We start from the raw sequence: 72,089 nt of genomic DNA on the forward strand, positions 1-72,089 counted from the left end.
AATTTGATATTTATTAGTACATATTTTTGATGGGGAATTAAGTAATTTCAAATAAGTAAATTGTCACAATGAACCCCTAGTTGCTCTATTATATATATAATAGATAGATTCGCCTCCGTTCAACTCAAACAAAAAGATAAAATAGTTATTCTCAGTTAAGTCTAAACAACACTTGACTTTTGTTTGCAAGTTCAAACTAATCATATATATGATAACTTTTTCATACACAACGTGAGCATCTTTCTAAATTTAACAATAAATTCTACCTGCACGAAAGTACTATTGTCAGATTTTAACAAATTCGATCCTCTGAGAAAGAAATTTAAAAAGTATAAAATGTTCAAAGAGGTAAATAGAAAAAATCAAACAAAATAATAATAAAGTACATGATTTCGACAACTTCTTAATTTTTCTTGGAGTAAATTGCAGCACATGCACCTGGAGTTTCAGTTATAAGCACTTTGTGTACCTGGAGTTCAGTAACTAACAAGATGCATGCCAGGGTTTCAGAAACTATGCAATCTGTGTACTTCTGTTAAGTTGCAGTTAACGCCGTCTTTTTTGTTTGGGAAAAAGGGAGTAATGTGCAGGATATTTATGTATTTTCTTACCTAGTACATGTGTGTGTGCAGTGGCGATAAAAAGAAGCGCCATGACTATGCCTAATTATTGAAGATCAGATATTAAATTCCTCTCTTCAGTCTCTCTTGTCTGTGTGTCCTAATGCCTTGGATTTTGAGAGAATCTTGCTTTAATGATGCTTACAAACCAACTGAGTGTCCTGAAGTAGGTAAATGACACTACGCCATAGATGGCTTTAACCAACACCAAAAATGTGTTGCTATAGACCCCTAAAAATGTTTCTATAGGAAAAAATAGGTCTATTGCAATACTTTTTCGGTGTTGGGTCTAAGGTCGTCACTATAGGTATCTAACCTTACACCAGTGTTAATCTATAGCAACACAACAACATATGTTGCTATAGATATCAATTGCAACAGGATTTTCAGAGTATAACAACACAGATTTGGTGTTGCAATAGGGATACTAACTGATAAAAAATGAGCCCCACATGTGGGCCCCACATCAGTAGTCTTAAAATATTCATATTTAATATTTTTTTTGTTTATTTTTTTAAAATATTTATAAATATAATATTTTTTAGACAAATATTTATATCCAAAATATAAAACTCAAATTAAATTAATAAATATAAAACTCTTAGAATCATTACATGAATCAAGTTCTATAAAAGTTATATTATAGTATAATTAAAAACTAAATCTAGTTCCAATATTATAGATTCCTACATTTTCCAACTTTTCCTTCTCAAGGGCTTTCACATGATAGTGTCATATTCACCATAACAAAAATAGCTACATGAGCTCCTAGCAGATTTCCTACTTCTGATTCGTTAAAACCAACCTCGTACCAGCACCAAATCCATATGGTATTGCATAGAGTGCTGCAATTGTGTTCAGACTGTTAAGAAAATGCACAGGAAAGAAAATCATCATACTGGTGACAAAAATGCACATCATGTTATGTGCGCTAATACAAAACATATATACCATATACCTTTCCATTCCGAATTAATTCTATTAACATTTGCTGTTGGAGATGAAAAAAGAGGGTTTGTATGGAGTGTTTGCATACAAAATGCTAGAAATTGCTAAGATATACAGTCCGGAACAGAAATTAACAACCTTTAGTAAACAAGTGCAAAACGGAAACTTAATCCTACCTTTATAAATGTACTATTATAAAAGGTAAGCTGCACTTATGCATACCAAGTCAAGGAAAGCAGGGTCTATACATAAATTTATGATGTTAGCAATAAACTTTTTTGAAAGCTTTTACAGAAATAACAAATTTATAATTCATTGACAAAAGCATATTGATACACAATGTTAATATGTGAAAGAAAGACCCTTTTAAAAAAACTGACCTGATTGTTGTTAGGACGAAAATACGCGCTAATATACACGCAAGTATACACGATCGCAAGTAATATAGAATCAATTCTAGTTCGTTCCCACACAGACTGGTTTAGGTTAATTTTAATCAATGCACTTATGCAACAATGGTATGGTTATTATTCAATGCTAAGACGAATAACAAATTGAGATTGTTTATAACTAAGAGTATTAACTAACATGCAATTAACTACGAGAATTAAAAGGTTAATTTACTCATATAACATAAACATGGAATTCTAACTTCATTACTACTTCATGAAATAGCCTTTTTGTTCTTAAGCTTAGCATGCAATGGTGATGATACTAATCAGATAACATGAAACTAGTAAATGCCAACTTTCGTTGTACGAATACCTTACTACCAGCCATCCACAAAAAGAGATAGAAGCTGAATATACACCAATTATTTTTAGACCCTATGTGTCTATAGAATTTGACAACATAACGGTTTAATGCACAAGTTATCTATCATGATTACATAGGGAAAGTAAGATGGTTAAAATTACCTACGAATCATGCATATCAACTACATGAACCTATGCTAGCATGGAAAGTTCTAAACCCCTACATTCACTTTCGCTTCAATAGAGATTAACACGCAATCTTATAAGTTTGCGACGTTCATAAGATAAATAAGCACAACCAATATTAGGTTATCATACAATCACCACACACTAAGTTATCAAAATAAATTAAATAAAGAAATCCATAAGTAAATCCGCTAGAACCCCACGATAACGATTAGCCCATAACTGAACTCATCATCATCGTGGGTTTCGATGAAAGCATGGTATAATAAACTAAGTCTTTATAAATACGAATAATAAAACCAAGTACGTTAAACAAGAATATAGGTTTAACAAATAAGAAAAATAGCATCCAAGATTATAACTTAAAATAAAGAATCACAAGAATAAACTAGATCATCTTCGCCTTGGTTGAATTGTGCTATACGGTCTTCTTACGTCTTCTCCTTAAGCTCTAGTACGTCTTATTATGAAAAACGATCTTAAGTTATCATTATATAGCAGCCCTGATCAGTAGAGAAGTCCAGAAAATAATCTTCTATTCAAAACATGATTCTTGAAACCCGACCTAGTGCGGGCGCACGTGCTGACATTCTGTTCACCCGGCGCGGGCACGCGCTACTACAGCGCGGGCGCGTTGACCTTCTGGAAAAAGTCTTGATTTCTGTTTTTCTTGCTGGTTTGAGATGGCGATCCACGAGCTTACTTCCTGGACACATTCCTAGCACCAATTTAGCACCAAAACAATGCTAAATCACCTTGATCCCTGTTATATGCCTGAAATGCAAAAATACTATAAAACACATCAAATACACAAATAACTCGAGTACAAAATATCAATTCAAGCCTTTATAGAGCATTCTAAGTGGACATAAATGCCACTTAACACACCCCCAAACTTGAACCGATGCTTGTCCTCAACCAAAAACAGACTCAAAGAACGAGAAATAATAATGCATGAATGCAAGCTACATGAATACAAACGATCCCCTCAAAAATTTACTAAACCAACCAACAATCAACATCTCAACGAATGCAGTTATTCGCATAAAGATCAATCAAATCTCATAAATTAACTCACAAGCTAGAAATGTGTGTGTGCAAATGCTTACAGATATACTATCACAACTAGATCAATAATCATGAGTCACTACTCATCAAAGCAATCACAAGGTTATAAATAGAATAAAAGCTAAACTCAAAATGACTTATAACACTTCAATTCTTTTATCGGAGTTATTATACTGATTCATGCTTTTATTCACAACACATAAACAACTGAAATATGCTTATTTGACCGTGCAATAAGTGAGGTCCACAAAAGACTTATACAATAATACCCATGTAGCGAGCGTTAGGTTAGTGAATCCCAGACTATAAAAGGCTTAGGTCACTAGGCACAAAGTCCCCTAAGAACTTAATAACTCGAGTATTAAAGAGCCCACTCGTGATCAATTATGCATAAACACATTTTTTTTCTTTTTTCATGATTTCTAAACGAGTGTGTTTCGCTCCATCTCGTTCAACCCTAGACTACTCATATAAAATGAGCCGTCTACTAGCCATTTGACACCTAGCCACAACAACTAGCAATGAAATCCAATAATTTTTCTCCAATTTTTAAATATCCATGTTATTTTACCATTAAGAGAATATCCTAAATTCTAAATATAAACAAGTGATTAAACCTTGACAAATAAATAAACCATGATCATGATCTAGTACGCAAGCAACCGATAAGACTTAATGAAACATAATTACTTCTAGCATGCAAATCAACTCGATAAGACTTAACATCACTATACACGCCATCACTATACTAGCATTAATATCACAAATCAGATGGAAAAGCAACTTAAGGGATCATATTATAATGCAAATACATGAACTATATGGCAACAACTATCATGCAAAATAAAAAACTACTACATGACAAATATAAAACTATTATGAACTAATTTATCAAATATGAAACTATATAAGACACACACATAACATATATTCCTTAACTACCACCCCTAAACTTAAAATATTCACTGTCCTCAGTGAAGGTAATAGTAAGAAATCAGGCATACCTACTCAGAATCAGGGTCATCACCCTCATGGGGTGGTGTGTCAGGAGTGTCTAGAGGTGGGTACACAGAATCCTCACCGAATACTGGCCACTGGAGATCAACTCTCGTAGCTCTGAATGCAGTCCCTAACACCTTGGTAAGGTCCTATGCAAACCGACTACGAATGTCATGCATCGCATCCATCCTCCTCATCAAGCGCCTATATTGTGCTGAACTCAAACCAGAACTGCCCTGTGCTTCCTCCTGTTGCAGCTGCTACCGTGAAGGACCGACCTCCTCACCCAACTGAGCTCTTCATGCTGCCCTACTCGCCTGAGTCGTACCACCAGCATATGACTGATCAGCTGGGCGGCCACCCGACAAGTGGTTATAAGAATAACCAAGTCCCTTCGGATCATGCTTACCACCATACCACTCCTGCATATTCAACAATATCGAACTATCAATCGGGGCATTGAGAAGCTGCAACTGCTCGTGTATGGACCAATGAACTCCAACCGCCATACATAGCTTCGTCACAATGGATGCATAGGGTATAGAACCAGTAGTACTCCCACGAAGAAATCTCAAAATACCTTGATGAATCACCATCCCGAGATCCATATAGTCACCCTGAAGAATTCCCCACAACAACCGTGCGCGCTTCACAGTAACATCATGCACGTGAGAAGATGGCATGATGTTGGCATAAATAAACGAATTCCATGCATGTGCAAACCTGTTCATGCATGAGGCAGGGAAGGTGGCATACTCGTTCGTGCCCTTCTTGAACTCCCAGTGAGTCTCAGGCACACACAGTATAACAACGATCAAATCCAAGTTAAAATCATCCCCCGTCTTCTCCTTCCAGTTAGCCTGATCTGGCCTCTTCTCGGGCTGCTCAATCACCCTCTGAATCACCTCAGCACTATAATCTAAAATCAACCCCCTCACCATAGAAAATCCATTCTTCGCCGTCTTTGCATTCTTGTAAAACACACGAACCACACTTATAGGCACCGCATATGGTGCCTCATAAAAAGCAATCCAACCCATCTCCACAATCATCTCCAGCAACTTACCATCCCTCCCCGATGGCAGAAAACCTTGCTCCTTGGCTATGGGCATCGAAAGCAGCCATGTGTACTCCGCCTCAGCCTCCGGAGTTGAAAACCTAGGCGTCATACCACCAACACTTGAAGAATCAGTAGTGTTGCTACTAACTTGGGTTCGTTGTCTTTTGGGTGCCATTGGAAGTGAATAAGAAAGAATAAAGATGTGTGTATAAGAGATTTTTGTGTTTGAGAATTTGAGAAGTGATGGAGAAGTTTGTGTATAAGTGTGAGTATATATAGGAGATTAAGAATTAGTTATGGAAAAGAAGTGGGATTAATAGGAGTAACGGGGGTAATGGAATTGTTTTGGAATAGAAATTATGGGAAGTGGAGGAGGGAAATTCGGGTAGGAATTGATTTTGTATTCAAAGTCCCGATTTTCTATTTCTTTTGCTGTCTTTTTTCTTTCGACTACAGGGATGCAGCGCGGCCGCCCCGCCTGACAGCGTGGGCGCACCGTGTTACTGGAAAACCAGTGCGACCGCCTCACATATCAGTGCGGGCACGCACACTTAGTGAAAACTCAGCGCGGCCGCCCCGCTTCTCAGCATGGGCGTGCCGTGCTACTATAGTCGACACTGGATTTTTTCTTTTTCTGATTTTTTGTACTCCTTGCTTTCTTCTTCCTCTATCTACTAATGTACAACAAACTTGGGTTGCCTCCCAAGAAGCGCTTGCTTTACGTCGTTAGCTTGACGTAGAAACTCGAGATCAAGTTGACAATAGAATGACACTGACCACTTCACGGTTTGCCCTATCCCCATAGTAATGCTTCAACCTCTGTCCATTTACCTTGAATGCTTGGCCCAGATCATTATCAAAAATCTCCACCGCTCCATGTGGAAACACAGTTTTGATAACAAATGGCCCTGACCACCTCGACTTCAATTTTCCAGGAAAAAGATGGAGATGAGAGTTGAATAAAAGAACTTATTTCCCCGACATAAATGATTTGAGCACTAGACCCCTATCGTGCCACCTCTTGACTTTCTCCTTATACATTTTGTTATTCTCATACGCTTGAAGCCGAAACTCATCGAGTTCATTTAATTAAAGTATTCTTTTCTTACCAGCTGCATCCATATCAAAGTTCAACTTCTTGAAAGCCCAATACGCTTTATGCTCGAGCTCCACAGGCAAATGACACCCCTTACCATAAACCAACTGAAACGGTGACATACCTAGCGGAGTTTTATATGCTGTTCTATACGCCCAAACAGCTTCATCCAGCTTCAAAGACCAATCCTTCCTTGATGGACACACAACTTTCTCTAGAATACGCTTGATCTCTCTGTTAGATACCCCCGCTTGACCATTAGTCTGAGGATGGTAGGCTGTAACAATGCGATGATTCACATTATATCTCTGCATCATAGCAGTGAACTTGCGACTGCAGAAATGCGATCCCTCGTCACTGATTATGACACTTGGAATCCCAAACCTTGTGAATATCTGCTTATGAAGAAAATTAAGCACTACCTTCGCATCATTTATCGGCAAAGCCTTGACTTCTACCCATTTCGAGATATAATCAACCGCCAACAAGATATACCGATTATTGCAATATGAGACAAATGACCCCATGAAGTCAATTCCCCAAACATCGAAGACTTCAACCTCGAGAAGCACATTAAGAGGCATCTCATCCCTCTTAGACATATTACCTACACGCTGGCAGCAATCACACTTCAAAACAAACTGATGCGCATCCTTAAACAATGTAGGACAGAAAAATCCCGCTTGAAGAATACAAGCTGCTGTCTTCTCTCCACCATAGTTACCTCCATAAATTGTTAAATGACAGTCTCGCAAGATCCCCCTATTTTGCTGTACGGAATACATCTCCTGATGATCTGGTCAGCTCCTTGCCTAAACAAGAATGACTCATCCCACATGTACCACTTCACCGCATGAAGAAACTTCTTCCTTTAAGCAGAAAATAAGTCTGGAGGCATGATATTACTCACAAGGTAGTTCACAATGTCTGCAAACCATGGTTCTTCTTCTTGCACACCAAACAACTGCTCATCGGGAAAAGACTCATTTATCAATATCTTATCCTGTGAAGTTAAAAGGCACATATTTCTCAAGAAGATTGCACAAGGGTTTAGAGATTTTTGAGAAGTCCTTGATGAACCACCTATAGAATCCCGCATGACCAAGAAAGCTGCGGACTCCCTTAATAGAAATTGGTGGAGGAAGGTTTTAGATAACCCCCACCTTGACTTTGTCCACCTCAAGACTTTTACTAGAGACCTTGTGCCCAAGAATAATGCCCTGTCGCACCATAAAATGACATTTCTTCCAATTGAGAACCAGATTGGTCTCAACACACCTTTTAAGAACGGCGCCAAGATTTTGCAAGCATTCATCAAAAGAATCACCTAACACAGAGATATCGTTCATGAAAACTTCCATATTCTGACCAATCATGTCATAGAAGATAGCCATTATACATCTATAAAATGTGGCAGGTGCACCACACAAACCAAAAGAAACTCTTCTGAAGGCGAAAGTCCTAAACAGACAAGTGAAAGTAGTCGTTTCCTGATCTTCTGGAGCAATGCAAATATGATTATAGCTTGAATAGCCATCCAGAAGACAATAGTACTCATGCCCAGCCAACCTGTCCAGCATCTGATCAATAAAAGGAAGAGGGAAGTGATCCTTCCTTGTGGCTTTATTCAGCTTCCTGTAATCCATGCAAACTCTCCACCCCATGACTGTTCGAGTAGAAATAAGCTCATTCTTCTCATTAGCAACAACTGTGATACCTCCTTTCTTCGATACACACTGAACTGGACTCACCCTGTCAGAAATAGGGTAGATGATCCCTGCATCTAGCCACTTGAGAATTTCCTTCTTCATAATTTCTTTCATGATCGGATTAAGCCTTCTCTGTTGCTCAACAGTAGGCCTGCTACCTTTCTCTAGCAGAATTTTATGCATACAATAAGAAGGGTTGATTTCCTTGATATCTGCTATAGTCCATCCAATTTTCGACTTGAACTCTCTCAGAATTCTTAAGAGCTTTTCCTCATCACTACCTGAAAGGTCAGATGCAATAATAACAGGCAAAGTAGATGCATCACCTAAAAAACATACCTTAAGTGTTCAGGAAATGGTTTAAGCTCAATTGTATGAGCTTCCTCAATAGATGGCTTGAGGCAGTTTGGAGATTTGTTCAACTCCTCCAATCCAAGAGATTCAAAAGGAATATCCAGCCTTTGCTTCCAAGGAGAAGCATTCAAATAATATAACTGTTCATCACCTTCATTATCTTCACTATCTGAATTCCCCAACAAGGCCTTCTCTAAGGCATCAGACCTTAACATTTGATCAAGTTCTGAAGTAACCACATAATCGACCAGCTCCACTTTTAAGCACTCCTCGTTTTTAGTAGGGAATTTCATGGCATTGAAAATATTGAACATCACATCCTGATCCAGCACTTGCATAGTAAGCTCACCCTTCTACACATCAATCAAGGTTCCGTTAGTAACCAATAATGGTCTTCCAAATATTATGGGAATCTTCTTATCCTCCTCGAAATTAAGAATTACGAAATCAGCTGGTAAGATGAGTTTATCCACCTTGACCAATACATCCTCCACAATGCCTCATGGATATGTAATAGAACGATCGACCAACTACAAGGTCATATAAGTAGGCTTTGGATCAGGTAAGTCCAACTTCTTGAAGATTGACAAGGGCATCATATTGATGCTAGCTCCCAAGTCACATAAGCATTTGTCAAATGACACTTTTCTAGTGGTATAAGGAATAGTGAAGCTTCCAGGATCTTTAAGCTTCAGAGGCAACTTCTATTGCAGCACAACACTGCATTCCTCCGTGAGAGCAACTGTCTTTAAGTCATCAAGCTTCACTTTTCGAGAAAGAATACCTTTCATAAACTTCGCATAACTAGGCATCTGTTCCAGAGCTTCAACGAAAGTACGTTGATATGAAGTTTCTTGAACACCTCCAGAAACTTCTCAAACTGCTTATCCAGTATTTTCTTCTGCAGCCGCTTAGGAAAAGGAGGCGGAGGATAGATCTGTTTCTCCCTTGTATTATCCTCAGGAGGAGTGTGTTCCACAGTAGTCTTCCTTGGTTCCACTTCTGCTTCCTTCTGCACTTCTTCCTCAACCACAACTTCATCTTTCAAAACTTGAGATTTTTCGGGATTTGCAACCTTCCCAGACCTCTATGTAATTTCCTTAACCTGCTCCTTAGCTTCCTTCTTGCCTGGAACTTCAATATCACTAGGGAGTGTACCAGGTTTTTGATTTAGCAAAGCATTGGCAATTTGCCCAATTTGATTCTCCAAGGTCTTGATAGACACCGTTTGGCTCTTGCACATGAGCCTTAACTCCTTCAATTCAAATTTTTCATTAGATTGTTGCTGCTGGAGTTGTTGTCTAGGTGCATATTGCGGTTGATGAAAACTAGGAGGGTTATATTGCTTTGCAGCATACTGCTAATAAGGCTATTGCACCGCATTCTGATTATTGCTCTAGCTGAAGTTAGGATGATTACGGTTGTTGGGATGATAGGTGGCTGGAGCTGGTTGCTGCGACCTCTGAAATTTGCTCACGAACTGAGCGGATTCACTAAAAATAACACACTACTCTGTCTCATGCACACCAGCACAAAGCTCACATACACTAGTGATTTGATTCACTCCATAATTCGCCAAAGAAACCACCTTCATCATCAAAGCCTTAAGCTGAGCAGCTATAGCAGTAGCTACATCCACTTCCAAAATTCTTGCTACCTTGCCCTGAGGTAGTCTCTGAGTTGGGTTCAGGTGTTCATTGGCAGCCATCAACTCAATCAATTCATAAGCTTTATCATAGCTTTTAGCCTATAAGGCTCCTCCTGATGCTGCATCAAGCATGAGTCTAGAAGTAGCATCCAATCCATTATAAAAGCAGTTAATGATCATCCAGTCAGACATCCCATGGTGAGGACACTTTCTAAGCTTCTCTTTGTAGCGATCCCAAGCCTCACATAAAGATTCTCCAAATTGGTGAGCAAATTGAGTAAGTGCGATTTTGATTGCAGCAGTCTTTGCCATAGGAAAGAATTTAGTTAGGAACTTTTGAGCAAGATCATCCCATTTGGTGAAGACCCTGGTGGTAGAGAATGTAACCAGTGTAATATCCCGTATTTTTATAATTATTATAATTATTATTTGAATATATATATGTGCTTTTATGATTTAGAAGAAATAAAATGGTGTATATTTTATTCCTGTTTGACGATTTGGTGTTATTAAATAGTTATGTGCTAATTGTTAAGTGTTATATCGATCCTTATTAATTTCTGAAAATATTTACTTAAATGTATTATTTTCAAAAGTTATTTGAAAGCCAATTTTATTGATATCGGTAAATTGAAATTGTTTTGTAATATTCAGGAAATATCGTGCAATTATTTTTATCAATAAAGAATTATTATGTGATTATTATAGGAATTTTGGTAAATTATCTGATGATTGATATTTATATTTGGGTGTTTATATGTGATAAAGTGTAAGTATTATAATTTTTATATGTCCAGAACAAAGTATAGACAATTATGGTATTTTTTGGTAATTTTTGGATTGTTATATGATTTTATAAGAATTTATAGATGTAATAATTATTTTTTGAATAATTATAAAACTATTTTGTAAAGCCGGAATCGTCCAACTTCAACTGTTATTGCGTTTTTACAACCCGAAACTCTGCGGGAAACTCTTTTCTAACCTAATCTGATAATTCCGGACATTTTCCGTGTTTTGACTTTTTCGATCCAGATTACGGTTTGACCCGTACGAGTCCCGGCGCAAAAATTTCGATACGATAATCATTTCGGTAAATCAATAAAACGCTTATTCTCGAGAGACAAGATATTTTTACAATATTTTCTCATAGGGTGTTTTATAAGAAGTTCGGTTTTGATAATAATCCAAATCTGGTATTAAATTGTATCATTTTTATAGTTACTTAGCGGCTAAATAATCTATTTTTAGATCTGATATATAAGTGTAAATTCAGTGTTAAATTCCAGAATGTTTCAAAAATCATGAAACTTATATTTTATTAGTATTTGAATATTTCGAGAATTTTAAAATTATTTCAGAAATTTTTCGGGTTATATTTACCCTTACGTTTGTTCGTTAAATCGTAAAATGCGGATATGACGCGCGATTTATAAATGTTTTAAAAATTATGAAAATTTTATTTTATTAGTTTTTAAATATTCCGAAAATTTTAGAAATATTTCGGTTTCATAAAAAATTATCGGACCGGGCCCCTATCGGGACGTCAAACCCCACAAAAATTGTATTTTCATTTTTATAAAATCGCGGTACTTTCAAATATTTTATATAATGCATTTTTGAAATATTCATAATTTAAGAAATTTTGGTATAAATTTTATATTTATCTGATTAAATATTATTCTCCGTTAATTATTAATTTTTGGCTAATTATTTAAATGTTATATTAATTTTAGTTTATATAAAAAAAATGTGAAAAAATTCTAACCTACCTACCCCAACCCCCCAAACCCGCGACCTACCCCCCTCCCCCTATCTTTTTTCCTTTCTTCCCCCAGAATACTCAACTCTCCCTTCTTTTCCCTTATGTCTCTCCCTGTTTATATTTTTAATTTTCAAAAATTCATATCTTACAAACCGTACATCCAAATTTCAATTGTTATATATATATAAACGATCAGCGCTTCGATACCTACGCATAGGTATATATATTGCAAGGTTTTGAGGAAAAAATTTGCGGAGCATATTTTCCGTTAGAATTTATTTTTGGGGCGTAGAAAAAGAGTTTGGAGGCGGTGATTGCTCCACATGGTATCTCAGCGTGTATATGTCTTTGGCTATTAATTTTGGATTTTTCTGGAGATATTTTCCGGACATCAAATAATCTCTTGGGTGATAAGAATTTATTTTGGGTAAGGATTTTGAGATTCCGCTTTTGTATTTGGATATATTATAGCATGTTAGTGTTAATATATTTATTGCGTAATTTTTATAAGTTGTTGGACAAGTCGCTTTTGGTCTGAGTTTTAGTTCAGATGGACGTGTTTTTCGTTTCTGGCGTGTTTATACGTCCAAATATAAATTATTGTCTGTTTTAAATTTATTAATTTTATTAGAGTACAGTTGGATTGTGTTGTTTGGGATTGATTTTGAAGGGTATGACCCTGGGAAAAGTCCGTTTTACAAAGACGTTATTTCAAAAGTTTTTCTAAAATATTTATTTCAATTTCAAATTATTATCTTTTATTATTTTCGAAAATCATAATTTGATTCAATTATTTATAATCTGTTTTGATTTATTCTTATTTTATTCGTAATAAATAGTTCATTTGTCCGTTTAATACGAAACGAACGCGTCTAGACTCAGAAAAATATTTCGCTTTCACTAAAAATACTTTCGAGACCCAAATACTTTTGTTTCGAAAGGTCGCTTGTTTTAAGAATCATTCTGAGTCGATTATTGATCGATAAATCATATTTTTGATCTGATTTCAGTTTTAAGCGTACCGAGTCGAACCTTTTGACGAACCAAGATATGTGTTATATGAATTATATGATATGTGAGTTATGTGATTACTTGTTATATGAATTACGTGTGTACGTGGGTCAAGATTCTTGTGTTGACTGTTGTAATTATGTGCGGGCTATCGTATGGGTAGACGATAGGATTTTGACGCGCAGTTCGTCGAGTAATTATCGTTTAGATGATTAAAGTATTATGTTTTAATTATAGATGCGGATCACTCGAGTTGATCAGGACAAGGCGTTGGATAAAGAGTGAAATGGAATGGTATTGGATATCTGGCTTCTAACAATCACAGGAGCAGCACATCAGTGAATTGTCGAAAGGAAAGACGGTGATGCCATGAGAGGTCAGAATGAGGGATTGTGTTATTGCGAGAGTGACTAACTACAAAAAAAACAAAGGCAAGTATCCCTATCATCATTTATCGTTCAAGTGATATTTATTTTAAATCTTCTTATGCAAGTATTGCTTTCCCTATTCTCAGTTCGGAATAGATAAATGTTTTACATATCGCTGAATTAAATGATTCTATTTATGCAAGTACTCTTCTGCTATTCTATGTTAAGAATAACTAAGTGATTTTACTTATCAAATTACTGGATTTATAAATATTTTAGATTTTGAGATAGATGATTTGGTTGCGAGTATTTCTACCCAAGTAAATCAGGGAATAAAATTATTTTGGGTGTCAATTATTATGACCCCTTTTCAATACAAGGTTTTAAGATTGGATCAATGCGTAAGTGACCGGGGCGGACGGTCCAGCGGAGGGCTATTTCTAAGTATCATATGAAATACTATGACACAATTTGCGCCACAGGCAGATATATTGCCTTTTTATTTGAGTACTCGTGTTTTGGGACATGTTTCTATGAATCATGACCTTGTGCTATCACACGGGCTGATCAGCATGTGATAGTACGTCCGTCGGTGAATGATTCCAATCTAAATTATCATATTGTTTTTGATAATTATAGAATAAATGATTTATCAACTGTTTCTGTTTTGAATTAATGGTGAAATGCAGTTTTGGTTCAGCATCTGATTTGTACTGATACTTACTTTGTTGTTAAATATCAAAGGTGGTATTAGTATAGATGATTGATATTGACTTCAATATGGGATGTTGTAGGCATCAAAGTTCATATTGATATCTAATTTTATATGACAACAAAATGAGTATTAATATCAAGAGTTCGGTTTTGAATAAAGTTTATGATTCACTCCATAATCATTGTTTCATGTTAGTGTTATTTTTGATATTTCCGTAAACACTATTTACGAGCTTTGTTCTTGTCAAGATTCAAAGTATTGTTGAAGCATTTCGCTCGAAAATATCAAAAAGAGTTTTGAGTATAGTGAGAAACAATTATCCGATCCTTTAATAAATTTTCCGTCTCAGCAATTATGATTTTAAAATGATCTGCGCAATTGCAGATGTCGGTTTTATATCAAAATGACCATATATATATATTAAAATGATCTTGCTGAGCTTTTCTTTCGCTCATACTTGCCTGTTTTCAAATTTAACCTCTAGTGAGGATTAGCTTGCACTGTTTAGCTGCGTAATTCGAGGAAGCAAAGAAGAAGCTTTTGGAAGGTGGTTGATCCAGGGTTTGCGGACTAGTGTAAGTTTTATTATGAAAAGTTGTTTATATAATATTATATTATAATTGTGTTATTTTATAGTTGGGCCTAGTATACTTCTTTTCGAAGTTATACTAGCGGGTTAGTATCGAATTGGAACTTGTTGAAAAGAATTTTAAAAGAAAGTGAAAAATTTATTTGTGGAATTTGGATATCTGGTTTCTAGAACTGTAAGCTTAAAAGATCTTGGAATTAGTTTTGGGTCATAGATGTTAAATATCTTCCACTGGCATTTTTTTTATTGATTAAACAAGTTAATTTGGATTGAGGTTTTATAGTGACGACCAAATCCTCTGACCCCGGATTTAGGGGCGTTACAACCAGCACTTAGCTTTATCCCGCCGAGAGAATGGGAAAAGCCTCAACTTAATAGCATCTTCAGAAACTCCATTGAACTTGAAAGTGTCGCAGATCTTGATGAAATCTATGATGTGCATGTTGGGCTCTTTTGTCGGAGAACCCCCAAACTGAACTGAGGTCTATATCATCTGAATCGTGCTCAACTTGATCTTAAAGGTGTTAGCCGCGATGGCTGGTCGGACAATGCTAGACTGAATATCATTAATCTTCGGCTGAGAGTAATCCATCAAAGCCTTCGTATTTACTTCTAGTTCTCCCATTGCAATAAGAGCTTCTTCTTCAACTTTCTCCTCGACAAGAACTTCTTCAAAAACTTCCTTAGCTACTACAACTTCTTCCTCAGCTTGATCCAGTGTTCTCTTACGAGACCGAGAATGCCACGCTCGCTAGAGTACCTGAAACACGACAAGGAAACAAGTAAGTAACAATGTCCGAGTCAATGAAATTTAACAACCACTGATGACAAACACATAAACTAAAAAATTTATACCGAGTCCCCGGCAAAGGCGCCAAAAACTTGTTAGGACGAAAACACGCACTAATATATACATAATTATACGCGATCACAAGTAATATAGAATCAATTCTAGTTCGCTCCCACAGAGACTGGTTTAGGTTAATTTCATTCAATGCACTTATGCAATAATGGTATGGTTATTATTCAATGCTAAGATGAATAATAAATTGAGATTGTTTATAACTAAGAGTATTAACTAACATGCAATTAACTACGAGAATTAAAAGGTTGATTTACTTATATAACACAAACATGGAATTCTAACTTCATTACTACTTCATTCAATAGCCTTTTTGTTCTCAACCTTAGCATGCAATGGTGATGATACTAATCAGATAACACAAAACTAGTAAACGCCAATTTTCGTTGTACGAATACCTTACTACCAGAAATCCACAAAAGAGATAAATTATGAATAGACACCAATTATATTGAGACCCTATATGTCTATAGAATTTGACAACAAAATGGTTTAATGCACAAGTTATCTATCATGATTATATAGGGCAAGTAAGATGGATAAAATTACCTACGAATCATGCATATCAACTACATGAACCTATGCTAGCATGGCAAGTTCTAAACCCCTATATTCACTTTCGCTTCATTAGAGATTAACACGCTATCTTATAAGTTCATGACGTTCATAAGACGAATAAGCACAACCAATACTAGGTTATCATACAATCACCACACACTAAGGTATCGAAATAAATTAACTAAAGAAATCCATAAGTAAATCCACTAGAACCCCACGATAACGATTAGCCCATAACCGAACTCATCATCACCGTGGGTTCCGATGAAAGCATGGTATAATAAACTAAGTCTTTATAAATACTAATAATAAAACCAAGTACGTTAAACAAGAGTATAGGTTCAACAAATAAGAAAACTAGCATACAAGATTACAACTTAAAATAAAGAATCACAAGAATAAACTAGATCCTCTTCGCCTTGGTTGAATTGTGCTATACGGTCTTCTTACGTCTTCTCCTTAAGCTTTGGTACGTCTTGTTATGAAAAATGATTTTAAGTTATCATTATATTGCAGCCCTGATCAACAGAGAAGTCCATAAATCAATCTTTTATTCAAAACAAGATTCTTGAAACCCGACCTGGCACGGCCGCACGCTTCACCAGCACGGGCGCACTGACATTCTGTTCATCCGGCGCGGACGCGAGCTACTACAGCGCGGGCGCGCTGACCTTCTGGAAAAAGTTCTCTATTTTTATTGCTGGTTTGAGATGGCGATCCACGAGCTTACTTCCTGGATACATTCCTAGCACCAATTTAGCACCAAAACAATGTTAAATCACCTTGATCCCTGTTATATGCCTGAAATGCAACAACACTACAAAACACATCAAATACACAAATAACTCAAGTACAAAACATCAATTCAAGCCTTTATAGAGCAGTCTAAGTGGACATAAATGCCACTTAACAATTGTCATGAAATCCACCAAAACTGCCAAAGCACAAAAAAACAACAGAAGATGGAGGTTGACAATCCAGCTAGACAAGGATCTCCTTTACCTCATTGGCATCATGTCCTTGGCCGACAACATTTAATATGGGTCCCACAGAGTGTACTTCTGGAACCTTAGGATCAACTACAAGAGAATGAAGTGTCAAAGATTCCAGTTCAACAAATAAATTGAAAATAATGCCCTTCGCATCTCTGAACAAACCAGGAAACAAACAAATCAGAAATTTCTCTAAAGTATGCATGCAAGCTAGCATCAAGAATGTGCAAAAGGCCTGAAGCAATAGAACCATATATAATTTTAGTGAAATAAATACATCACCACATATCTGGTCAAAAGGAAATATATAAGAAAGGTAACATACCTTAAAAAGTTTCAGAGGATGCTCACCCTTAACAGTACTGAATTCAGACAAATGACTGAAAAAAAGAAATAGACATTTATTAGCAAAATATGGGTTTAATACCTTTGCAGAGTACATTGCACCAGATGCAAGGCTTACACGACCAGATACCAAAGGAGCCATAAATGCAGCAAACCTCTGATAGAAATTTATACATCAAAATCAGTTTGTCAACTTTGAAAGTAGCTACTATTGGCCAATTCGAATATTCGATACATGATTTGAATCTCCTTCATGATGTCCTCAATCTTTTACGATACAAGGAGACTTTCCCAGATTTAAATTACTTCAAGTCGGGGTTTAGTTATCACAACTACTCTTCAATAAAGACACACGTGGATGAGAGAGAAAGCTTGTACAAACTAGAGAATGTTAAAATCATGGAATCTTTAAAAGTGACTGAGAATACAAGTAGAAAAGAAAGAGAAGAAAATCACAAATTAAGGGATGTCCTGAAACATGCCCTTAATGAAGCTAATGTAGCTAAGGAAGCTGCTAGTATTGCTCAACAAGAAAATTCTGAGCTTAAGGATTCTCTTGCAGAAAAGGAGGAAACACTTGACTCTCTTATCCGAGAGAATGACAAATTGAGAATCAGTGAAGCTGCAGCCAATGAAAAGATGAAAAAGTTAAATAGACTGCTCTCTCAAGCTCATTCAGAAAAGAAGACTGATACTAAGGACCCTGGCATAACTTTCCTGTCACCGTAGTCTGTCTTAACAGATCACGAGGAAGATTCCATTAAACATCATATGGAAGACTATAATAAACAACATAAGGAAGATAATAGTAAACAACATACAGATGATGAAGCGATCAAGAAGGGTTTTAGTTTTGATCACCAGATAAAGTTGGATGATAAATTTGAAGATGAGGATGAAAATGACACGTAAGTAGATGAGGACTCTGTAAAAGATGAGGCACTCAAGGGATCAATATTTGACCCTTCCACCGAAACACCAAAGTCGGAAGCTCGTAAAACAAAACTACTAGCGCCAAAACTTTATCTTCCTTATTATCATCACCTGCCAAAGATATTTTCATCAAAACTACTCTTCAATAAACACACACGGGATGAGAGAGAAAGAATGCATTGCTTGACTAATTTTATGAACAAACTATAGCACAATAACAGAAAGAATGTATTGCTTGACTAATTTTACAATAATAAAGTGATAAACATTCTGGTAGATGGAAGGTAGTTAAGAACATTCTTACCTATTGCACTTCATTTCTTGTGATTCTTCCATCTTCGTAGCTATCCGCCCTCAGAAAGTAAACAAATAAATAGAGATTAAATCTCTAATGGCGACGTCGTCTTTCCAGTACATCAAACACCCCCAATGCAAACTCCTCGGAGTCGGCCATCCCTGTCATATAATCAAACACCATATAATCAACTAGGTACTTACCCACAGAAGCATAAACCGAGACCTCTCCTTGCATAGTGTCATTCAATACTTTTTAAGTAACTGGAATCACAAAGAAGAAATGCTTAAGTAAATGTAAGAATCTGCGTATAACTATAACAGACAAAATCAAAGGCACGGGTAGAGCATTACACGTGGATGAGAGAGAGAATAGGAGAGATTTCATACCTCTATTCTGCAAGGGTTGCTCCTACAATTAGAGCTCAAAACCATGATTCATAGACTTTCTTCCTCATACCCGCCGCTTCTCGAATTCAGGGGTAAGAGAATGATAGCTGCAATTGAAAGAGGGATGAACAATCCCTAATTCATTTCCCCCCTTTAATTTGCCTAAAAATGTTAAGTCCCGCTCTGTTCAAATTTTAGCGGCCTGACCCAGAAACTTAGAGGCCCATATCCAAAATAAATATTAGCTTCCATCCTATTTCTTTTCATCATTTAACTTTTTCTTTTTTAAATTTTATAAATATTCTTATACTTTTATAGGATTATATTCATTACTATTATTATTAATTTAATAAATTTTTAAATACTCAAAGCAGTTACGAACTTTAATTTTTATAAAAAATGGTTTTGTGATTTTAAAAAAACTAATAATTTTATATAATTAATAATTAAAATCTATTCATTTATTATAAATTTTAAGAAAATATTTCAAAAATCATAAAATATGAATGTTTTATTTATTTGGCAGAGTTCTACTTTCCAGCAATCTCCATAAATTAATTTATTCATATCCGTTATTTTTAAAGGCAAATTTAATTTTGAGTTAAAATTAAAATATTCATTATTGAACTGTCTATACCAACACCACCTCATTGGTTGCAATAGAGAAGAGGTGTATGTGAACACCAGAGGTTTACTCGGCTATAACAACATGTATATATGCCTACGGTAACACCAAAATCAGGGTGTTGTGATAGGGTCGTAATTTCATACCCACTGCAACGTTTTCTAAGGAAATACCATGCAAAAACGTGCAATTAGGCTATCTATGGCGTAATGTGAGATAATGGGTTAATCAATTTTTGTTTCAAAATCAATTTTGTAGCACACCATGACTGTATTGTGCAGATGAAACTGACCTTTTCATCATAAAGATTCATGATGGTGGTTCGTTTAGTCCAATATTTGGAAGCTATGATGGTGGCACGTATAGGTATGTTGACAATTGTGATGTAGTTGAAATATCTGTGTTAGAGCTTGGGACTATGTTGGAAGAGGCTTTTGACCATCTTGGTTATTGTGAATTTTTATATAAAATCCCTAATGATAATGATTTAAGGTTTGCAAATAGGGATGTAAAAGTACTTAAAATGTGTAACAAACTTGATAATTCAAAGATTGTATATGTGTGTACTGCTACTGTGAATCTTGAAGTAACACAAGTAAGCCAAGACTCTTGTCCCTCTCAATTTGAAAATTTGGAATTTGTAAATATTCCTGTTAATTTATATGGGTATGATGATGATGAGATAAATAAAATTTTACTTGAGGACCTAATAAGAAAATATGATAGGGATGCAGAAGTGGAGAATGTTGAAATGGACAATGAGGTTGTCCTAATTAATGAAGCAGGGGTATTTAGTGATGGTGGAGGAGGAAGTTTTCATGATGATTCTAGTAACATTGATAGTACAGATAATAAGGTTTGTGCTGTGAAGGAAAAAAGAGAGAAATTTAGAGAACATAAGGCAAGTGGTGTAGACATTGTAGATGATTTTATTGAAGGGTGTCATTCAGAAATTAGTGACAATGACTATAACAGTGAGGAGGAAATGATGGCTGCCAATAGTACTGATGAAGAGACTACTACCTTTCCTGTGTTTGATGAGAAGATATATATGAATGACCCTAAGTTTTGCATATGATTGCGGTTTAATAGTGGTAATTCTCTTAGAACAACAGTAAAAAACATGCCATTGTACATAGAAAAATAGTTGCTTTTCACTGTCCAGGATGCTTTTCAATGTCAGGATCTTACTGATCCCTGTCAGGATCTGACTGATCCCTGTCAGGATCTGAGATGCTTTTTATTTATCATGTTTACTTATCTATTATTTTTGTAGAAAAGTGATCAAGGCAGTAACTGTTGTGCAAGACATGCCTATACAATAACAAGACTAAGTCACATTGACAACCCTAAGATTTAGTTGCTTGATAATTAATTTTGTATTTTGTATTGTATTACTTGAGTCTGTAAAAAGGTTAGAAGATTAGACTGGAGTATTTTTTCTATAAACAGATTCAAGCTAATAAATAAACTTTAGAAAAAGATCAAGCCATGATCATGCCTCAGAGAAAAGTGAAGAAGCTTGGAGTTAAATAAAACTATTTTATAAAACTTGTTCTAAGTCAAGATATCGACAAGTCACAGATCAAGCAATATCGAGAAGTCATTTGAGAAGTCCAGAATGACTTATCGAGAAGTTCAAAATAGCTTATAGAGAAGTCTTAGAGATATCGACAAGTCAAATGAAGATGTGGAGATTGGAGATATCGACAAGTCAATTTCGTATCCAGAGATCTCAGAGATATCAACAAGTCAAAATGTATATAGAGATCTCAGAGATACAGACAAGTCAATCCTACATGTAGAGATCTCAGACATATCGACAAGTCATTCCACATGCAAAGATCAAGAGACCTCGACAAGTCAAATATAACTAGAGAGAACTCAGAGATCTCGATAAGTCATTATACTTATCGAGATGTCATTTCTCTATAGAGCAAACTGGAGATCTTGATATGCCTCTCAAATACAGAATGCAAACAAATTCAAGATTCAAGATTATCAGTCAATAAATGATCTATTAACTAGATTGAAAAGTCTATAAAGTAGCTGGACAGAATACAAGATCAAGGGCCAAGATTAACTAGACAAATGGATGGTCACAGACCTGCAAGATTTAAAGATTTGCTAAGCTAGAATTGGAAATAGAAAAAGATAGTTTTAGAAAAGAGTTTAGTACATTTTAGTGCAAGTCTTGTAAACCCGTGCTGCTGGTGTATAAAGCATGCACTGGTCCTTAGTTTAGTGGGAACAAAACAAATTCATATTTTTTTGTATTCTCTCAAGGAAGAAGATGAGTTCTTATATTTTTAAGAACACATAATTTATAGCAAGACAAACTTAATTAATACAAATTATTATTTCTACTGAACACAATATCTCTACAAATTATAAACTGCTTTGTTCACCTAATATCCAAACAATTAAAAAGGCTAAAAATAAAAAACACATTCACCCCCCTATGTGTTGTACTTAATATATCTAACAGTAACAAAAAACCCAAAGTTGTGCAAACAGAGATGAAGAAGGCCAAAAAATATAATACTCCTACATCAACTAGTCCTCCTGCACCAAATACTACTCATGTTACAGATCATGATACAATACCCCTCGCCAATCAACTCCTCAACATGTCCAAGGTTATAATCAAGAAGGAATTTTTACATCTTACACTCAACCTACAAGGATAGATAACACTGTTTTAGGTATACAACCAGAGAGAGGCATAGTTAGGGGGAAATATGTGATAACACTGAAGCAAATTGAAGCAGAGGCTAATGCAAGAAAAGCACAGCTGAGGACTAGACCTCCATGGAGTTTGTGATTTGTCAGCTTCAGCAATGCAATTATACAGTATAAATTGGGATATTTTTGGTATAACTAGTGCAATGGCCATAATTAATTTTGGTGTACCTATGTTAATGGCCTGTATTTTGTTGCTACAAATTAATGTGCACAACTTTATTTTTGGTACAAAACTTTGTTGTACAAAACTCTATCAATGTAATAGTTTCTACTGTATTATTAAATATATTATGGATTTAATCCACCAGTTTTAATGAAGGTGTAAAGTTATTGGCCATTACTTGTGAGTTGAAACTGTCTTGGTATTGACATGTTTGAATGCCTTGAAAAACATTACCCTGACTGGTCTGACTATTGCATGTTGAGGGATTATCTCATGAATTTATGGCCAATTCACTATTTAAACACACACACACACTTTACAGTTAGTAACTCACATAGCAATACAATTACTTATATATCTCTCTCAAATTAGTTTGCATAGAATCATGGCTGGTTGGAGCAAACCCTCCTCTTCAAATATTTTCAAAGTGAACTGTAAGAGTGTGTTTGATAGGGCCAATAGGTAGGCTGTTGTTGCTTTTATAATGAGAAATATCAGGGGTAATTGGGTTAAGGGAAATGCTGGTATGATTGGGCTGATGTTGCCATTGGATGCTGAGCTATGGTCCATTTTCTATGGATTGAAAATGGCTTGGGAGAAGGGAAATGTAAGGTCTTATTTCAAGGAATCAGATTGTGAGGAGGCTTTAAAATAGGTGACTGAGGATGACCCTGAGTTTTGGTTGGATGATTTGGTGGTCGATCAACAATCTGATGAATGAGAACTGGGATTCTTATGTTGTGCATGTGGCCAGCTCTACTAATGAAGCAGCCACTGTATTTGCTTGGTCTCAGATTGGTAGAGATGGTGGTTTCAATGAGTTTGATGAAGCCCCTGGTTATCTCTGTCCCATCCTTGCTGCAGATCTAATGTAAACACTCTAGTGCAACTAGAGTTTTCAATTAATCTATTTATGTTTGCTTTGTTTCTTTTTTTTTTGATAAAATGTGGCTTGTTCTTATGTTACTATGACATTCAAACACACAAAATTCAAACACCATGAGAGAACTAAAAAATGATTTTATTACATTCACAAACACAATTACATAACATCTTCACTTCCATAATTTCCAAAACAAACAACAACAAGAACAATTACAACAAACAAATTAAAATACAACCATGGACTGATCCTAGTCTTGCTTATGCTAATTTTCCTTTCTTTGTCTTACAACATCATTAATTTTTCGAGTTCATCTTAATTCCTCCGTACTCTTTTAAGTAAACCAAGTATGACAGTACAACCATGCTCACAAACTGGCAGATCAATCCAACAAAAATAGTTACAACCCCTTCTTCCATTTAGGCAGCTAACAAACCTCCGACCTGCATTATTCTCCATCCAAGCCGCACGTTCCACAACCAACATAAGACATATACACCACTCCCCCATCAATTACAACCCAAATTACCCAATTTCAGTTTTAGGGTTTCAATTTTGGGGATAACCCATTTCTAACCCGATGAAAAGTGCCTGCTTCATTTATATTTAGAAAAATGATAACAATATATCCATTGCACCGACTGAATTGACTAAAATACCCTTACGCCGTCAAGTGATATTAACGGAAGTACTCACTCTGTAATTTTTTTCAAACTTCAATTTGCTAGTTACACTACGCCATAAGTAGGCTATTGTAATGCCTAAATGGTGTTATAATAGGCCCAAAAAGCGTTACATTAGTTCTATTGTAACACCAAGGGGTGTTACGTATACGAGCATTACAATAGACACCATAATGTAACACTTCACTGATCTATTGTAACAGAGAAGAAAAATTTACAATAGGCAACTACTGTAACACTAAAAGACCCAAATATAACACAAAATGAGTGATACATTAGGTTCAATCAAGAATTCAAAAGTGGGCCCCACTAGTAGGTCCCATTTTTTGTGGGGCCCACATTGCCTATTTTAACAATCAGTTCTATCAATTATAACACCAGTTTGTTATAATTAAGCAATATTAGTATATATTATGTAACATTGTATATAAACATACATTACACTAGAATTGGCAAATGAAATGGTTAATTATAAAATATTTATATTACATGCTCTTGTTAAACAACAATCCTAGTAGCAATATAATATCAAAGTAATAATACATAATAGTCTCATCTCTAAGCCATACTAGTACATGATAATCTCATCTCCAAACCATATTACTAGTGTTAATGATAACCGAGCAGAGCTGTCATCTCTTAATTCTTTCCCTGGAAATGTATGGATGTCCTGCATATCGTCAAATAGAAATATTTATTAACAATATCCCAATAAAAATATATTACATTGTATATCTACAACATGCCAACATCAATAGATTTTTTTTAAAAAGCTTGATCTTTGCACAATCTAGTGAGTCAACAATCATGCTTTTCTCTCACTACCTCACTTTCAGAAGCCTACAAAATCCTACTTGCTCGACTACCCTGAGCATCCAGAAAATATGAAAATAGCTAAATAAACTTCACTGATTAATATGGGTGCAATAAATATTTACATTTAACATCCTCAAGCAGCATAAATTTTAAATAATATAAGAACCATGTTTTCTAAAATGTCGTCCACGCTATAGATGAATTGATGTCACTTACCGGAAGGTATCTTGCTTCTTTTATTATCACAGCAAACGAACTACAAAGGCAAACAACTCGCTGTTAAAAAGAAGAAGAAGAAATGGTTCCAACAGAGCATAGAAAATGTAATTACACTACTTAGATAGAATATAAACTATTATTTTTCAAAAATTAAGTGATTTGTGATCTTCAAACACTTAAAATTTAGTACTAGCTAGCTAGTGACCTTGATCTGTTAATCTCCTAACAAGCCAACCAACAAAAAGCTTTTAAGTCGTAGAAGACACCAAATTAATTAGTAAATTTAGCTTGTGACTCATTCGGCCGATCTCATTCAGTATTTTGCTGTATAAAATTTAATTTCCTCAAAGCAAGGTTATTTTCAAGTAAATATAGTACATGTACCTGAAGAGATGTACTCTGATCAAGCACCTCGTCTTGACTCCTTTTCCGATCCCTTGAGAAATCCAAGTAATTTATATGGTTATCACTAAAACTAAAAGACCAAGGATGATCATGTTCTTTGTGGTTCATACTTCATTGTATCTTGAGTACTGTACAATTGCTGTTGTTGTTGATAGATACTTTCTTCCTTCATCCCTGGCTCTACATGATGATCAATATTAAAAGAAACGTTGTTACTATAATGACAACTATACGAGGTTATTTAAGAATCATTACTGCTCTTCTGATCCATCTGCTTCCTTTTGAAATCAGGATTACTATCATTGCTAGAATTATTGAACCTTTCTTCTTGATCAGTTTCCAGTCTTCCCCTAGTAAAAAAAACATAAATAGAATTAAATTTATTTTTTAGTTAAATTAAATTAATCAGTAAATCGCACTCTTTTTTTAGTGTAAAATTATTGAATTTTGGTTACCAATGTGGAGTGATTTTTCTGGTTATTATATTTGTAAAAGAAATCGATCGATTGAGTATAACATGGAAAAACCAGTAGTTACAACATTTTATAAGTAATGTTATAAGAACAGATCAACATTGAGATTTACATAGTTAACAACTGATGAATGAAAATTAAATTTTACAGGAGAAATGATTCACATAGATAGTATTTATAACTACACATAGACATAAATTTTCAGGAAAAAAAATCTGCACAGAGAGAGAGGGGGTACACAAGTAGTTGGGTCCATGGTACTGGATAAACATGGTTACGAGAAGGATCGTCAGCTGTTGAAGAAGATCCATTCAAGCTCCACCAGTTAGGGTTTTCTGCCATCATCTCTATATTTCTTTCTCACACCCACACTGATCGATTATCTTTTACTACAAAAGCAAAAAGTATAATTTATAGTGGCCTATAACAACAAGTTGCCACTGAAATGATTCAGACATCCTATATAATAAAGTCCTTGTGATAATTATAAACCGAACACATTCCTTAAGTAAATTGTCAGAAAAACTATGATTACGACTACTTAAGATTAAGATATCAAATTTTCCGAAAACTGCATGAAAAAGGTAGTATGGAACCTCAAGGTAATTTTGTAAGCAACTGTAATCTATGCATAAGATCAGAGAATGATCAGCTCACAAGTAAAAAGTATATGTTCCTTGTCTTCACCTTCTTCACTGGTTATGATATATGTGTAGATGAAAAACTGTTTCAGAATCCATAAAGGGTAAAGAAAAGATTGTGTTAGCAAGTGATATTTGATTTAGTACTACGATTAAACTACATTCAATAATATAAATGAAGTAGAATGTCGGTATAAGGTAGAGGTGTCCAGAAACTTATTGACCATACCATGAACTATAACTTCTTGCCAAGTATCATCCATGCTCTGCACTTATATGAAAAATGTGACCATAAGGATCTCTGTTGTCCTTGGAAACCCCAAACCTCCATCCCACCTGAAGAAATTTATAAAGTATAAAATGTATTCAATTGTAATTCTAGATTATAGTTGAACAAAATCACATACTTAATTGGCCACAATTCCAGTGATAGTGAATTCTCAAAAGGAACTTTCTGAAACACACACACACAAAAATCAAAATATTCTCTATCTTTCCCCAAAAGTCATCAAATTTCTTCAAGTACAATTTCAGAATACACACAAACATAAAATCTAGATACACTTTCATTCTCCACAATTAACACATTTTTATAAGCTCAACAAATCTCACTCCCTCTCTCATAAAACATATATACATTCAATCCAATTAACAATTGGTTCAAACATTTATGAGTGCTGAATTAACATCGAAATCATCATTTTTGTAGCTGCGAGTCGAATAAGTGCTGCAAAAATATAGAATAGCAAGGAGAAGACAATATATGTGAAATTTAAGCACATAAAATAAATATTAGAGTTTATTGAAGTAAATAACCTCGAGTTAGGGTTTTCGAAGGATCGCGGCTGAGATACAGGGGCGTTGGCGGTTGAGATGAAGACGACATCGTCAAACTCGCAAGGGGCAGGGAGTGTGTGTAATTTGGAGAGAGAGAGATATGGAGAGAGAGAGAGAGAGAGAGAGGAAAGCTGATAGAGGGGGCTGAGAGTGAGGGGGATGAGAGTGAGGGTTTGAAGGAGAAGGTTGAGATTGTAAGAGATTTGTCGAAGTTTGTGTTTTCAATTGGGGAAAAAATATCGCCTATTTATTTCACTTGGTAAAATCGTGCAAATTTTTTATTTTAATTTTAGTTTTTAATTATTTAATTGTTATTGATTAAATAGGAAAATAAAAAAAGTCTTTGAATTTATGTATAAGAAATTCTAGATTTAAATCATATTATATGCTACATTGATCATTCACTAGTAAATCATAATATAATTTAATACTAATTTATGATTATATTTATATTTTAATATTTTTAAAAATTTAAAAAGTATCTAATGTAACACCAGTTGTTGGTGTTACATGTTGTGCAACACCGGAAATTCTCCGCAACACTAGCTTTATAGCTATTGTAACACTACAAGAGAGGTGTTACAATAGGCCAAAAATCTCTTAGCTAATGTAACGCTGCTTGTAACACTTGCATTACAGTAGCTCACTTATAACGTAGTGTTATTAAACTCCAAATACCCAAAATGTATATATCGCAAACTTTGGGTACATAATATGCAATTTACTCTTTTTCTTTTTACAATAGCATCAAAGAGAAACAAAACGAGAAAAAAATATAATAAAAAGGATAAACAAGATCCACCTCGAACCCCCCTCCACCTTCAAATTTCATTTCATCCCCTCTCTCTCTCCAGCCCAAATCTAAGGGGTAGTAAAAATTTAGTTATTTACAGCAATCAAGCTTCAAACATTTTTAAGAAATGAGAGAAGAAGATGAGTCATATTGGTTCTCAAAGTAGAAAGAACAACTCCCTTCCCCAGATGAACTTATGCTCTTGACTCAATCCCTAATTACTTCTGATCTTGTTCTTGCTTTTGATCTCCAAACCCCTTTTGTCAGACTCTTAGAAAAACTTTTCTTGTTGTTGTTGTTGTTATTGTTCACCGGGCCTCGGGGGACTTTGAGTCCTCCGAGATAGGGAACGGTGATGGAGGTCCAGGGAATAAGATAGCTCGTACCCTGAAACTTCCTCATTTAGTGTGGACACCGCAACTTCAGAAAAGATTTGTGGATGCGGTGGCCTACTTGGGATTGTTAGGAATATGTTATGTACTTGATGATAAGCTAAACAAAACACCTTAGTAGATTTAACTTAGTGAATTTTGTAGCACCCGACGGATGATCAATTATAGTCCCAACGGATGATTCAATATAGTCCTGACGGATGACTAATTGATATCCATCGGGTGAGTAGCTTATGTAACAATAAGTACTGTAGCACATTTCTGCAAACAACTTTGTATAGATTCTGTAGTAGCTTATGAATCATGTAGACTGCTAGTAGATGTGCAGAATAGGTTTATTAAATGTAAATATAAGATGTCTTATAATTCTGCACAAATAAAATGGAGTCAAGTGATAAATGGCTACCCGGTGGATGATCAACAAAGCTACCCGACGGATGATCAACAAGGCTACCCGACGGATAACAAGCATGTACCCGACGTATGATCAATTCAAATATCTGTTGACAGTGACAACACAGTCACATGCGTCGAGTGTTTAAAAAAGGAATGTGGCAGCTTATTTAGCAGGGTTTTTAGAACAAATAAGCATTACCATTTCCATGCTATTAGAAAGATATTCTAAGATGCTGGAATAGAGTAGTGAAGCAGCATGGAGTTAGACTTGATAGGTTTTGTTTTACTGTCTTGTCTTATTATCATGTAAACTTGGTGATATATAAACCAAGTGTAGCTAGTAGAACAAACTAACTAAGTAAACACATTTTTAGCAGAGAAACATTGGTAAGCTATATTATGTAGAATTTCTCTGTAGTTTTGTTTGTTCACTTGTAAAGCAGCTGTGAGCTATTCAAGCTTCACAGGGTTCTCTTAATATATATATATATATATATATATATATATCTGGTGGATACATTCAAATCCACCAGAAAGTTTTAAAGACTTGTGTTTTTATTACTTGTGTTTTGATTTATATAATTCTTTCATTCCGCACTTTACAAATCAAACACACATATATATATATTATTAAGTTAGAACAGTTTTATAAATCTCAAAAAGAAGCCATAATTACATTCAACCCCCCTTCTGTAATTCTTGGTGTATTGTTAAGGAATAATAATTGGTATCAGAGCAAGCTCTTGAAGTACAAAGAGTTTAAAGATCATAACAAAACAGCAAGATGAACAAGAAGGATGTTGGAGTCAAAATTCCATTTCTGGATAAAGACAATTATCATCACTGGAAGGTGAAGATGCACCTACATCTTCTTTCTCAAGATGAGGCCTATGTTGATTGCACATAGAGAGGTCCTCATGTTCCAATGAGAGCTTCTACTGGCAATGAGCCTTCAGTCCCCAAGCCTAGGCATGAATGGTCAGATCCTGATATTGAGCAAGTTAGGAAGGACAAAAAGACCATAAATATTTTATTCAATGGAGTTGATGGTGACATGTTTGACAACATCATCAATTGCAAGACAACCAAGGAGGTTTAGGACACCATCCAAATTATCTGTGATGGTACTGAGCAAGTTAGAGAAAATAAGATGCATCTGCTAATTCAGCAATATGAGCACTTTTATTGTGAAGACAGTGAAACTATCACTGACATATTTAGTAGGTTTCAAAAGCTACTAAATGCTCTGAAGTTGCATGGAAGAGTCTATCAGACAAAAAACTCCAATCTCAAGTTTCTTAGATCTCTTCTAAAGGAATGGAAACCAATGACAGTCTCATTGAGAAATTCTCAGGATTACAAGGAGTTTACCTTGGAGAGACTATATGTCATCCTGAAAACTTATGAGCTTGAAATAGAGCAAAATGAGAGGATGGAGAAAGGAAAGAAGAAAGGAGGGTCCATAGCACTGGTTGCTGAGTTGGAAAAGGAGAAGGAATTGAAAGTAGAAGCCGTTGAGTCTACTACAAAGGTCTGTGAAAACAAGGGCAAGGGGCTGGTAGCTGAAAATGAAGATTCTATGAGCCAAGATGATATGGATGATATTGATGAACATCTTGCATTCCTTTCCAGAAGATTTGCCAAGCTCAAGTTTAAGAAGAACTTTGGAGCAGCTAAGCCAAATAGAAACATGGTGGATAAATCAAAATTCAAATGTTTCAAATGTGTCTTGGCAGGGCATTTTGCCAGTGAGTGTAGAAAGTCAGATTCCAGCAAGAAGAAGTTTGAGCCTGTGGATTATAAACAAAAGTATTTTGAGTTGCTCAAACAAAAGGAAAGGGCTTTTATTACACAAGAAAATAACCGGGCAGCAGATGGTTTGGATGAGGATGAAGATGTCAGCTATGTAAATCTAGCCCTAATGGCCAAATCTGATGAAACGGAAACAAGTTCTTCAAATAATCAGGTAATCACCACTAACTTAGCACTTTTATCTAAAGCTGAGTATAATGATGCAATTAATGACATGTCTATAAAATTATATCATTTGCGTGTTACACTTAAGTCTCTCACTAAGGAAAATGCTAAAATCAAAGAAAACAATCTTTTTTTAAGTGAGAGGAATAATGTGCTAGAGTCTCAGTTTATTGAATTTGAGAAATTGAAAATAGAATGTAAGATTGCTAAGGAGGAATTAACTGAGTCCTTGAAGAAAGAAGAGATTTTGAAGAAGCAACTTGAATAAAAACAAAAGGTGATTAAGGCATGGAAATCATCTAGAGATGTTCATGCTGAAATCACCAAAGTTCAAGGTATTGAGTCCTTTTGTGATGCATCCTGGAAAAAGAGTAAGGAGAAGCTAGAATCCAATTTGGTTGAAGGATTGCTAACAGATGTGGACTCGACGGATGATGAGATTCATCCGTCGGATAATCAAAAGGATTATCCGTCGAGTGACACAAATCCTCATCCATCGGCTGTGAGCAAACCTGTGAGCAAAGCCAAACTTGCCAAGTTAAATGAAAAGTATGGATCCGTTTCCAAAAACTTTGTTCTAGGAGAATCAAGTCAAGTGAAGAAGGAGAAGAAAGTGAATGTTGGTCATCTGTCTATCAAGCAATTGAATGACAGATTAGAAAAGATTGAGGTTAAAATAGAAAGTAAAAAGAAAAACAATAGAAATGGGAAAGTAGGGATTAACAAACATAACAACTACACACCTGATAAATATGCTCCAAAAAAATCCGTGTTAAGTGTGGTAGTGTTAATCATCTGTCTGTTAATTACAAACTTTCTATGCCTACTCCTATATCTGTACCATCTTCTTTTCCCAACATGAATGCCATGCCTTCTATGCCTATGAATGCCATGCCTGCTCAGAATATGAATGCACAATTTGCTAATATGTCATTTGCACCTAAACCTTATTATGCTGCATTTAGTATGCCTCAAATGCCATTTAGCATGCCTTACTGGAATAACATGTTTGCAAATAGCGTGCCTTTTCCTGTTAATCAAAATATGCATGATAATTCTATTTTAATGACTGGTTTCAAAGGCCCAACTCAGATGACTAAGGATGAATCAGATATCCCCAACTCAAATGAGATCAAACCTAAGAAACAAAAGAAGAAAGCTAACAAGGCAGGACCCAAGGAAACTTGGGTACCAAAATCAACTTGATTTGGTTTTGATGTATGCAGAGAAACATAAAGAATCTTTGGTTCCTGGATAGTGGTTGTTCAAGGCACATGACTGGAGATTCTACCCTGCTCATAGTGTTCAAGGAGAGAGCTGGCATAAGTATTACTTTTGGAGATGACAACAAGGGTTATACTGTGGGATATGGCTTGATTTCTAAGACAATATTATCATTAAAGAGGTTGCCTTAGTGGATGGTCTCAAGCACAATTTGTTGATTATCAGCCAGCTTTGTGATAAAGGCAATTCAGTAACCTTCAATTCAGAAGCCTGTATTGTGACTAACAAAAGAAGCAACAAAGTGGTTCTCACTGGTGTGAGAAGAGGAAATGTGTATCTAGCTGATTTCAATTCATCAAATGCAGAATCTGTTACTTGCCTTTTCAGTAAAGCAAGTCAAGATGAAAGTTGGTTGTGGCACAAGAAGCTATCCCATCTAAACTTCAAGACCATGAATGAGCTTGTCAAGAAAGAACTGGTTAGAGAAATTCCTCAAGTGGAGTTTACCAAGGATGGACTGTGTGATGCCTGCCAAAAGGGAAAGTAGATTAAAGCATCATTCAGAAAGAAGCTTGATTCAACAATTGAAGAATCTTTGCAATTACTACACATGGATTTGGTTGGACCAGTCAATGTGTTGTCCATCTCAAGGAAAAGATTTTTCCTAGTAATTGTAGATGATTTCTCAAAGTTCTCTTGGACATATTTCCTAAAGTCTAAAGATGAGGCTAGTGAAATCATCATCAATCACATAAGGCATGTCAACAATCATCCTGATTTCAAAGTTAGAAGAATCAGGAGTGACAATATAACTGAGTTTAAGAATTCTGTTATGAGAGCATTTTGTGAAGAGAATGGGATTATGCATGAGTTTTCAGCAGAAAGAACTCCACAATAAAATGGAGAAGTGAAAAGAAAGAAAAGATCACTTATTGAAGCTGCAAGGACAATGCTTGAAGAATCAAAGTCACCAACATACTTCTGGGTTGAAGCTATAAATACTGCATGCTACACTCAGAATATTTTTTTGGTTAATCAAGAAAAATGTATGATACCCTACCAATTGTTCAAGAATGAGAAGCCAACTCCAAATTTTCTTCATGTCCTTGGCTGCAAATGTTATATCTTGAGAAACCAGACTGATCAACATGGGAAGTTTGATGCTAAAGCAGATGAAGGAAATTTTGTTGGATATGCTGTGGGAAAAGCATATAGAGCCTACAATCTTAGAACCAATATTGTTATGGAATCAATACATGTTGTGTTTGATGACAAAAAGATTGAAGGACTGGAAGATGAAGATTCTCATGAAAGTCTCAAATTTGATAATGTGGAGATGGTTAGTGATGATAGTGATGATGAAAGTGATCAGGAAATAATGTTAAAGGATAATGCAGAAAAATCTACTATCAATGAAGCACAAAATTCAACATCTGTCGAGTTGCAAAATGCTTCATCCGTCGGGAGACAATCTGCTTTATCCGTCGGGAGACAATTAGCTTCATCCGTCGGAACTCAAAATGCACCATCCGTCGGGTCATTAAGAGAAGCTGAAAGTCAAAATAGATTACTGACAGAAAATTCCCCTTTCTCAAGTCAAAGATTCACAAACTCATGGGGAGTTTCTAATAATCAAAACTCAGTCACACATCAAGATAATAATGAGGCCTCTTCATCTAGAGCTAATCTACCTCAATAAAGGAAATGGACAAAAGATCACCCCTTTGAGCTCATCATTGGTGATGTATCTTCTAGAGTTCAAACAAGGAGAGCAACTCAAGAAGAATGTCTATATAGAAGCTTCCTATCTAAGGAAGAACCAAAGAAGGTATAAGAAGTTTTGTTGGATCCTGATTGGATTTTAGTTATGCAGGAGGAGCTAAACCAATTTGAAAGGAATAAAGTATGGAAGCTGGTACCCAAGCCTAAAGGAAAGAATCCAATTGACACCAAATGGGTATTCAGAAACAAGATGGATGAAAATGGCATAGTGGTCAGGAACAAAGCTAGATTGGTTGCTAAGGGATATTGTCAACAAGAAGAAATAGATTTTGATGAAACTTTTGCTCCTGTTGCAAGACTTGAAGCCATCAGAATTTTCTTAGCCTATGCAGCCCATGCCAATTTCAAGGTCTATCAAATGGATGTCAAGAGTGCTTTTCTAAATGGAGATTTGGAGGAGGAAGTCTATGTCAGTCAGCCTCCAGGTTTTGAAGATCTAAATTTCCCAAATCATGTCTAATATCTTTTGAAAGCACTCTATGGACTGAAGCAAGCACCTAGAGCCTGGTATGACACTTTATCAAAGTTCCTTTTGGAAAATCACTTCACAAGAGGTACTGTGGATAAAACTTTATTCTTTAGAAATGTTAATGGCTCTGGTATACTTGTTCAAATTTATGTAGATGATATTATATTTGGCTCTACAGATTAAAAACTTTGCAAAAAGTTTGCCAAATTGATGCAAAGTAAGTATGAAGTGAGCATGATGGGAGAACTAACTTACTTTCTTGGTTTGTAAGTTAAGCAAGTTAGTGACGAAATATTCATTAGTCAAACTAAATACATTCATGATCTTTTAAAGAAGTTTGATCTAATGGATTGCACATCTGTAAAAACTCCCATGGCCACTACAACTAAGCTTGAATTAAACACTACTGAAAAGTCTGTGGATATTTCAAGTTATAGGGGCATGGTTGGTTCACTTCTGTACTTAATAGCTAGTAGGACATATATAATATTTGCTACTTATCTTTGTGCTAGATTTCAGGATGATCCTAGAGAATCTCATTTAGTAGTTATTAAGAGAATTTTCAGATATCTCAAGGGAACACCAAAACTTGGCATTTGGTACCCTAGAGATTCTAGTTTTGATCGAACTGGTTATTCAGATGCATATTATGCAGGTTGTAAAATAGACAGAAAAAGTACAACAGGAACCTGTCAATTTCTAGGGAACAAGCTTGTGTCCTGGTTCAGTAAAAAGCAAAATTCAATTTCTACCTCTACAGCTGAAGCTGAATATATTGCTGCAAGTAGTTGTTGTGCACAGATTTTGTGGATGAAAAACCAATTGTTGGACTATGGTCTACAAGTGGATAGGATTCTTATTTTAACACAAGTGTAATTGCCATCACTGAAAATCCAGTATAGCATTCAAGAACAAAGCACATAGACATCAAGTACCACTTTATAAGGGAACATGTGATGAATGGTACTGTGGAACTATATTTTGTTCCAAGTGAAAAGCTACTTGCAGATATATTTACCAAGCAACTTGATGAATCCACCTTTTCAAGGTTGGTAAGTGAGTTAGGTATGCTTAATTATTCTTGAATCATTTCAGATATTTTGCAAATTGTTATGCAGCCAGAAATTTAATTGATTATTCAATTTTGGATGAAATTTTGGCTAAGTCAGAATTTACATCCCGACGGATGATCATTATCCATCGGGTATGATCATTGGTCGGAATACTATTTAGCAATAAAATCAATTATTTTTCTGGAATATTTTATAACTCGACGGATAACTGATTTATCCTCATCCGTCGAATTATCTCAATCCTAGACGTTAATTCTCTGAACATTATCCATCGAGTATACTTACAACTTGTAAGCATGACACGACAGATAAGTGACAAATTTTTTATAGTTTATTTATTTTTAAACGGCTATTTTGGGCAATTTTTATTGGTTACTTTATTTTACTTTATTATTTTTGTCAGTTAATTTCTGAGATAGTATAAAAGCAAATTCACTTTTACACATTTCTTTTATCATTCTCAAGATTCAATTGCTCTAATTTCTTTCTTCTCAAAAGCAAACTCTCTCTCTGCAAATTCCAATTCTCTAACAATGGCACCTATAGTGAAAATCATGTCTCAAACCAGTTATATCTATGAGAAATACAACTTCTCAACTTTGGTGAACAAGGAGATTCAACAGTCTGGTGACTATCACAAAATGATAGATTTTGTGAAGAAATGCAAACTCAACTATGCCATGCTGGAATCACCCACCATTTACTGTGAGTTTGTTGAAGAAATATGGACAACTACAGTGTACAACTCGACAGACAAGACCATCACATTCACTCTGAAAGGTAAGCAGTTTTGCATAAATAATGATATTGTTAAAGCATGCTTCAAGATTCCTGATAATATTGTAACTGCTCCACATACAGACACTGACATTGTTAATATGCTTAATTCCATGGGCTATGCACTCACTACTTCTATATTAAGTGAAATTAGGAGATTGGGTCTAAGGAAAGAATGAAGTTATCTGTGTGATGTAGTAACTAAGGTGTTTTCTGGTAAAGTTAGTAACTTTGACTCTATAAACATTTATGTGCTTAACATGCTTTACATGCTAGTTACTGATAAGTACTTTAATTTCAGTGATTTGGTTTTGTTTGAGTTAGGCTTTAAGTTAGGAGAGATCAATAAGAGAGGTAAAAGTGTCTATTATGCTAGATTCTTTATGATGCTTGCTAACCATCTTATTGAAGATATTATGATTGAGAAACCAACCAACAAGTTAAATTGTTGGGTTCAAGAAAGAAGGATATTTGCAGATTTAAACAGAGCAAACCATCACAAGGAGGTTCCCCTATACTACTTTCTAGTAATGGAGGAACCTCAGGTAAGTGAGGTAATTTTTTCTGTCTCCACTCTTCCAACCTCACAAATTTCTTTGCTTTCTAGTGTAACTATGACAACTATGTCAATGACCCAACAGTTGCCTACCCAAGCTACCAAACCAACAAAAGTTCCTAAATCCAAAGCTAAGAAAGCCCTATCTGATTTTTTTCAAAGAAATCAGTTGTAAAATCCACCAAACCTAAAGAGGGGAGTGTGAAGGTGGGCAAAAAAGGTGAGGGACAGGGTGAAAATCAAAGAAGCCCTAAAGATAAGGTGAGGGACAGGGTGAAAATCAAAGAAGCCCTATAGAGCTAGCCACACTGCAGTTTCTCAACAAACTGCAGTGCTTAAAAAGATTTAAGCTCAATACTAGTTACATCCTCCCAAAAGGATGTGACTATTGAACAAAGCTCTCAGCCAAGAGCACAGACTAAGAGGGTAAGGGACACAAGCTCACCCCAAACTTATACCAGAAAGAAGAAACCAAAAACCCTTGGGGATGCACAAGGATCACACACTGTGCAAACTGGTGCTAAAGACCCAGTCACTGCACCATCTCAAAGTCAGGTTGATGTGGCTCCAATAAATGTGGAGTCACAGCCAAAATCTCTCATAATTGAACCACCTGATACACCAAATTCTCCCACACACTCACTGGATGTTGACATGATCAATACATCACCTCCAAAATCTCCATCCTTAACTCTCTTGGAGAAGCCAAAAATCCAAGTAAGTGAGCATCATCTTTTAGATGAATTGTTGGCTCATTTACCTTTCCTTTCTAAGACCGTTGAGACATTTGTGCCAAAATTTTCACCAATCTGCACAGAGTCTACAATAGTCTCCACTCCGAACTCAATTATTTCTTCTATCCCGATGGATATTTATCATCCGTTGAGTAGTGATTGTATCCCGACGGATAAGCTTAAAAGCAGTCATCTGTCGGATAGTCAAACTGCTAACCCGATGGATATTCCTCATCCATCGGGTGTCTTTGCACAGCTTCTAATTTCATCAATTCTTACAAGTGCAGAGGACTTAGTAGTAGTGCAATCACTCTTAGGACTGAGGGAAGGGAGTGAATTGAGTGAGAGTCTGGGTTGCTCCCAGGAAAAAGGAGAGAAAAAGAGTGATAAAATGCAGTCCATTTCTTCAGGACTGGTAAAAGTGAGTGAGAGGAGTCCCATCTTAGATGGTGAAGGTGAGGGTGTGAGGGTGGGGAGCCAAGGGGAGCTCTTGATGCAAAAAGAGAGAGAAAATGAGAGAAATGCAGGTACAAGAGGGATAAGGCTGGATATCATTGCTAGTGAGTCAATGAATGCCAATTATGCAGACATTGAGAGACTATCTCAGCATCCTCAAGCTGTTATAAGTTCCATCTCTTTGGATGCTGAGGCATTTACTCATCATGTTCCAGCATATCAAATTTTAGCTGGACAGGGCAATGAAGATGCAAAAAGGATACTGAACTTGGTGCACACCACTCAGTCAATGCAGAGAGCTAAGGATGCCATCACAGCTATGCCACCTAGAGCTGATGATGATGTTGACTATGGGACTGGGGAATCTGCTGATTTCTTAGGTGATGCAAGTGAAGAGGGGTCACTGGACATAGGGGGAGAAGTAGGCCCTAGTTCCAGATCAGGTATGCCATCTTGGGCATTTTCAAAGCAGTGTGATGAACACTATTTCAAGACTACCCTGATTTAACTTATAAGTCAGACACTCTTCTCTTCAATCCACAACAAATGCCAGCACCAAGAAGCTCCTACAAGCACACCTTGCTTTTCTTCAACAACAACAAATCCAAGGTTTTCAACATACTCAGGATGTCACCTCTATCAAAGGTGAAATTGATCAAATGAAAAGGGACATTTCTGAAAGGTTGGATTCTAAACTTCCAGAAGCTACAATGCTTGACATTAAGAGACAACTCAGGAAAAATTCTGATCTTGCCACAAAGATAGATTCCTTGGATACCAGAATGACAGCAATGGAAGCCTCTCTAACAGCCATACATCTATATCAGGTACAACAAACAGACTTGCTTCAAAGGCTAGTGGCAACACAAACCCCTTCTTCTACTCAACTTGCTAATAACCAAAAGGGGGAGAAAGAAACCTCTTATAAGGAGGAGAAAGCAATCTCAATTGTCTTATTCAGTTAAAGGGAATCAAGAAGTGAGGGGGAGCAAAAAGTGCTAAACATACAAGTCAGCAAAGTGATTGTGCCAACAATTGCTTTCACAAAGCCACCAGTGTTGGATAGCATTGATCTAATCCAAAGAGCAGCTGAAAAGCTTGAATTGAAATCAAATTCTAAGATGATTGATGTTACATCCCTAGAGAAGGAAATAAAAGAAATATGGAGAAAGATAGATGCAGATATCCAATAAAAGTTTGGGCCAATTCAGAAGCTAGACAAAGTCTTCAATCATCACTCTAAAGTCATGAAAATTTCTGTGAATGACATAAGTATGAACTATCTGGAAATAGGTCAAACTTCCTGCATCAAATCTCCAAAGAAAGATCTTATTATGAAGGCCAAATAGAACTATCCTAAGTTTTCAGACAAGAATCCTATGGATACAGTGTTTAAAACACCTAGGCCAGATGAGAAGAAGCTGTTGGCTAGGTCTATTGCATTCTACAAGGATCCAACTGATTCAGTGCTTAAAAGGAGAACTGCTAAAATTTACAGAAATGGTAAGGAGATTTGTGTGGTGGTTGGACACCCACTGTTTGTGGAAGCTAAGAAGGAAGAGAAAGAAAGAATCAGGCTAGAAAATAAGTAAGCTGCTTTGGATGCTAAGAAGCAAAAGCAAAATAAAGAACAAGCTGCTATCTTGGCCAAGCTTCAAGCTGTAAAAACCACAACAGAACTTCCTGTACAACCAACCGTAATTACTGAACCTAAGGATCTGAAAATGCAAGAAGAATCACAGCATAAAAGAAGATTTAGATACAAACTCCATTCCAAGAGGAAAGTGAACTTTAATAATGAGGAATTGGAAGACCAATTTCCCAAAAAGCCTACAACTACAACTCAGACATCAAAACCCTCAGTGGTATTTGAAGAATTCAAAGTGGTTGATCCAACAAGAAATATTCATGGTGAACCAATTGTTCCTAAGGATGAGCCAGTAGACTGGGATAGTTTACCAATTTCTGAGCTAAATTTACCCATCTTCAAGACAAAGAAGACAAAGACTAGAGCTAGCAAGAAAGTGAAGCCTGTATCTATCAGATCCAAAGCTCTAACCAAATCCCAACCCACAGTCAATAAGAGAGATATCATGTACATTTGTGATATCAAGGAATTTTCAGACTTGAATCTCTACTTGGATGAACTGGAAGAAGTAAGAGGAATTGATGCTTACAAACATCTTCCTGAAAGACTGGTATTTAAATACAAGGGAGGGAAAAAGATGACATGGCCTCTTCACAGGATTCTCCAAAAAAGCCAATTTGTTCTGATTAAAGTCTACTCATCCTTCAAAAAGAACTTTGGATACAATGTGATTGCAAGAAGAATAGTTCTAAAGAGGATTGAGGAACTAAGGAGTACTAGAGCCAAAAATGCACTTCCAAAAACTCTATATATTCCCCTTACAGGAAAAAGAGTGCATCTAAGGCCCTATTGGATGATGGAATTCATGGATGACAAAGGTGTTAGAAGATTCTTCAGATTGGAGGACCAATTGAGTATCTCTAATAATGAGACTCTTTTGGAGATGCAGGAAATACTAAATCTCTCAGAAGCTGATGAACTTGAATTCCAAAGACAACTTCAGAATCAAATTGAAGAAAACAACAGAAGGCTTGGGAAGAAATTCAGACAATCAAGGAAATAGATCTATCTGCTCAGACTAGAGGAGCATCTTGATAACAATTGTGAGAAATTTCTTTGTGTACTTTGCATTGTTCAACTTTCAGCAAATTTTAGCACTTATCAGTTTTATCTACTATTTTTCAATCTGTATCTTTAGGATGTTTTGTTATCATCAAGGTTCTCTTAATTTACGGCTACAATTCCAGTAGACATAAATTGGGGGATATTATTAGGAATATGTTGTGTACTTGATGATAAGCTAAACAAAACACCTTAGTAGATTTAACTTAGTAAATTTTGTAGCACCCGACGGATGATCAATTATAGTCCCGACGGATGATCAATTATAGTCCCGACGGATGACTAATTGATATCCACCGGGTGAGTAGCTTATGTAACAATAAGTACTGTAGCACATTTATGCAAACAACTTTTTATAGATTCTGTAGTAGCTTATGAATCATGTAGACTGCTAGTAGATGTGCAGAATAGGTGGATTAAATGTAAATATAAGATGTCTTGTAATTCTGCACAAATGAAATGTAGTCAAGTGATAAATGGCTACCCGACGGATGATTAACAAAGCTACCCGACGGATGATCAACAAGGCTACCCGACGGATAACAAGCATGTACCCGACGGATGATCAATTCAAATATCTGTTGACAGTGACAACACAGTCACATGCATCGAGTGTTTGAAAAAGGAATGTGGCAGCCTGTTTAGCAGGGTTTTGAGAACAAAGAAGAATTACCATTTCCATGCTATTATGAAGATATTCAAAGATGCTGGAATAGAGTAGTGAAGCAATATGGAGTTAGACTTGATAGGTTTTGTTTTACTGTCTTGTCTTATTATCATGTAAACTTGGTTATATATAAATGAAGTGTAGCTAGTAGAACAAACTAAATAAGCAAACATATTTTTAGCAGAGAAATATTTGTAAGCTGTATTCTGTAGAATTTCTCTGTAGTTTTGTTTGTTCACTTGTAAAGCAGCTGTGAGCTATTCAAGCTTCACAGGGTTCTCTTGATATATATTAAAGACTTTTGTTTTTATTACTTATGTTTTGATTTATATAATTCTTTTATTCCGCACTTTGCAAATCAAACACATATATATTATTAAGTTAGAATAGTTTTATAAATCTAAAAAAGAAGCCAGAATTACATTCAACCCTCCTTCTGTAATTCTTGTTGTATTGTTAGGGAATAACAAGGATCAAGAATGTGGTCCCCGAAACAATAATGCAGCTCATAAGTTTTAATGGGTTGACTCACCAGAATGTAGCGAGTCATTTGAAGAGAATGCAAGGGCGTTCGGGTGGAGGTGGTAGTGGTTTAGATTTGGCTTCGGGTCATTTATTTGCGTGTTGCCTGTGCCTGCTCATTTTTCTTCATCCAGTTAGGGGTAATTCAGAGCAATTCTTGCCTTTTGTGCCAGTTGCAGCAGCAGATGGCAGTTGCAGTAGCGGGACATTCGAGTATAGACAAATGGGGCATTTTGGGTCGCCCCTATGTTGAGTATACAACAACGAAAGTAAAACCCAAAGTGAATAAATAAGAACAGAAAAATAAATGACAATCACAAAAGACAAAGATTTACGTGGTTCAGAAATTCCTACTCCATAAGCCGCATTAATTTTGTATTGATCTCTCATAATTTGTTGTGTTATGATTTTACAATTACATGAGTATTTATAAGAGAAGAAACTAGGCCTAAATCAAAATTATAGTCCAAATCTGAAAAGTAGACTAATCTATAAACTAATCTGAATCTGAATAGTCTATTTTCATGGGCTTAATTAATAGACTCCACAAACCCAACAATCTCCCATTTGGAGTCAGGCCAATCTTCACTTCACTCTTGTAAGTCTAGTAAAATCAATTCTTCAATCAATAACTCTAACTAGTGCAACGCCTTCTCATCAATCAATTTTGAAGGCCAGTTGAAGCTACGCAAAGCTTCAACTTTTCATTCGTAACCACCTTAGTCAACATATCTGCAAGATTCTTTGAACCACGGATTTTCTTCAAGGAAAAAATACCATTGCTTATCAACTCTCTTGTAAAGTGATATCACAGTTGAATATGCTTCGTCCTAACATGAAATATGGGATTCTTCGCAAGATGAATAGCACTCTGACTGTCTCTATACAAAGCACTGTCCTCCTGTTTCTTGCCCAACTCTTCAAGAAAATTCTTCAACCAAATCATCTCCTTGCTAGCTTCAGAGATAGCCATATATTCTGCTTCTGTGGTTGAAAGAGCAACACTCTTTTGAAGTCGAGACATCCAACTAATTGCGATACCACCCAAAGTGAAAATATAACCCGTTGTACTTTTTCTTGTATCCAAACATCAGAGAACCCTTCCAAGATAACATCTTTCTTACTGAAAAATAGTGCAAACTTGGATGTGCCTTTCAAGTAGCGTAGCAACCACTTGACTGCTTCCCAATGCTCTCTTCCTGGATTAGACATAAATCTGCTAACAACTCCCACTGTATGAGCAATGTCTAGCCTTGTACACACCATATCATACATTAAACTGCCAACCGCAGATGCACAAGGAACTTTAGCCATATCTCTCTTACCTTCATCCGTTTTAGGTGATTGCTTCTTTGTGAGATTAAAGTGACTCGCCAACGGTGTACTTCTGGTCTTCGCATCCTGGATACTGAATTTCTGTAACAATTTCTCAACATACTTCACTTGAGATAATTTTAAAGTACCTTCAGCTCTATCCCTTATGATGCTCATACCAAGTATTTGTTTTGCTGCACCCATATCCTTCATCTCAAACTCCCCAGACATCTGTCTCTTTAACCTGTTGATTTCCCTCATGTTTGATCCTGCTATCAACATATCATCAACATACAATAACAATATGATATAAGATGAATCAAACTGTTTAAAGTAACAACAATGATCCATAGCACTCCTCGTGTATCCATTCTTCATCATAAAGCTGTCAAACTTCAAGTACCATTGTCTTGGTGCTTGCTTTAAACCATACAAGCTTTTTATAAGCTTGCAAACAAGGCTTTCTTTCCTAACTACCTAAAATCCCTCTGGCTGAACCATGTAGATGTCTTCCTCAATATCACCATATAAGATCGCGGTCTTAACATCTAGTTGCTCTAGATGTAACTCCTCTGCAGCCACAATACTTAGCACAATTCTAACTGTAGTCATCTTAACAATGGGAGAAAATATATCGGTATAGTCAATACCCTTTTTCTGTTCATAACCCTTGACTACTAACCTTGCCTTGTATCTCTTGTTGTCATCATGTTTTTCTTTGATCCTGAAGACCCACTTATTCTGTAAAGCCTTCTTTCATGCTGGTAACTCTGTTAAAGACCAAGTCTCATTCTTCTCAAGAGAACTCATCTCCTCATCCATGGCTGATTTCCACTGAACTGAATTATCCACTTGTACTGCCTCTGAATAACATTGAGGCTCCCCGTCCTTGATCAATAATATATAATATACTGAAGGATAATATCTTTATGGTGGCCTCACACTTCTGCTAGATTTTCTTACCTCAGTTTGTGGAGTTACTGGAACCCTGTCATCAACATTCTCCGAACTCCCACTATTTTCTACAAGATCCGTTTCTGTAATATCTTCAAGCACTGCCGCCTCTTTCTCAGGTTGTTCCTTTGTAAACTCAGAATCAACTACAAGCTTATCCGTATACACTATATTCTCATTAAAAGTAACATCTCTACTTCTAACGAACTTCTTAGTCAGTTCATCCCAGAAACATTAACCCATATCATCTGAGACATAACCAATGAAGATACACTTCTTTGCTTTCGAATCAAGCTTGTCCCCGTCAGAATCTTTAACACGCACATAAGAAACACAACCAAAAACTCACAAGTTTGAAAGATTTACCTCTTTTTCCTGCCACTCTTCTTCAAGAATCTTGAACCCCAAAGGACTTGAAGGTCCTCTATTTATGAGATACACTGTTGTGCTGACTGCATCTGCCCAAAACATCTTTGGTAACCCTGCATGTAATCTCATACTCTTGGCCCTCTCATTCAAGGTTCTATTCATGCGCTCTATAACACCATTCTACTGTGGTGTCTCTGGAATAGTTTTAATCATTCTAATCCCAAATTCCGCGCAATAACTTTTAAAATCATCACTACTGTATTCACCTCCATTATCTGACATCAAATTCTTCACTTTTAAACCGGTCTGATTTTTAACTTCAGTCTTCTACTTCTTGAAAGTAGAAAACACATCTGATTTATTCTTCAAAAAATAAACCTATACCTTTCCAGTGGAATCATCAATGAAAGTGACATAGTAGCGAGATCCACCCAATGACGCAACTGTTGTTGGACCATATACATCTGTATGAACTAACTCTAACTTCTTAGCCTTGGGGGTCCTCCCTGATTTTGCAAAAGTAACATGTTTCTACTTTCCAAGAACACATGGCTCACAGAATCCAACTTCTACATTCTTCAACTCTGGAATCTTCCCCTTTGAAGTTAACAACTTCATACCTTTTTCACTCATATGACCAAACCTTTAGTGCCATAAAGTTGAAGACTCAATCTCATCAGCAACTGCATTTGCTTCATAGCTAGATTGTTCAACAATGTATAAAGTCCCATTTTTCTCTCCACGAGCAATAACTAGATTCCCCTTTATAACCTTCCACTGTCCGCCTCAGAAAGTAACTCGATACCCTTCCTTATCTAACTGACTCATAGATAACAACATCTTCTTCAGTCCAAGAATGTACCTTACATCTTTCAACGTCCAGCTAGTTCCTAAAGAGGTTCTGAGATTAATATCTCCCATGCCCGCAATTTCCAAAGTCTCATCATCAGCAAGACGAACTTTACCAAAATTTCCAACTCTAGAATTTAACATTAAATCCTTGCAAGGGGTAGCATGAAATGATGCACCAGAATTCATAACCCATGATTCAACCGAACATTCAACACAACAAATCAAAGCATCGTCATCCTCCACTTCTTCAACTACGTTAGCTGAATTATCCTCTTTACTCTTTCCTTTTGGAGTCGCGGGAGCCGTGCACTTATTCCTGAAGTAACCGTTCTTCTGACAATTCCAATAAACAATATCCTTGCGATCTTTGGATTGTCCTCTCTTCTGTGACATCGATCTGCTATGCCCCTTATTCTGCCCCTTTTCGAACTTTGTGCCTCTACTCTTAGCACTCAACAAGGAACCTGACGAATCTCCTGAGTTTCTCATACGAATATCTTCTCCAAGAATCGAATCTCGAACTCCATCAAAATCATCTTACCGCTTCCAGATGAATTACTTATAGCAGTGACAAATCCCGACCAACTGTCTGGTAATGAGGATGCCAACAACAAGGCTTGTACTTCATCATCGAATTTAATATCCACCGATGCCAATCTTGCTAGATGGAATTAAATTCGTTCACATGATCAACAACACAATCGCCTTCATTCAATCTAGTGACAACTAACAAGCGAATCAAATACACCTTATTTGAAGCAGACGGCTTCTCATACATGTTTGACAAAGCCTTAGTCAAATCATAAGTTGTTGTTTCCTTGACGATATTGTAAGCAACGTTCTTCGCCAAAGTCAACCTGACAACCCCCAGAGCCTGCCTGTCCAAAAGCTTCCAGTCTTTATCCTTCATTGCAGTTGGTTTCTTCTCTTCCAACGGTTCATGTAGTTTTTTCTGATACAAATAATCCTCAATTTGCATCTTCCAAAACTCATAATCTTTGCCATCAAATTTGTCGATCTTTACCTTCCCGTCTTCTGTCATCGCTCCCACTCGCCTGAAAACCCAGGCTCTTGATACCACTTGTTGAGTATACTACAACGAAAGTAAAATCCAAAGCGAACAAACAAGAACAGGAAAATAAACGACAATCATAAAAGACAAAGATTTACGTGGTTCGGAAATTACTACTCCACAAGCCGCACTAATTTTATATTGATCTCTCACAATTTGTTGTGCTATGATTGTGCTATGATTTTACAATTACATGAGTATTTATAAGAGAAGAAATTATGCCTAAATCAAAATTATAGTCTAAATCTGAAAAGTAAGACTAATCCATAAACTAATAATCTGAATAGTCTATTTTCATGGGTTTAGACTCGACGAACCCAACACCCCAAACGGGCAATTAGAGAATGTATTTTTGGCTAGACAAGTTGATAAGTGGGGGACACCGGTGCATAAGCTAGTGCCATCTTATGCTCATGACTTACATTCGGCAACACCTACATCAGCTAATGGGAGAAAAGCTCTCACTTTATTTCCCGCCCAGGATAATTGAATGGAACCGGGGTATATATCGTTACCTTTTGTTTATGTGTGTGGATGTTGTTAATCTGTCATTGTGGTAATAATGTGGAGTTTGAGTTCTACAACTTATCTTGTTATATTGTGGTTGTTTCTAATACTATGGCATGGAACCTTTGGGTTTTACGAGTAATTGGGTATGTGGTGTACTTTAATATCATGAAACTGTCTGTATATTATTAGTTGACAGTAACATTATGTTTGCCTGCAGCGTGAACTTGCAGTTGTAGCAGCTGATACATATTTATATGCATTACTGTTACACGGCTCTGATCCCGAAGAAAGATATGTTGATGAAGAAAGATATGTTGCATGGGCTGTAGGTGGTCATGATAATAATGCCAATGGAGTTATTGGAACGTGGAATTATTTGGTTTTGTTCTTGTCTATGCTTGCGGAAGCGGTAGATTTTTCCTGGTTTGGGATTCCTAGGTCCGTGAATATAATTAGTTTACTTTTGAGTTGATTACATGTGTGTTCTAATTTTCTTGAATGAGCCCCCAGAGGTGAATGCTTGGTGGCCGCAGAGCAATCCATGTTAATTTGATCGTATGTCCAACCTAGTTTCCCTCTCTAACTGACTTTTATTTGTTGGTCCGTGGACCGTTGATAGGTCTATTGCAAGCTCATACCCAAACAAATATTAGCAATGAAATCATTAGCAGGAGAATTAGCATAGTGCATGGATACTCATTTACATTTAGTATCTGCACTTATGCCAATCCTCAAAGTTCCTGATGTAGAAAGTGATGAACTTATTAAATGACAGATACATCTGGAGCTATTTCCTAGCTTATAGGGAGTACAATTATAATGTGGTCCAGTTCTCACGACTTTTATTATTCATGTAAAAACTGAGAATCTGAGATGCATGGTCTAAAAATTTGACAATTTGTGGTGTTGATCTCTGCCTGGCGAACATCATTGTAAACTTTATGTGTTGGGAGTCGGAGTTGATGAATTAGTACCTTGAATAGATCATATTTTTATGTCTTTTAACACACATGCCCATTGATCATGACTTTTTTTTCTTTTATGAAATTAGTTGTAAACTTTATGTATTGGAAGTCAGAATTAATGAGTTAGTACCTTGAATGGATCATTTCCCCATGTGTTTAGTTTATATTTTTGCATTACAATTTGTTTAAATCACGGACATGATATATATGAACATACTCTAATGCCCATATCCGAGGATCATTCAATGTTGTTTATTATCCTAGTTTACAAAGTCTGTAGCCCTTACTTCACATTATATTAAACATAAGATGTTGCATACTATAGTCTCTATGCAATTTAATTTGGGGATTATTAGAACCATGACTATATGCAATATAAATAGACATATGAGTCGAGCAACAATTACTATTTTTGATGTTGTACTACTACTACTACTACTAGTGTCATTCTACTGCAAGTTTCTTATCCGTCGTTATATATTTAAGTCCTTTATGTTTTCGGTCTCTTACCTATCTATGTGTTGTTCTTAAGCATGTGGTTTTTCTAGTGTTATTGCACTATGAAATCGATTATTTTCATGAAAGTCGATCTGATCCCACGAGGTGGTAAAATATGTATACTCCTGCTATACGAGTGGATTGCTGTCGGTTAAGTTTAATTTGGTTAACGTAATAATCTGCCACCCAAACAGAGTAGCCCTTATAGGTTAAAGAATTTTGGAGAATAAACAGGATGGATGTTGTGTCCTTGTTCAGATTAAAGGCAACTCCCTAACATAGCCAGCTTTCCCTTGCATTTTCATGTGTATATGATGAAATTCAACTCGATCTACAAATTTCTTCCGGCCTTTGTACAGCTCATATAAGACGAATACGAGGAGTGAAGAGGTTTATTCCCTTCCCTTGAATATTAATAGCTTGGAAACTTAACCATGTGTGTGGAACTTGCACTATAAATTGCTGAGCAAAACATCTCATGTTGTATACATTTTTTGTATTTGCAAGTCTAAAGAATTGTAGAAATAAATTATGATTAGAGTACTATTGTTCGTTTGATTTCCCTGCCGTAAATACTTTTAGTAAATGTGAAATATTACATTTCTAGTTGCTGGGGAATGGGTGCCAAAAATTTGTGCGACTCAAATTTACAAACCTCAAGCTAACTCGCAAGCCCAAATACATTGAAGAATAAACAAAGGAGACTTTATGATGGGCAACTGTTTTAATTATTAATCAAATTTTATCACATGACTATAAAATTCATTGAAAACCTATTGATCATGAAAATGATCAGCTTTTATATAATACTCTCATGCATTGGAATACAAACAATTTAATACTATACAAGTTAATTTCAGATAAAAGCCTCATCAGCAAGTACTTCTAATAATTAGATTCCAGAGGTTTCTGACTTGTATTTTCTGTAGCTGAGTGCCAGGTTTAAAAATGACTCAGGCTCCGATGTGGCGGAACAGTTAAATAAATTGCAACAAACTGGTACTGTAGAAACTTATATTTGATGACCTTAGATTATTGCTTGATACCTATTTTGTTAATAGTTTTGTTGGAGGATTGAAAGCATTAGTTAAACCAGTTTTTAAGGCTTTAAAACCTACTACAGTCACAGAAGCTATTAGGTCATATGCTAGACTGCAAAAGAAGAAAATCTGTTGGCCACTACTGCTAAAGTTTCTAAACCATTCAGCAACAATTATAGTCCTAAGTCTGTTCTATACACCATTTAGCTACAATATGAGTATATGATATTCATGGTTAAATTACCGGTACATTGCTATTACAGTTTGTGAAATTATATGTTGATGAACTGTCCCTGTTTAAAATCATGAATTCTTAGCTATCGAAACTCAAACAATAATTTGACACTGATAAAATTTGTTCAAGTTCGATTATATTTTAATGAAGGAAAGTAAAAAAGCAAAACCCCTAAAATATTTGAAGGTACGTGCATAATTGCAGAAAAAAGTTTCCGATTATCACCCTTTTAAAAAACATGAATCTTTGACCAGAGTTTTGTGTTTTTTTTTTATATCTGTTTTAAAGTGTATGAATCTTGATTGTTGCAGAACTTAATTCTTAACATGTAAACGTTTCCACTAGGAAACTACTTTACCTGAACGAATGACACCTACTAACATATTATACTAAACTATGTTGTATATATGAGTATGAGCCTGAGAGAGACCAATGTGGGCTACAAAAGCAGCACCCTTTTGGCCTTTACTTTTTCATTGCTAAAGTGATCGGGCTACGCAACTCTAGTTGCATTTCTACATGGATTTTGTGAAACAAACAGAAGGGTGCAGATCGAACAGCATAACATTGTATATACAAATGTGTTTGGTGAGTTGCATTTAGTGCTTTAGTCTTACAAGCACTGCAAAAGGTGCTCGAATAGATTGATATGAAAGAGCCATTACTATGCGTAAAAATTATGAACCCAAAAGAACGAACCAAATTGTCTAAAATAGAAAGTGTATCAAAAGCCATGCATATTATATTATTATATTAAACGTCATACAGGCCAAGGAAATTAAGTAGGATTATTAGGTTGCATGCACACATCTGGTAGGATCAGCGTCAATACTCGATTACTTGTTAATTTTTACATTTCCATACTTGCGTACACATCTCTCTACAGAATTGCCGGTACCAGATAGTATAATTAGTGTCAAATGTTGTACACTTTGATCAAGTTCTTTTACATATTGAGTCTTAATTGCGAAAGCCAATACGTATTACCAGATTTGAGAACTGTTATTGTGCTTCCGATCCCCAAATCTGATTCATTATCATTGAACCTGCATTAATTAGATGACATGTTTAGTAAGGCTAAATTAGTGTACACGACTGGCCAGCTGGTTTGATCAATCATTTGAGCAACGCAAAAGGGCCTTTGTTTGGGCAAGTTGATAACTTAAAAACCGCCAGCTTCAAGTGCATTAGAGATCAAAGGACAAAGATAGCAGTACATAAACCTAAATGGAGTCCTTTATCGATATAGCTGCCTAGACAGACCCCATCAAAATTTAGTACCATTGCAGCAGTACAGAGGTCCATAGTATCTGTGTGTGACAGATCATCAGATTCCGCATAGATTCCGTGGAATCTTCAGCATTTTACCACTGACCCAAGATGCGAGGGGAGATTCCAAGATAAAAAGACTAGGATTTGAGTACCAACATACAATGGTCTGCTAATAAAGTTTGTTGCCATATTATTTCCCTAGTAACTATGTTTCAACCATATTTTAAATTTTACAAAGGTAATCTTGTGCATATTACTAAAATATTTGCAAAAGTTTTAAGATTTGAATTTATATGAAAATAAATTTAAAATTAAAATTAAGGACAATTTTCTGAATGTGATGAAGGTGGTAAAGTAATATTTTAGGGGGGGAGACAGAATAATTAGCTGAAGAGAGGGTCGATTAATAGGTGATGTTCCCGCCTCCCCAAGCTGCTTTACAAATTCCAACACTTTGCTGGCCCAAGCTGCTTCCTTTGCCTAATTAATTGTTTTATTTACACTTTTAACCCTTAAATTGATCAAAAATTAACTCAAATTTATACATATAATATAATTCAAAAAAATTTAAATTCTTATATCTTAAGAAATTTATCAAAAAACCTATGTTGTTAAACTTATTTACAAAAATATGGTCAAAGTTGCACATGAGAGTATAGACGATGTTACTTCAATTACATGCTAGGTTGCAAATGTTGAATGTTATTTTGTATAAAAGGTTGCAAATATTGCATATAAGTTTGCAATGTATTTTTGAAAATATTTTTCGTAATTTGGATATTTTTGAAAAATCCCTTTATTCAAGTATGTAATTTTCAATTTTTTAAAAATGCAAAATAGATAACTTTTAATTTTTGATAAATAATTGATCAATTTAACAATTAAAAAATCAAACGTGACAACTAAAAGGGAGATAGAGAGTAAAAATTTTGACCGAGAATTATATATATCAATTTTATAAAAAAGTAATTTTAATGAAATTTATAATTTGTAAAAGAAAATTTTGAAGAATGCAATTTTGAAGTAAATGATCAAAAAAAATTGAAATGTGAGTAAAGAGTAGAGGAGGGTCATAAAAAAATAAAAAGGGAGCAACATTAATTGATGGTCATGGCAACAAAGTTGATGACAAAGTTGTTCACTTGCACCCTTGGTGGATTGCTTCGTCTACCTGAATGTATTTGTTTGTTTATTATATTTGGGGCTGATTAGATGCCCATATTGTAATCTGATTGATTGCTTTGTGCTCCACTTGCAAACAATTTACCAAGGACCCTTTGTTACTATGATACGATCTTGTGAAGGGCATGCAGATTTTTTATATATATGTAACCTTAGTTGGTAAGTTATGATATATATACGTTGCTGACCTTCATTATCAGTTCGTCAAACTATGTTTTGGTCAATTTCATCCTCCTGTTACTCCTATATACAACTCTGCTGGCACATATTGGACAAATTGAGGCCCCTGATATCACACCCACCACTCATCAATCTTTTGGCTTTTTTGATCACCTTGTGTTTATTTATTGTTAAGATAGTGTCAAATCTCTGCTCATTCAATAACGGAGTTGTATCATAGTTTGATTAAAACATAATCCTAAAAAAACTTTCCTTCGTATCTTTTCAATAATCCATATAGTAAGATATTTGTGAACATCAAACTCATAATATTCAATAATGCAGGCATATTAGAGACAAGTCTAAAAAAATATTATGATATCATTTGTTTATTTAGTCAAATTCCTAATTAATAAAGGTACTTCCTTAATTTGCTAATGAGAATAATAAAATTAATTCCCAAACTTTTTTAGAATGATATATTACCATATCTATCTATCTCGGACTGTACAAGCCATAATACAGAAAATCAACCGTCTACGAGCATTCTAGAGAATAGTTTTAATATTTTTAAAAATTTGGCTTGACATCTATTGTTTTCTATCAATTCTGTCAGCAAACTTTACGATCTGAAAATATGGATATTAGAGTTGCTATTACACAATTAGAAACGACTGATTTCTCTTTTTATTTAAAAGAAAAAATATCAAGTTGATTATTTGATTCTTCCAAATATACCAAGTAGGTTATTATTTTTAAATTTGACTCAATTTGATCATTAATTTGAAATTCGTAAAAAATATATTATTTGCCCGTGACTAAATTGATACAAAATTTTAACATTTTAGTAACTAAGAGTAAGTCCAACAGGTGCCTTATATGATGTCCTAAATCAAAATTTAGGGCATTTGACAAGAAAAATAGGTCTAACAGTGTTCTAGTGATGTCTTATATCACTAGGACAACCTCTTTGTACCTTATTTTTAAGTCACTTCTCTCATTGCCCTATTTTATATTTTATTATATATTATTGTACACTCTCTCTTTCTCTCTGTACTATATATTGTACTTTAATAATGAAAGTAAACTTTTAAGAATAAAATATTAAATATATAATGAGAATAAGATACATTGTTGGAGTTGAATTAAGATAAATATGTCCTAAGTTACAAGGATATAAGAGCAAGTCCAAGAGATGCCTTAAAACATATCTTAAATCAAAATCTAGGGTAATTGGTAAAAATGAGAGCTCCAACAGTATCCTAAACATGCCTTAAAATGCCTAAACATGTCTTAAAATACTAGGACATCTTTCAAGTGACTTATTTTTAGGGCACCACAATACATGCCCAATTTCATTTCTACCAATAAAAAATTTGTTTCCCTCTTTTTTTACACATCTCTCTCCTCTCATCTTTACTCTTCCCTACAATTTTAATTCAAATATATTATTATTTTAATAATAAGGCATAATTATAAGGCAAATTGTTGGAACTGATATATCAGACGAATGTCCAAAATTACTAGGACACCATTATTTATTATATTTATAAGGCATATGTTAGGACATTGTTGGACTTACTCTAATATTTTATATTATATTTAAGGATACAACTAAGACATTGTTGGACTTGCTCTAAGGGCCCATTTGTTTGTAACCGAATAAATCTGAACGAACCATATTTGATCGATTCTAGTCATTCATACTGTTTGGGCTTGCTCGCTGTACTGACCGAATCATGTATTATCACTGAATGGCTCTGCTTCAATATTTTTCCTAATTGATTCAAAAATGTATACATCAGGCCTATTGCCCAAACTATTCCACCTGCTATATTATACTGCTGTCACCACAAGACGAAGAAATGTGCACCTCTAAAATTATTTTTTATACACATTAAAATCCTTATATGAAAAACTTATTTGTATTTTTAAAAATTTTGTATATCACTATTGTTTATGTTGTGATCAAATTTTTTTAATATTTTTATCCATATATATATAATATGATATTGTGGCAACAAATATTGTCAAACATTTTATTCAATTAGATTTTTAAAATTAGATTATCCTAAAAAAAGATGTGTAAAACTGAAAAAGAAAATGGCTTTTAAATAGTCCAATTTTTTTCTAGCCAAATAATATTATTAATTCATGATTCAGATTTTTGATTTTTTCAGATAACTCAGAAAATTTTAATCATTCAGATATTATTTATTCAGAAATATTAATCATTCAAATATTATTGATTCAGATTTACCAAATGACCCCTAAGTCGATACAAATATTCAAATTAATAACTATGTTGAGTCAAACCTAAAAGTAACAACCTACTGATATATTTGAATGAAAATAATGATATTTTTCCCGTTTGAAATTAATGATTAGTCTAAGACTGTTTGAACTATTTTTATAAACTGAAAGACAATAAATGAAATAAGCCGCAACAACTTAAAGCATAATAAAAACACATAGATTTAATAAAATTTACTTTATGAAGATGTAAAGAAATAGTTGTTATAACTCCAAGAAAAACAAACTTATCTTCTTAGCTAATTCTCAATTCTTGAATTTTGGCTACAGAGAGAGAAAATATTACAAGAAAGTTTTTCTCTCTGTTTCGCACAGCTAAAGATGGGATGTGCACAATATTAATAGATTAATGTACTACACTGTATGGACACCCATTTACAGTAAGCAATCATATCATGTAGTAGCTTTTTGAGTTTGCTTTATTTTCTTTCTCTCCAAGTTCGGATGTAGACTTGACACATGTTCATGAACCACCTCCATGCACAATATGTTGTGGTGATCCGTTTCTTCATTTATGGTAATTTATACCTTCATTTGTTTTGTAAAGCTTCTTAAGGTGAACAATCTGATCTATGAATTAAATATATATTTTTCGCATAGATCCTGTGGTGGGTTTCAAAAATTATGGTCTTCACATTTTTAATTACTGTTTTCGTTGTGTTTATGTGCTCGAAACCCTTCAAATACTGATATACATATTCCTATGACTACTATTCCTCAGGAAATAGAACTTGACACAACTGCTGATATTGAAGTTTCTGAGGTTGTTGGCTCCCACACTGCTCCTTTGGAAGATCTAGTACCAAATTCTGATGTTGAAAAAGAAGTGGACATAAGTTAAAGAAACCAATTGCTGATGATGAAGCTTATATTCATTTTGAGTCTGAGGATGATATTGATGTTTCTAAAATTTATGTTGACTTACATTCAGATGAAGACTTGGATGGAAGTTTATTTTCAGCAGATATATCTGAGAAGGAGAGAACAAATATATTAAATGCAAGGGTTGCTCGAAATTCTAAAGAATATAAAGCTGAAGAATGAAATTCTAAATGGAAAGGATTATACTTATCCTATCTCTCTTCATAATGCATCCAAGCACTTGCAGACAGCTGAATCTCAATTTTACGATCCTTTTCTTCTTGCTCATTTGAAGGATTCTTCCTTAATGATGAAATCTATCTATTCTTTTCACAGTCAAACTGAAAATAAGATTGAATCTATTAAGGATTCTTTTGCTGAAGTCAAGGCTAAATCTGAACTTGAATTCCAGAAGCAATTAAGCCTATTGTTAATTATTAGACAAGAAAAGATGGAAAAACATCAGGAAATGCTTGAACAAAAGATTGATGGTCTTCAAATAATATTGGATCTTCTAGTATATTTCTTTGCTGATGATGATGTCAAAAAGAGGGAGAAGATAAAGGCTATCAAATCTAAATACACACCTCAAATGACATTTCCTTATGACGATCATACTCATGATGGAGGGTGGAGAGATTGGCTCTATTGATGTTTCTAAATCCACTATCCAAAGAAAAGGAAGAGGTGGAAGTGGAAGAACTGGTGGAGATTGAAGAAAATAGTAAGTCTCAAAGACTATCCATACAAAGAAATTGACTACTACAACTGTGAAAACTACTGAAAGATAAATGATGAAAGTCACAGGTGCTGATGATGACCAGGATGAAAGGATTTTAAAAGCTGGTACTGAAATAAGTTAATTTATGCAAACACTGAAGGTTAAGGGTAAGAATATAACTCTATTATATAAGGATCCTAATATACTAGCTTTTGATTCTGAGGTGAGTAGAAGGATATTTAAAAGGGAAAATCCTGGAGTTAATCTTGAGCAGGTGAGACAAATGGAAGAAGAGTTTGCCTTGATGAAATCTAAATCAGTAAAAACTGATTTTATTCCTCAAATTGAAGATGTTCCTAGAAGAAAAAGAGGTCAAAGGCCTAAGGAGAAAGGACTAGTCATCAAGGACATCAGCTCAACTGCAAATGCTGAAAGACCTAACACTATGTATGAAGCTATTTTAAATGCTGATAGGAGGTATAAGGGGAAGGAGAAAGTTGGAGAAAAATCAGCAGTTCTAAAATCTCAATTACTGATAGATCCAGTCTATAAAGTAGATTAGGCTTATGGTGATGCTAATAAAGATAATATTCATGAAGAAGAAACCAATCGGGTTAACAAGAAAAGAAAAGTTATTTCAGGATCTAACTAGGCCGAGAAACTGAAAATCACTTCAACCTCTAACACTGCTCAAGTTGAAAAAATAACTACTGAAGCTCAAACAGTCTCAACAACTGGTGTTACTTATATTGAAGACATAAATGTTCAAGAGACAAAAGCTAACTATTCAAATCCTGATGATGATCCAAACTCTGATGAAGATAAATTTGATTCAAAAGATTTCACAAATCCTCATAATTCTCCACTTTCACTAGTTGATAAGAAGAAATTATTATAGAGCAGCAAGACACCAGCACCAAAGAGAGACTCTTCTAAAATTATCAATAAAATCTACAGTGGTACTTCTCAAGCAAGAATAGTTGGTAGAACTGGTGGTCTGGGTCTTTTTAATGCTAATACAAGATTATATCTTTTCAAATTATGCTTGACATGTTTGATACAAACAAGTCAAAAGAGAAGATGATTTATTTTCTTGAATCATGGCCAAGGTTGAGGATTTCTCAAGAACAGATGCAGGATAAACCATGGCAAGAGTTGGATTACATAGTCCCATTATTAAAGTCAACAAGTCTACTACGGCCAAATGGTCTGAATATCTGAAGAATTCGGTGTACAAAAAACTGAAAGGAGTGCTCAACAAGTCCAAATATATTCCAAAGTACATAACAGAAGATGGCTTAATTGTTGATATGCCTAAAGGAGGAGCCCAGATAACTACCTCTATTGGAGTAAAAGTTCTTACTTTTAATCCAAATGGTAAGAAGGTTGAATTTATGGAGTTAGATGATCTATCACTGAGCAGATCCAAACTTTATGACCTCAGGGAAGCTATCTATCAAAAAGATGAACCTACTCAAGAGCTGGAGGATATCAAAAAGAGAATGGGGATGTACTTGAATGTAGCTGAAGAAAATCTACTCATAAAATTTTTTGATGAAGTTGCTGAATATGCCAAGATTCAAGACTAACGATAAAGTCTGATGCACTGACCGTAAGATTGTAAATATGTAAATATTTCCGCATTTAGATAGTTTTTGACATCATCAGTTAGGAACCTGTACATATTTAAATAATGCACAAGTTGGGGGAGATTGTTAAATATAATTGATGATATCAATATTTAGGATAATTAGAGCTTGCCATCAGTATTTGTGATATCAGAGTTTGAAAAAGAATGACGTCAATAGTTGGGATATGTATTAAGATTCCTTATTCATGTATATCATATCAATTAGATTGATTGTGTAATTGTGCAGTATATAAACACATATTAAATTAACATTATATGTGTCAATTATTGTTTTTATCATTCCGTGGAAACTAATAACTCTCAAGGATATCTGTTTATCATTTCAGAGAATTTTGTAATCAGTCTTTATTCATTAATATGAAAACTATTTCTGAATCTTGAGTTTCAATTCAATTTGATTATTTATACTGTCTTCACCCCTCTACAGTATAATTAAAGGCCTAACAGATAGTCCAGGCCGGCCCGATTAAATCCCGGTACGGATTTTGATTGAAAAACCCGGGCTTTTCATGATCTGGTCGGGCCTTTTGTACATTTCTAAATACAACAGATAAAAGAAAATTAATAATTCTCTTAAGTCATATTTTTTTTTTAAAAACTAAACTTTTACATTTTTTTTATTCTCTTCCATATTCATATTTTTCAAAATACTCACTAACATTTTAATATTTTCGAAAAATATTTTAAAATTTTTAGAACACTTCTAAATACAACTAAATTTGGTCATATTAGAAAAATACAACTGATTTTTATTAGATTATAATGTTACAAAGTGCAGGAGTTTTGACCAAATTGAAAAAAAAAGAGAAACTTTCAGTCATTTCTAAATAACAAATTGGACAGAAATTAGATGAATTTAGAAGTTCCAAATAAATTTACTAACAGGAAAATTCCCTCCACCTTTTGGTGGGGTCGAAGAAGATCGAAAAAATACGGTCAAAGTATACGACTATTTTTATTTGTGAGTGCTGTAGGTTGAATTTAATTAGCCGTGCCCTTAGTTTTGACTAGATTCGCTCGAATTTACCCTGATTGAATTTGTTGGGTTACATTCGGCCTTATTTTCTTGCGGCGAAAATTACTGATTTTGAGGTTAAATAAGATGAACGAAGATAAGAGAACCACAATTGATTTGAAATGGGTTAGAAAGACCTTGTGTTGAGATGAGTCAGGTTGTATACAAATGGCTTTGATTTACTTTGAACCGGGACAAGTAACAAAGAACAAAAAAGAAAATAACTGAGCTCGGATTGATGATGTGTTGGTCTTATAATTGGCTTCACATCATCTTTCTCTTATTAATCCGTGTGGTTGCAGTGTGCTCCATATAACATGGAATATATGAATACAAATCTGTGTCTGGCTTCTTAAGATTGCTGCCTATCCACATTATAACTAGCTACGCATACCTTTTGTATGAGAGATTAGACACATTATGTGTATATCGTCCCCTGCATAGAATCTCTAAGACAGTCGCTAGTGGTTTTTCAAATCAATGCATCTCTTTGTAACACCACATTCCTTGCCCACTACTCGGCACTTGGTCGGTCACCTTATCAATTCCCAACATGTATATGGACATGATTTATGCATACTAAAATATCTTAATACTTTGTATTTATTTTTCAAATTAACAAGGACAAACTGTAGGGCTATAATCGAGCCGAGCAGAGTCAAACACTGTAATCCCGGCTCGAGCTTGATTAAAAAGTTCGGGCTCAAGCTCGACTCGTAAAGAATTCGATAGGGTCGAGTTAGGTTCGACAAAGTATGAAATCACTTACGGTATATACAGTGGTCGATGGAAAAGTTTTCTTGCACACTATTGACAAGTTTCAGGAGAGGCTTGATATAGATTGTTGGTGCTTATGGTATCAGAATACTGAAAACTCATTACTGAAGGGAACTTTTTGGGCAAAAGAGTTGAACAGTTGGACTTACAATCCTGTTTCTATATAAATATGTGTCATGTTGAACATCAAAGTGGCAGGGAAATTGTATAGATTTATTAGAAGCAAAAACAAGCTTATGATATTGATGTTAAATGACAGGTCCTTTTCTTGTTTACAAATTTGATGTTCACTATAGAACTATCGATTTACGTGTGAAACTAAACGTGTACTTGCTACTGGGCAATTGTGATTTTATATATCCTAAAATATATTTATACAAGGCTGCCTTTCTGATGATCAAGAACTAGATTCCCAGATTAGTATGTGAATATATAATATTCATCATCCAATTAAATGAAATTGTATAGATGAGAACAAAATGTTGGCACTCTTTTAATTAGTGGATTCACTGAAGCCAATCAAGAATCTGATATCCTTACTCTACATGTACATGAATTCCGCATAAACGCACTATGGATTGAAACAGAGTAAGAACTGATCCCATATTTTTATCCTCCAAAGTGAAAATGTAGATACAACTTTCCCAAGTGCGGTAGTCGGCCATACATAAACTTTTATTTACTAATGCCTGGAAATTATCAGGAGATGTTTATGTTGAGATCAATTATCAGTAATCCGTGCTCTACGCATCCACAGATCGCAGATGTATGATTACGGAAATAAACTGCAATTTACTTCCAGAAATCGATAGATTATAACAGTATGTTCTGAACCTCAAATCTGCAGAGAACTTGAACATTTTACCTGAGTAACTTAACCTACAATCTAATACTTTGTAATGCAAATATGTTAAGTTGATCTCAGAGTAATTCCACCAAATCGAATCGTTTCCATGCCAGAATTTCCACTAACATACATCTTTTTGTGAAATGAAAAAACGTCAGCTGTGTGGTGCCCCATCAAACACTCACTTCTCCAAATTGATTCCACGAGGAAACCATATTGGTACTCATAATTTTAATTTAATACAAATGCTTAATCTGTTATCCAGACACTCACATAGTTAAGAATCGACAGAATATTCAAATAGATTCACATATGGCCTAGCTAGTGCGACAGTCCTCCGGTGCAAGTCATTTTAAGATTTTCACACGCTTCAAACTCTTTCCCAAATAATAAGGAATATTAGTATTTATGACATGTGTGGATAGTACAGTTGAGGCATTATAAATAAGAGGAGTAAGTTGAGTAAACTTCTGAGGACAAACACAAGCGTCTGTTTCCTCTGTTTCCTTTTGCTCAGTCTCCCCTTTTCACTTCAAGTAATAATAGATCAAAGAAATATAATGGAGGGAAAAAGTAGGGTAGGAAGTTTTGTAGACAAGGCAAAGCCTTATATTTGCATGGTTTCATTACAATTTGGATATGCCGGAATGAACATCATAACTAAAGTGTCTCTCAACAGAGGAATGAGTCACTACGTGCTTGTTGTTTATCGACATGCTTTTGCCACTGCGGTTATTGCTCCCTTTGCTCTTATTCTTGAGAGGTATATATATAATTACGCCTATAAATTAGTTTATAAATTAATCCTTAACTTGCTAGTACTATCTAACACTTTCGCATGTTACAGGAACATAAGGCCGAAGATCACTTTTTCAATCTTCATGCAAATATTTGTGTTGGGACTACTTGGGTGAGTACTATGCATGCAAGTTTTGCAGTTTCTATATATATAGTTTGCCCTGAAATGGTTATATAAGTTCTTGTGTATGTGCATATAGGCCGGTGATTGACCAAAATTTCTACTATGCTGGACTGAAATTCACATCGCCAACTTTTTCTTGCGCCATGAGCAATATGCTGCCTGCAATGACCTTTGTCATGGCAGTTGTCTGCAGGTATGCATATATTATTTCACCATTTCATATATATTCTTGTCAATATAACTAGAAATGATTCTTACAGAAACTAATTATGAAAATCTGATTACATGAATAGGATGGAAATATTAGATATGAAGAAAATTAGATGCCAAGCAAAAGTATTGGGAACAGCAGTGACGGTGGCAGGTGCCATGTTAATGACATTGTACAAAGGAGAGGTTGTGGAAATGTTTTGGTCCAGATACATTCATCCCAAGACCTATCAACCCGCTACCACCACCACCACCACCGTCGATGCTGACAAAGATTGGGTTAAAGGTTCCATTCTTCTTATCATTGCCACCTTTGCTTGGGCATCCTTTTTCATCCTTCAGGTATTCTAAATCTATTTGTCTATCAAGAAAATGTTAAAAATTCTTTTAATAAATATAATATTGTACTGATTGATGGTTATAAAATTGCAGAATGTTACAATGAGGAGATATACAGCTCCCTATTCACTGACGTGCCTGGTGTGCTTTATGGGTACTCTCCAATCCATTGTCGTAACTCTTGCAATGGAACACAAACCTAATGTCTGGGCTATTGGCTTTGACATGAACCTTCTTGCTGCTGCCTATGCCGTGAGTTTAAAATTTCAACTCCATCACGAATCCTTTAAATAAAGAAGATTTTAATTGACGATTTAAAATTTTGTATAATCAGGGAATAGTAACATCAAGCATTGCGTACTATGTCCAAGGACTGGTTATGCATAAAAGAGGACCAGTTTTTGTAACAGCTTTTAGCCCTTTGATGATGATCATAGTTGCAATCATGGGATCTTTCATTCTTGCAGAAAAAATCTATCTTGGAGGGTAAGTAATTGTTGTTCAATTTTTTGTTTATCGAAAAATTAATTATATGCTAGAAAACTAAGTTGACCCTAGGCTTAAACCTATTTAACATATGCTCTCTTGTTTCTTGCAGAATTCTAGGTGCCATACTAATTGTGATGGGACTATACTCCGTACTATGGGGCAAGTACAAAGAGTACAAGGAAAAGGAAGAGGAGGCGATTATCGAAGCAGTGAAAGATATGAAAAACCAGATGAAAGTGGGATCAGCTGAAGATCTTGAGGCAAATAATGACATTGAAATGCAAAAGAACAGAGAATTAGCAATGGCTCCCACATTAGCCTTCAGCGCATCAGTTCCAGCACCACCTATGCTTGCAGTTGAAGCAAGGAAGCCCTGAAGCAAATAAAAGATCAAAGGTTGGAGGAGATAATAGAATGGATATGTAGTAACCTGTAACAAAGTAAGATTCGAATAATTGTTAAAAATTAATTAATTAGTAGATCGGAAGATTAGTTTGGGAAAGATTGAGGGGCTTTTTGGTACTCAAGGTCTTTTTAGTTTTTGTCCCTTCCTACTTTTGCTATTCGGTAGGTAATAGAATTAATCTTTTGGTTTGTGTCCTTCGTCTAAGTTTTCAGTAATTACTAGTCGATAATCGGTGTGAAACACGGACCAGATTTAAATTTCAATATTACATAATATTTTTAGAGAAATTATTTTTTAAGTTATGATTATAAAATATAATAAAATTATAGATAATTTCGTTAACTTAAATTTTATAGAACAACAAACTAATTTAGCGTTATTATGTATCTGCCGACCGAATATATGTAATCAACATTTTACATTCAAACTCTAGTCATGCTCACTATACCTATAGTTTAACAAAATATAAATCAACACTATATTAAGTACCGAATCCATTTAACCACATATTCGAAAATGAAGTAAATAAAGTATTAAATTTAAAAATGGGATGAAAACGTATAATAAATTTTCATATTATAATAATGAGGAATTGAAACGAGTGAAATTAAAAAACTGAAATAAAATAAATAAATCTTATATAATTATATATTTGTAAATGCTCAAATGAAATGAAATGAAAGTAAGTAGTTATAACCAAATCTTAGTTCTATGATATTATTGTGTTCCACTGTAAGAGGCGTTCATTTTATTAATAAAGTGTATTGATATAATTATGTACGGAATTGATAAAATTAATTAAATTCAATTATTTAGTGACAATGTTCATGTATAGTAAAAAATCAAAATAATATAGTTTTCGATAATTGAGTTTGAAAGTATGATGAAAATTTGTAGATAAATTATTAAAATTACCACTTTTTGTGGTTTTTATGCGATTTTTGCATCTTCTGAAAATATAATAAAATACCTTTTGCGACCAAAATTGACTTAAAAGCACGATTGAATATTTTAGTGGTTAAGAGTTTATTATAAGTGTCTAGTTCGATTCTGTCTCACCGCAAGAATATTTTAGAAGAGATACTCAATTATAAGGATTTAAGCCATATTTAGTATAAAAACCTAAAATCAACTAAATGCAATTTTTTTCAATATTCTGAAAAATAAGTAAAAAAAATTTATTGTTACAATTTTTGGCATTTGATTTAATCGGTGGAACTTGTTAAATAACGTATTATACAATCAAATATTATTTTTATTACTGATTTTTGAAGTTGTAGTTGTTGTCGATTTTGGATTATTTTAGATACAAATGTTGTTGCGAAGTTGCAAAAAGTATAAATATTTCATTACTTGGGTATTTTTCAAAAAAGTTCAAATATATAATTAATACATTTTTATATAATTATGTAGCCATATGAAATTAAAGCCAGTGAAACCAAATAATTGATTTTTGTATATTTGTGTTTAAATAGATATTTGAATCCGATGAAGTCACATATATAAATTATTTAGTGATAATCAAAATTTGATATTTTTGTACAACCGTGTTACATCAGAATAGTCTTTGTCTTATTAATGAATTAATGAAGAGGATCACATAATTACGTGATTTTCATGTTCAGACCCGATAAAATAATTAAACTAACGGTATTGAAATAATTAAGATATAATTTTAATCTCTAAAATAATATAAATATAATGTATATAAGAGTCAAAAATTGGGTAAAAATAATATATATAGAATTATAAGTCATAATAAATAATAAATTAAGATAAGTATAAGATTAAAGGGGGGTAAATCATAAGAGGTGAAACCAAATTTGTATGACTTAAAAAAGAAAAATAAAAAATAAAATAGCATCTATAGAATTTTAAAAGTTATACGATATAAAATATAAGACAAATGTAAATAAAAAATGGATGAAACCAAAAATAGTTGAAATCAAATTTGTAACATTTAAAAAGAGATTTCTCTTAAGCCTCAAGAGCCGTCTCTTACCCCTCTCCCCTCTCCTAGGGTTTGTCCATTTTCAAGTAAATCGAGGGGCTTTCCACTCCTGATCCCTTCATTTTCTTTTATTCTCATTGAATTTTTTTTAATAAAACCCAATTCTTTTGGGTATTTGTGTGTCTCTCCTCTTGGAGTGTATGTCTGTCTCTCCTTTTGGAGTGTTTGTTATATTTTTTGTTTAATCATGAGTTAATCTGGTATTGGATCTGTTGAGTACGAAGTTGCTGATATTTTTGGTGATCTACAAAACCTGTATCGAATCTGGGACGGTGATGATTATTGCAAAAGCTCACCTTTCACAACCAAAAATTGTTCATCTTTTATGGGTTTACACTTTCGGCATGTTTATAGCTGGTATCCAGCATGTAGATAGATGGGGTGCCTTCGGCATGTTTATAGCTGGTGTCCGAAATGTAGATAGTTGGGGTGCCGCTTCTCCAATCTCATTTAATGCGATTGTTATTTCTGAACATTGGGCTAACCATAGTTTTAACGTGATATGGTCAATTGCGATGTTGTTATCTTCAGAAATGTTGGTGCAATTTGGATCGCCTGAGATGCCTTTGATTTCGTTTTTAGCTTCAAGAATTTTTAAATTCTATGTGTTAAACGATCAGAAAATAAATTCTAATTGATTTTAGTATGTTTTTTGTTTTATCACCTGGTTGTATCGACAGTTGGGGGTTTGTCCCGGTTGTATTATATTCAATTTAATAAAAAAATTCTGCATTTGTAAAAAAAAAAGAGATTTCTCTTATTAATGAAGATTATAGATTAAAATTCTGATATTTTAATTATTTTATTAAAAAATAATATATATACATATAGTGTGTGTACATATATACATATAGAATTGTAAGATATATAGAAAAAATTGAAAATAAAATAGTACGTATAAAATTGTAGTCATAATATATAATATAAGGTTTGTCGATTAAATATTTAAACATGATTAAATTAATAGATATTAAATCATTTGTAGGATGTATTTTTGAGTACTAAAGATTTGAATTTGTATACACTTAAATGAGTAGTTTCTAATACTACTATGCTGATAAGTAAAATCCGTTACAAATGAGACGAATACGAGATTCTGAATGACTTGTGAAAAAACCTTCTTAAATGCAAATACAAATTCAAATGTAGTTATGAACTTTAGAATATGGCAGTATAATACATATTTAAGTATAAGTTTATCCCTATTTATTTATTTATTTATTTATTAGTGAGAGTATAGACCCCAATATTTTTCAGAGTTAAAAGTAGCCGAAATACACTTGTAAAAAGAAGAACCTAGATTTTTTTTATAGTATTTCTTGCATTGAGTCCATTATTTTTACATAAAGTAATTTAATTTTGTATTTTGATTTTTATCACTCTTTCATCATTAGACAAAGGAGTAGTTGATAATTCCGGTGTGCGGGCTGTTCCTCCGACACCGCACCTGAATCCTTTGGAGCGGTTTTGGTGTAATTGTTGTAGGCTTTCTGCATAACACGGTTTTGGTGTAGTTGTTGTAGGGTTTCTGCATGACGGGTTTGAGTCCTGCGGCGCCTCCGGTGTGCAGTGTTCTAAAAAGCGGAAATCTGGATTATTCGGTGGACGGACCTTTTAGTGATTATTTGGATAATCGGTGATTAATCGGAGTATTAATCGGAAGCAATTTATGTAATATATAATTCTATTTAAATGTTACTAACCTTCCATATGATTTACAAAAATAAAATCACATATCATTAATTGAATATTGATGTTTAAATGGTAATATTTACAAAAAAAACCATCATCACTAATCCATAATTGATATTTAAATGGTTTACACTAATTAATTTCTCCTAACTACTCACTAGTCACTACTTGGTAGTTAGAAAATTACTACCTACTAGTTCAAACCTTAAGATTTGAAATATTATTATTAATATTAATTATTAAATTTTAATTATTATTTTTAAAAACCTTAAATTTTCTTAATTTTTTTTATTAATTTCAAACTTTGACCGATTCGACCGATTTCTGACCCGATCGATCGATTTTTCCCGAACTGCCTGACTTTTGACCGATTTTTTAAAAAACCGTACTTTGACCCTATTGATGATTAATTGAGATGGGACCCGTCTGAACTTCGATTAATTGACCGATTAATCGGTTAATTGGCCGATTAATCGGTTAATCAGTTAATCAGCTGATTTTTAGAACACTACCGGTGTGAGAGTAAGAACTCGCTTTGGGGAAGATGAAGATAGATATGAATGTAAGGTGGTGTGTATATGAAAGTGATTAGCCCCAAAACCTCTCCTCCTTGGGCTATTTATAGCCCAAGGGTAGGTTTTAGGGGTTGGTAACTTTGGATCGTAGTCGTTGGTTTTGGGAGTGGAGGACACCTGACTGGGGTGGATGCCTTACACACGTCAGGGTGGGAATGGCTGAGAAATGTTCTAAGGATCCTCTGACATGTGCCCTGATTATGCTCATGATTGATAAATGACAGTTGTCTCTATCACGCGTTTGTGCATTTGTCTCGCGTGCTGGGGCTTTCAAGGATTGGGCGTTGGGAATCACTAGTCCGGACTAAGGGTAAGCGGGACTGGATGGAGTCAGGAGTCCGGGCTGTTAGTCGCTAAACACACGCTAAAATTCACGCAAGTATACGCGTTCGTAAGTAATATAGTATTATTTCTAGTTCGTTCCCACAGGGACAAGCTTAGAATAACTTTGTGATTTATGCACTTATACAATAATGATATGGCTATTATTCAATGCTAAGACGAATAACAATTTGGGTTGTTTATACTAAGATTAACTATTGAGAATTATACTAGAGAACATTAACTAAAGTGAGTAAAGAGAGTTGAATAATATATAACACAAACATGGGACTCTAACTTCATTAAGTACTTCATTCAATAGCCTTTTCGTTCTTAACCTTAGCATGTAATGGTGATGACACTTATCAGATAACACGAAACTGATAAACACCAACTTTCGTTGTACGCATACCATACTACCAAACATCCACAAAAGAGATAGAAGCTGAATAGACACCAATTATATTGAGACCCTATATGTCTATAGAATTTGACAACATAACGGTTTAATGCACAAGTTATCTATCGAGATTACATAGGGCAAGTAAGATGGTTAAAATTACCTACGAATTATGCATAACAATAACACATGAACCTATGCTAGCATGGCAAGTTCTAAATCCTTAAATTCACTTTCGCTTCATTAAGAAGTAACACGCAATCTTATAAGTTCGTGACGCTCATAAGACGAATAAGCACAACCAATACTAGGATATCATAAAATCACCACACACTAAGGCATCGAAACAAATCAACTAAAGAAATCCATAAATAAATTCGCTAGAACCCCATGATAACGATTAGCCCATAATGGGACTCATCATCAATGTGGGTTCCGATGAAAGTATGGTATAATAAATTTAGTATTTATACTTAAATAAACCGAATACGAAATACAAGTAAAGGTTCAAGAATAAGAAAACTAGCATCCAAAGTTAAAAATTAAAACAAAGAATCACAACAATAAACTATATCTTCTTCGCCTTGGTTGAATTGTGCTCTATGGTCTTCTTACTCATTCTCCTTAGCTTTGGTACGTCTCTCCTTTAAAAAAACATCTTTATTTACGTATTATATGCTGTAGAATTGACCAGGGCTTCAAACTCTCAAAATCTCAATAGAAACAGAATTTTGCTACCCCGACTTGGCGCGGCCGCGCGCTTGACCAGCGCGAGCGTGCTGAGTTTCTGCTCATTGGGCGCGGCCGTGCGCTACTTGGGCGCGGCCGCGCGCTTCTTCAGAGCGGGCGCGCCGTCCTCCTGAATAAAATTCTGATTTCTTTTCTTCTCCTTGATGATTTGAGCCGATCTTTTCACGAGCCTTTATTCCAAGACCATCCAAACACCAAATTAGCACTACAACCATGCTACTTTACCTGATTACCTAGAAAATGCATGTATTGCAAAAACACTACAAAAACACGTAAAAACACCGATAACTTGAGTACAAATACACCAATTCAAAGCTTTACGGAGTGTAATAAAGTGTCATAAATGCCACTCAACATACCCCCAAACTTAAATTGATGTTTGTCCTCAAGCATAGACAGACTCAAAGAACAACAAATAAAAATGCATGAATGAAACTAAATGAATGCAACGATCCCCAATAGAATAACTAAACCAATCAATAAGCAACATCTCAACAAATGCAATTATTCACATAAAGATCAATAAAACCCCAAAAATCAGCCTACAAACCAGAGACGTGCGTGTGTGCAATTGCTTATAGATATACTAGCGCAACTAGATCAATAATCATGACTCACTACTTATCAAAGAAATCGCAAGGTTATAAATAAAATAAAAGCTAGACTCAAAATAACTTATAATACTTCAATTCTTATAAGTGAGTTTATTATGGATTCATGCTTTTATTCACAACAAAATAACACAAGTATGCTTATTTGACCCTGCAATGAGTGAGGTCCACAAAAGACTTATACAATAGTACCCATGTAACGAACGTTAGGTTAGCGGATCCCAGACTATAAAAGCCTTAGGGCATTAGGCACAAAGTCCCCTAAGAACTTAATAACTCGAGTACCAAAGAACCCACGCGTGATCAATTATACATAACACTTCTTTTTTTTCTTTTTCTTTCTTTCTTTTTTTTCTTTTTTCACAAATTTCTGAACGAGTGTGTTTCTCTCCATCACGCTCAACCCTAAACTACTTATATAAATATGAGCCGGCTACTAGCCATTTGACACCTAGCCACAACAACTAGCAATGAAATTCAATTTTCTCCAATTTTTTAAAAATCCATGTTATTTATCATTAAGAGAATATCCTAAATTCTAAATAGAAATAAGCAATTAAACCTCCACAAACAAACAAACCATGATCATGATCTAGCACTCAAGCAACCTATAAGACTTAGTAAAATACAATTATCTCTAGCATGCAAATCAATTCGATAAGACTTAACATCACTAAATACGACATCAATACACTAGCATCAATATCACAAGTTAATCGGAAAAATCATCTAAGGGATCATGTTATAATGCAAATGCATGAACTATATGAACAAACTATCATAAAAACTACAAAAATAAAATAAAAAAACTACCATGGAAAAATATGCAAACTATATACTCTAACTTATCATGAATATGCAATTATAAGCGACTCACACAAAACTTATTCCTTCAACTACTACCCCCAAACTTAAAATTTTCACTATCCTCAGTGAAGGTAATAGTAAGGAATCAGGGATACCTACTCGGAATCAAGATCATCACCCTCAACGGGTGGGGTGTCAGGCATGTCTGGAGGTGGATACACGGAGTCCTCACCAAATACTAGCTACTGGATGTCAACACTGGTGGGTCTGAATGCAGTCCCAAGTACCTGGGTGAGATCACGTACAAACCTATACTGCGTCGTACTTAAACCAGCTCCAACGTCTGCTCATGCTTCCTCCTGCTGCTGCTGCGATCCCGAAGGGCCAGCCTCCTCTCCCAACTGAGCACTCCATGCTGCTCGACGAGCCTGCAAAGTACCACCAGCATAAGTCTGATCCGCTGGCCTTCCACCTGGCAGATGGTCATAAGAATAACCAAGCCCCTTGAGATCGGGCTTCCCACCGTACCACTCTGTCATGTTCAACAGCGTCGAACTGTCGATAGGAGCACTGGGAAGCTGCAACTGCTCATGCGGGCCAATGAACACCAACTTCCACGCACAACTTCGTCACCACGGATGCATAGGGTATAGAACCCGTAGTACCTCCTCGCAAGAACCTCAAAATACCCTGGTAAATAACCATCCCAAGGTCCACATAGTCGCCCTGAAGAATACCCCACAACAGACGAGCACGCTCCACAATAATCTCATGCACATGAGATGATGGAATAATGTTAGCACATATAAACAAATTTCAAGCACGTGCAAACCTGTTCATGAACGAAGCCGGGAACATGGAATAATCAGTCGTGCCCCTCTTGAACTTCCAATGAGTCTCTGGAACACACATATTAGCAACTATCAAATTTAAATCAAAATCCTCCGGAGTCTTATCATTCCAGGTGTCCTGACCGGGCTTCCTCACGGGCTGCTCAATCACCATCCTTATCGCATCCACACTGTACTCCACCGTCATCCCCTAACCACAGTGAAACCGTTCTTCTCCGCCTTTGCATTAGTATAGAACTCACGAATAACACTCATGGGCACAACAGCGGGTGCCTCGCAAAAAGCAACCCAGCCCATCTCTAAGATCATCTCCAACAACTTACCATCTTTCCCTAATGGCAAAAAACCTCGCTCCTTTGCTATAGGCTTCGAGAGAAGCCTCGTATACCCTGCTTTAACTTCGGGAGTCGAAAACCTCGGCCTCACACCACCTGCACTAGAAAAATCAGTGGTGTTGCTGCTGACTTGAGTTCTTTGTCTCTTGGGTGCCATTGGGATTGAATAAGAGAGAATAGAAGATAAGTGTTTGAGAGAGAATTGTGTTTGAGAATTTGAAAAGTGGTGGAGAAGTTTATGTATAAGTGTGTGTATATATAAGAGGTGAGAAGAGAATTAGATATGAAATAGAAGTGGGAATTGATTATGGGAATAGTGGGAATAATGGGTTTGATTTGGAGAGGGAAATTTGGGATGTGGAAGAGTAAAAAATGGGTAGAAATTGATTTTCTATTAAAAACCCCGATTTTCTCTTCACAAACTGCTATTTTTTCTGAACCGGGATCCCAGCGCGGCCGCGCGCTAGACCAGTGTGGGCG

General features: G+C 35.1%; 1 protein-coding gene, 1 long non-coding RNA gene, 1 other non-coding gene and 1 pseudogene across 7 annotated transcripts; 3 read left to right on the forward strand and 1 right to left on the reverse strand.

Annotated features, from left to right (window-relative positions):
* The first annotated feature begins 10,633 nt into the window (after positions 1 to 10,633).
* Positions 10,634 to 10,740, forward strand: LOC141709348 (small nucleolar RNA R71). The gene has a single exon (XR_012569930.1). It is a non-coding gene; the product is annotated as a small nucleolar RNA R71 (small nucleolar RNA).
* A 14,074-nt stretch (positions 10,741 to 24,814) lies between these two features.
* Positions 24,815 to 27,965, reverse strand: LOC141706074 (uncharacterized). 5 transcript variants are annotated; one of them, XR_012568615.1, is made up of 7 exons: positions 27,735 to 27,965; positions 27,148 to 27,254; positions 26,965 to 27,001; positions 26,516 to 26,666; positions 25,784 to 26,154; positions 25,397 to 25,436; positions 24,815 to 25,034 (listed from the first exon to the last, which is right to left on the reverse strand). It is a non-coding gene; the product is annotated as an uncharacterized LOC141706074 (long non-coding RNA). The 5 variants fall into 5 exon arrangements; XR_012568614.1 differs by having other exon boundaries at positions 26,935 to 27,001; XR_012568612.1 differs by having other exon boundaries at positions 26,874 to 27,001.
* Positions 27,966 to 28,675: 710 nt separating this feature from the next.
* Positions 28,676 to 42,536, forward strand: LOC141693067 (transcription factor MYBC1-like; annotated as a pseudogene).
* An 18,834-nt stretch (positions 42,537 to 61,370) lies between these two features.
* On the forward strand, positions 61,371 to 63,372 carry LOC141706075 (WAT1-related protein At5g07050-like). Its single transcript, XM_074508907.1, has 7 exons — positions 61,371 to 61,653; positions 61,738 to 61,800; positions 61,889 to 62,005; positions 62,106 to 62,364; positions 62,455 to 62,613; positions 62,696 to 62,847; positions 62,960 to 63,372. The coding sequence occupies exons 1-7, from the start codon at positions 61,451 to 61,453 to the stop codon at positions 63,225 to 63,227; spliced, it is 1,221 nt and encodes a 406-aa protein (XP_074365008.1). The 5' UTR covers positions 61,371 to 61,450; the 3' UTR covers positions 63,228 to 63,372.
* The last annotated feature ends 8,717 nt before the right edge of the window (positions 63,373 to 72,089 follow it).

Source organism: Apium graveolens, chromosome 2 (assembly GCF_009905375.1).
Source record: "Apium graveolens cultivar Ventura chromosome 2, ASM990537v1, whole genome shotgun sequence".
Lineage (NCBI taxonomy): Eukaryota > Viridiplantae > Streptophyta > Magnoliopsida > Apiales > Apiaceae > Apium > Apium graveolens.

Coding starts and splice junctions, on each gene's coding strand:
- LOC141706075 (XM_074508907.1), top strand. CDS start 61,451: ATGGAGGGAAAAAGTAGGGTAGGAAGTTTTGTAGACAAGGCAAAGCCT. Junction 61,801..61,888: donor TTTGTGTTGGGACTACTTGG/GTGAGTACTATG, acceptor ATGTGCATATAG/GCCGGTGATTGACCAAAATT. Junction 62,614..62,695: donor TTCTTGCTGCTGCCTATGCC/GTGAGTTTAAAA, acceptor TTGTATAATCAG/GGAATAGTAACATCAAGCAT.